Genomic DNA, 55,411 nt, shown 5'->3' on the forward strand with positions numbered 1-55,411 from the left:
GCTCTAAACTTCTACGTATTGTAGAGTTCATCCAGAAACAGGATTTAATCCATTGTGCTTCTGGACTTGGATTAGGCTACTAAAGTTCTCTCCCTAGACTCCTCCTCCTCTGCCAGATTTGCACGGTTGCAAGAAATCCTATAAACTTCCTGCATTAGTACATGATTTAAAAACCTGTGCTGTGTAAGGATTTGGCAGCAAGTGAGAAGGTGGCTTTTTCAATTAATAAAAATGTCTTTAAAGTGCAGGCTGCCTTGAACGCTGAGCAAGGCCACAGGGAAAGGAAAATTAAAAGGGGAAACTCTGCAGAGCCTAGTAGTGGCAATTAGAAAGGATGTGGAGGAGTGTGGTTGGTTGGGCCTGGCATGATGTTTCACCTCACTTAATAATTGTGAAGTCAGGGAAGTTAGCTACGCAGGGTGGACGAGAAACAGGGAGGGAAAGGAGCCTAAGCAGGCTGGGCGTGGGAACTAGGGTTACCAATTTCAGGTGGGGCCTGGAGTTCTTTGGGAATGACAACTTATTTCCAGACTACCAAGATCAGTTCCCTTGGAGGAAATGGCCGCTTTTGAGGGTGGTCTCAATGGTATACAGGGTTGCCAGGTCCCTCTTCGCAACCGGCAGGAAGTTTTTGGGGCAGAGCCTGAGGAGGGCAGGGTTTGGGGAGGGGAGGGACTTCAATGCCAAAGAGTCCAATTGCCAAAGCGGCCATTTTCTCCAGGTGAACTGATCTCTATTGGCCGGAGACCAGTTGTAATAGCAGGAGATCACCAGCTAGTACCTGGAGGTTGATGATGCAAATAAAACAGTAGTAGGCAAAATTGAATGAGACAATAGGCAATGGATAGCAGGCAGCAAAACAGCTGTTTTGCTGCCTGCTATCCAGTACCTGGAGGTTGGCAACCCTAATGGTATAATGGAGAGTATAGGAAAATGGAAGTCTTAGAGTGATATCAAATCCCTGCTGAGATCCCTCCCCTCCCCAAGCTTTGACCTCCTCAGGTACTGCCTGCAAATCCCTGCAAGTTTCTCAAGCTTTAGTTGGAAACCCTAATGGGGTCTTCCCAGGGCTGCTGGTTTCAGTGACAAAATACAGAAGAGAATTGGTTTCCTGTGCCTTCAAAAGGGAATTTTAGCTGTCGCAGCTTTTTTCACCCCAAAGGACACACGGCCAAGGTCCTATGCAGCTATTAAAAGTGCAGGAACCTGACTCGCCCAGCTGCTGAGACAGGATGAGTAAGGAGTTGCTTGCGCCAGGCAGGTGATATGGTAGGGATGTGAAGGGCCTTTGGTACCTTGGGCCCAAAGCTTAGAGACTAGTATAAGCTTAGGCTGTTTGATCCTAAGGCAATTGCTGGGGAAGAAAAGAGTGCTCGTTTATTGTGGAGCAAAATCAAATGATACTTTTGAAAAAGCACGCTGTGACTTCTAGCTTTCAAGGTGGCAAAAAAAGGAGGACGAAAGCATGCAAGCAGTTAGAAGAGCTGTTGAAAACATGCTCCATCTGACATCTCAGACTAGGGTTGCCAGGTCCCTCTTTGCAACCGGGGAAGGTTTTGGGGGGTAGAGCCTGAGGAGGGCAGGATTTAGGGAGGGGAGGGACTTCAATGCCATAGAGTCCAATTGCCAAGGCAGCCGTTTTCTCCAGGTGAACTGATCTCTATCGGCTGGAGATCAGTTGTAATAGCAGGAGATCTCCAGGTAGTACCTGGTGGTTGGCAACTAGGCTTGCCAGGCCCCATAGCTCCACCGGTGGGAGCTTTGCCGGGTGGCAGGGCACGATGCCCTTATCTGGAGACCGTGGCAAACGTTAAAGACTGAGCTATTTTTAGCTACATTAATTTTGTGGGTTCCACTGTGACTGCCAAAGAGATTTAATGCTGGCTGAAGAAGCCAAATGTATATTGGTGAAAAAGCTATACATCCGGAAGGCATTCATTTCAAACGTTTGATACGTGATATTGTCGAAGGCTTTGATACGTGGATTTGCAATTTGTGGTCCAATTGAGACTGTTCATTGTTTGAGGCTCACAAGGCCCTTGCTAGTGGACCTCTCCGTCCTCCCTTGTGGACTGTTGTTGTTTTGTGTGGTCTTTGCTTATGTTGTTGAAAAAACTTTTGTTTGCACATTCACATTACTGTTACAATGTTTGTATTGTCGTATAATTGTTGAAATATACAAATTGTTGCTCATTGAATTCTATTGAGTATATATTGGCTTAGTACTGATTCTTCTTAGCAAGTACCTGGCGGTTGGCAACTAGGCTTGCCAGGCCCCGTAGCTCCACCGGCAGGAACTTTGCTGGGCAGCGGGGTGCGATGTGCGCACGCCTGGCGTGGCACGCGCATGCGCAACGCAGACGTTCTAGCGATCACAGCCAAAACTGTATGATTTCCATAGAATTTTAGCGGAGGTTGCCAGAGCGTCCGCGTCGCTTCAGGGTAAACCCGAAAGTGAAGTGTGCACAGCATGCGCGTGTGCACACATTGCCCACCGGCCCTCAGCTGGTTGGCGGGCAGCCCTGTGGATTGGCGGGATTTTACCCACCACCACCGGGCTCTTGGCAACCCTATTGGCAACCCTATCTCAGACTGCAAGTCTGAAAAGGGCCACCAGGCTCCTGCAGTCCTGCTGTTGCCTTACCCTGCCACTCGTTTGCAGAAGAAATGGGTTGCAACTTGCAACTGGACCCAGGCTCACCAGAAAGGGGATGGATGGAAGTGTGACACCAAGGCCTTGGATGCTGCAATGCGGCCTTTGCAAAAGGGAGCAGACTTCTGGAGGCCACACCCTGCTCGGTCGGGAAAGACCTGCCTTGTGCAATCGGCCAGGCAGACGTGAGGCTTTGTGGTTACCCTGCCAGCAGAAAATGCCCTTGTGCTCTGGCACTGGCGCTATTTGGAACAAGATCAGAGAGAGAATGAATCACAGGTTTCCTCATGGACAAAGGCAAGCTGCTGGGGAAAAGGAGAAGCAGAAATGGCAAAGGCAAGACGGACCCAGAGGGTTGACAACTTTTTAATCAGCTTCTGCTCCTGTGCTTTTAACAGCAGCCCGATTTTCAGCCATAAGCTGGTGACAACCTTTATCTGAAACGTGTTGCCAGCTGAGGACCGCAGATCAAGATATTGTTACCAAAAATGCACTGGATCAGTCAAGACTACTTTTTCCTGGTCAGTTGGCATTCTAAAACAGAGCAGAGGGGAAAGAGCAGCAGGGGGTGTATACACTCACCACATACACACAGCTTTTTGTCATGGACTGACTCAAGGGGGCTTAGTGTTAGGCTTCAAGAAGCAACATGAGATGCATTTAAAACAGCGAATAGAATAACAGTAATAATGTTCAGCTTTGTGTTTTCATATAATTGTAAGAAATACATTCTTTTTTATATTGTTATGAATATACATTTTTTTTTAAAGAATAATACAGCAAGGACAGAATCAGATGTTATACCAACTAAGGATGAGCATTTGGAACAAAAGTAATCAAAATCCAATCTGAACATACCTGGTTCATTAACCTCAGGAGGGTAACTAATCAAAATGAAATTTCCTCTGACTTTCAATAAGGAACCAAAGGCCACGCCGGAATGTTATTTTTGGCAGCAATGCAGTGTCTGCAGCCACACTCTGCTTTCAGTATCGATTTCCCAATGCTGCTTTAACTTTCCATTTCCCTGGAGCAGCAAGGGCAGAGAGTGACTCAGAAGACATGTGTTTGACAATCACGCCATCCAACCAAAACGCTTAGCCCCTGTGCACACCATACAGTGGTGCCCCGAGAGGGGCATATCTGTGCACTGTGTTTCCTCCAATCACACTGCTGGTTCACTACCTTGGTGAAGTCTCTCATTCTATACAAACAGTGGTGCTCCTTGCTTGTGCTATCCCACTTGTTGAGCATTAGTATGATTACAGTAGGAAATACTTTTCTTGCACTCTTTGGAAGAAGGCAGGGTGGAGCAGGGATAGAAACAGAAGTTTTCATAATCTAGTCCAAATCCCAGCCACCCTTGCTGATCCTGTCACTTTTCGACAGAACCAGAGTTTGGCTGCATACCATACAAGTAGGGTTGCCAACCTCCAGGTACTAGCTGGAGACCTCCTGCTATTACAACTGATCTCCAGCCAATAGAGATCAGTTCACCTGGAGAAAATGGCCGCTTTGGCAATTGGACTCTATGGCACTGAAGTCCCTCCCCTCCCCAAACCCCGCCCTCCTCAGGCTCCACCCCAAACACCTCCCGCCAGTAGTGAAGAGGGACCTGGCAACCCTACCTTTAAGGTGAGAGGGCTGCTGTGCCACTTGGGGGGGCACCCAAAGAGCCAGAGTCTATCCCTCTTGTGCTGCACTCTCTCTTCCTCTTGAAAGGCAGCCCACCTGCACTACGGTTCAGAGGCTAAGACTTCACTCTGTAACAATAAAAAAGCGCGCACACACACACTGGGCCAGGGAAGAGAGGGATCAGATCTCTATCCAAGGGGGTATCTTATTTAAAAGCAGCTATGGGGGACTCACTTATGCATGAGTCTGCCCGTTCACATGTAAAGCAGGGAGGGGCTATTTATTTTGCCAATGTATAGTACATATGGGCGGGGTGGGGAACAAACCCTGCTCCTGGCACCAAGCTGCAGCTAACCTCTCTGGAGGTGTGCTGGCAGCTAGGCTGTTTATATGCCTTTTCAGTCTCTTCTGCCTCTAAAATCAGAAGGCGTTGCCCTCCCTGAGATAATAGGGTACATCCCAGTTGGTTGAGAGGGAAAAAACTGACAGGTGAGAAGGTTTCCCTTCTCTTTGTTTTTATGCCATTAAAGGTTTTGAAATTGAAATTGAAGGTTTCCCACTGAAATTAATGTAAATATCACCCAAATACAATTAGGACTCCAAACATGCTGGAATGCTATCAAATAATTTTTAAAGAATAAAATTACTCAAACCCAAATAAAATTCTGTGTGCATCCCTATTACCCACAAAAATGTTTCTCAAAAACATGGTGGTGGAAAGTGCCATCAAGACACAAGTGACTTATGGCGGCCCAGTAGGGTTTTCAAGGCAAGAGACTAACTGAAGTGGTTTGCCATTGCCTTCCTCTGCATATTCTTTGGAGGTCTCCCATCCAAAGAGCAGCCAGGGCTGACCCTGCTCAGCTTCTGAGATCTGACAAAATCAGGCTAGCCTGAGCTATCCAGTTCAAAGACATACCAGACTATTAATATCAATGCAGGGGAATTTTCAGGAGAGGATGAACAAAGGGGTGAGGGATGTGTACCTCCCACCCTAATGTCTGCCAGTAAATTTTTTGCACAGGGCTTCTTCTAGGCTCAGCACCAAAATGGAGGGAGATTATTTTGGGAGGAAATATGTGAGTGGAGGAAGAGTTAAGCCCCTCTCCCCCATTCTCTCCTGGCATGTGTTTGTCTGAAGCATTTGCCAAATGATCAGGCAGCAGGAATGGGCTACTTTCCATGTTAGTCAGTTGGCCAAATTTCAGTAGAGTCAGGATTAACTGGCTCCCAAATCAGGACCTAGAAAAGAATTTTGTTTTCTTTACATGTTCCAGATCTCTTTGGCTCTTGCAGACAACTTCTTCATTGTTCATGCATTGTCTTGTGAAGCACAGAAACGTCTACTGTGCAGTCCTCTCAGCCCAATAGCAACGTCATCCCACAAAACAGTTTTGCAAATGAACCTGGGACTTTCTGCATGCAGAGCTGGTGCTCAGCCACAGCCCCCTCCTGTGAGTACAAGCTATGGCTGACGGAATGGCATTTCCATGCACTCTTTGCAAGCTTCCCAGGAGCATCTGCCTGGCCTCTGTTGGAAACAAGATGTTGGACTTGCTTTAGGCCTGATCCAGCAAACTTCTTATGTTCTAACTCTGGTAAAAGGAGAAACAGTGCTCTGAGGGAAGAGGTAGCTTTCCTCATCACCAGAACCAGAGCAGTTACCTAGCAGATTGAAGACAACACCTCAGGCAATGAATTTGGGGTGCAATCTTTGTCTCTCTTCCTTAGCACATTTGCTAAGGCAGATGTCAAGTCAGTCTGCCTGGATGACATGAGGAGTGGCTCAGTGACTAATGTTGCCCCTCCAATGTAACTGTGGTAAAATCCATTCCTACCTACCCTGCTATTACCTGTCAGGCACTCTGTTTATACAGCAGATTGATGATTCAATCAAGGATTACTGATTCAAATGCAAAATTAAGACTTTGTGAGGCATTTCATATCTAATACATGATATAATGCTTGGGGGGGGGGGGATATGGAAAAGTCCACCATGAAGACATGTAGCAAACTCAATCATAGACCTTTATACAAGTCCAAAATAAATTGTCAATGACATGAATACTTAAAGTGGCTGCTTCTCTTAGACTGAAAAACACAAAAGCAGTCAGTTTGTTTGCCAATTCACATGTTATGGAATACAGGTATTGGGTCAGGGGTCTCCACCCTTTGTAAGTCGGAGATTAATTGCAAGTTCTTCTCAATTCCCATATAGCCTTTAGCTGGTCTCTTACTTCGAATGTGGATGTAGTTTGGCAGGGCTCACCGATTATAAAAAGGTTGCTGACCCTTACTCTAGGTCTAGGAGATGATCTGCAGCCTATTTGAGAAGACAGCCATCAGTTTCTCCTGAGAAAAAAGGAGGTGCAGGATTGTTTTTTGGTCATGCAGCAGCATAGGAAAAACACTCTGCACATGCTCCAAGGATAGTGCTCCAAGGATGAGTATTTAAGGCCAGTATGTAGCTTGTGTTCAGGCTCAAAATAAGCCCTCATGCTTTGACAACTTTTTCTTCTGGCACAACTCTGGCTTTAATAGCTGCAGAACAATTATGATTCCATGGGTGAAGCTGTGTCCATCACTACTTCTTCATACTCAGGAAAAGAACTGTCAAATTTCTGCCCATCATACAAGCTCTTAAAGGCTCAGAAGTCCTACCAGAAAAAAAGCAGTTGGCAATCCATAAGGTTCACCATATGGGCATTTGGATCCTGTTCTGTGTCACATATTTAACACTGCTATTAATCCTGCTGCAATAGCTCTTCTTGTGGGCTGTTTTTTTTTTTTTTTTTTTGCAAACAAATGTTAAAGATTATTTGAAGGAACATTTATTACAAGAAACCAAGAAGTTCTTTATTGTCCCTTGCAGCAAGACTGAGCTTCCACACTATCTTCAACTTAAAAAAAAATCAGGAAATCCCCGATTACAAAACAACCTTTAATAGACATTTGGCTGAATCATCCAAGGTCATTATTACTGTACATCTCCATGCTTGGGATGCTGTTTAAACCCTGTGCTGACATCTAGTGGCGCTGGCTGAGTGACACTTGCGAAGAAAAGTATGAAGACACCAGGATTTAACTAAAAGGAAATGTGACTTCCAGAAGACATAAAGCAAAAAGAAGTCTTATAGCACCTTAAAGATTAAATTCACACGTGTCGTTTAAAAATCTTTTCAGCACCTCTTCTTTTGTTGATATTCAGGTGTGTAAGAAAGGCAGTTATCAGTGCATATTGCTGGGTTTCCAAAAGTGGAATGGTAGACCCTGGGAGTGTAATCCATGCTCTGGGAGCAGCATATGTATTCTGGGACTGGAACACGGACAGCCTCACTCTGGGGGCTGTCAGAAGAACACATTACAACAGCCTCCAGACTGGAATGACAGTTCTGGGGCCAGATAAACTGATTTGGGACTGGAATGACAGCCCCCAGAGTGGAATGGCTGTTCCTGAGTAGCGTAAGCATTCTGAGTCTGGAAAGATAGACCCACCTTTCTCCCCAATGAAGACCCGAAGAGGCTTACATCATTCTCTTGTCCTCCATTTTATCCTCACAACAACACTGTGAGGTAAGTTAGGCAGAGAGAGAGTGACTGGCCCAAGGTCACTCAGTGAGCTTCCATGGCATGAGTGACGATTCAGACCCAGATCTCCCAGATACTAGTCTGACACCCTTAACCACTACACCACACTGACTCTGGTTGCTGTCTTATCAGTCCCAGAACACTTATACCATGCCCAGGAACTGTCATTCCAGTCCCAGAGTGGATTTATCTAAACTTCTTCTGTATTTTCATTCAACTTTTTTGTACTATTGTTAAGCCTGTCTTATTGTATCAATACCCAATAACAATAAAACAGCAGGAGGTTGAAGATTCAAAGCAGTTTGTTTTATTGGCCAATACACAAAACGCCTGGTGAAAATTGCCTAAAGTGCAGGACAATTCACACACATCAAAGGTTTGCAAGCATGAATATAGACTTCGATAATGGGTGGTTACAGAGACGTAATACACGTAAGGACCCAAATGCCCAATACTCGGGACCCCCGAATTAGAATAACCTATTACAGAATTGAAGGCGGTTACAGAGAAAGTGATGATCTCATGCTCACTAATAAGCAAGAAGACCTTTCAGTGTCAGGTGCTGCTCTGTTTGATCCTAAGTTACTGCAGTTCTGATCTTGGACCCTGGCAGCTGCCAAAGCTAACTAAGGGAGTTTTTCCTAGCTGGCCCTTATGATGGGGAGCCAGCTTATGAAAGCATACTGGGGCCTTCTATGGATTCTCTAATTAGTTTCTAACTAGTAAAGCTGGGCCTCTTATACTCAAGGCCTTTAACAGATATGTGCTTGGTGTGACTTTAATCATAGATGCCAACTCTTATACACTGAGTATGGCATATTCATAAGTGCAGATTATACTTTATTGATTACAAAGAGTATATTTCAAACCACAGACTACATTTCCCATAGCATATAATGATTTCAGGCATTTCACTATAATGTATTTCAATGGAGCCCATGCAAATCAACTGGCATTCTTAAATCCCATTATATCCAATGGGCTTTCAAGCATCTCTCCCGTCGCTCCCAATGTTCCCTTTTAGTATATCCTGTTAGAAGTTGTCCCGCTCATTATCATCCTCACCAGAGGACGCTTCACCATAGAGATTGTACAGGGGTAGAGCGCCGGAATCACTTCGTGTACCGGAAGTCCTGTCCTCTCTGGACTGCTCTAATATTTGTGGCGCCTGCGAGTCTCCGTATCCGAGTTCCGCTCAGCCCTCCTCCTAGAGAGGGGGAGGGGGAAGCGAGAGCCCCCCCCCCACAAAACCTCCAGTCTAAAACCGAATTCGTTCCCCACTCTTAACTTTCCATCACCACAGAGCCGCCGAGTGCGAAAACTCCACTTCTCCGCGCCCAGATTCACAACCGGAAACGCGCCCTCGCACGGCCTCGTCCCGCAACCGCCTCTGCGCATGCTCGCCTGAGTGTGCCACAGCGCGGAACGTCCCCCCCTCCCCCCGCACGCGCGCCCTTCTTCCCGGAAGTGGTGTTTCCGTGTAAGTCTTCCGGGTAGGCGGGCGGTTCCCCACCCCTCCGTAGAGCGCTGCGGCCGGCCATGGAGTGAGGCGGCAGCCGGGGCCTGGGGCAGGTAAGCGCGAGGGAGGCGAAGAGGCTGAGCTGACGGGAAGGAAGGAAGGAAGGAAGGGCGGCCCGGCTGGGGGAACGGAGGGGGGCGACGCCGAGGGGGCCCCTCCGCCGCTCCCTCCCTCACCCGCTCTCTCTTCTCTCCTTCCAGGCAGGACTGAGGCGCCACCAGGAGCGGGGCCGCCGCACCCCCTCTCCCAGCATCCTCCGCGCGGGGCCTGGACCTCCTCCCCCCCCCGACGGCACCGCAGCCCCGAGCCGCTTCCCGCAGGCGCGGGCTTGGGCGGCCCCAAAAGCCGCTCTGCGGGGCCTGGCTCTTCTCTCCCTCCCCCCCCGAAGAGGCAACGTCTTGGCACCCCCCTCAACTCGGCTCCCCCGACGCAGACCCTCGTCAACTCGCTCGTTTCCCCTCCTTCGTGTTCTCCTCCAATTCCCGGGCTCTGTTTCTTTCCCTCTTCCCTTCTCCATTCATTCCTGGGCGTCTCGGTTGACACCTGAGTTCTTCCCACAGACAGCCTCCGAGCCTAAGTTTTCCTTCTCTCCCCACCCCTTCTGTTCAGGGAAGAGTTGGTAACCAACCCACCGCAGAGTCATCGCTTTTTCTGTGCGAGAAGTACAAAACAAAGACACAAACCTGTCACCTGCACCAGATCCGCACACGGAGACTCCTCGCTTGCCACGGAGACCCTCGTTTCTCCTTTTCCTCTGTCGCCCCCCTAAACCCACCAGCTGCTCCCCGGTTTGCAGCATTCCTGTTTTATGCTGTGCAGAGGGAAAGACAGCGCCCATGAGGGAGTACAAAGTCGTGGTTTTAGGGAGTGGGGGGGTGGGTAAGTCGGCCTTGACTGTGCAGTTTGTCACTGGGACGTTCATTGAGAAATATGACCCCACCATTGAAGACTTCTATCGTAAGGAGATTGAAGTGGACTGTTCCCCATCCGTACTTGAAATCTTGGATACAGCAGGGACTGAACAGTTTGCTTCCATGCGAGATCTGTATATTAAAAATGGCCAAGGTTTCATCCTAGTTTACAGCCTGGTAAACCAACAGTCTTTCCAGGTAACACATACAGCTATACTTTTTAAAAGGGAAATTTTGTTGGGATGGGTCTTGGCTACCAAAAATGAGTTTGGATAATTAAAAAAGAAAGTCACACAGTTATTAGAAGTTTTTCAGTGCTCTGAGAAGGTGATGAGTGATTTCCACTGCTCTATCTGTAATTGCTAATTATTGCATGTTTTATCAGTAACCCATGTTTGAGCACCTGTTCACATTTTCTATTCCAGAAATGGGTTTCATATGAAATTAATTATGATTCTCATGGACTAAATGTTATTGCTGCCTTTAGATGATCTGCTGCCTATTGTCAGGAATGAATTTTTGATTATGAATTTTTGCAAGGAAATGGTCTTTTGGCCTTTAGACGTGTCCAGCCCACAAACATGTCACTTGATCTCAGAAAGCCCCTTAGGCCTCTTTCCATTATTTAATCTCTGAATAGCTTACTCTGTGTTAGTTTTAATAAATAACACACTATGCTCATATGCCTGGCTCTTCTTGGCCATCCTTCTCAAGTGTTCATTCTGGCTTCTTGGGTTTCCAGGCTTGATTTGCACAGGAGGGGAGGGAGTGTCTGCGTTACCAACTTATTTCCTGTGTGAAGCTCAAGCATGCAGAGCTGCAATAGAGCGTCTAAAGCATGAGTTTGTAAGCAGCAAATAGGAGAGAGACTGAGAAGCTGCCTCTGAGGGCTGTGCGATGCTGCTTCCTGGCACCAGCTGCTTTGCTGAGTTGGGCAGACTTCAGCTTCTTGGCAGAGCTTGTCACACCCACGCAAAGAGGCAGGAGTGGAGCATAGGAAAGGGATGAAAAGCTTGATAAATACTATCTGAATTACAGCCCCTTTTCCTTGGCATTCCTTTCTTATCACATTGGCCTGCATTTCTTTTCTGCTCACAGTATTGTGTGTGTTTCAGTAGAAAAAGCAATGATTCAGGTCTTCAGTCCTGCTTCATTGAACTGTTTTCTCGCCCTAAACTGGGCCAGACATACTTTCTGGCACTTATAGTTGTTTGGAAGCTTTTAAAAAAACATTACTAATTGAAAGCAAGCAAGCATAAGACTTCCAATGGAATTAGATTCAATGCTTGATTGCATCTGTGTCTACCAACTGCAAGATGATATAGATCTTACAGGGATCTTATAGTAATGCAGCAGTGTGGTTAGAAGAGTTTTGTCACATCTCTTCTTGAAGGTTCTCGTGGAGGTGGTCTTAACTTCCCCCACCTAGATGTTGCCATCCACTCATTCATTTTACCCTGTCAGGTGTTTGAGACTGCCCACTTCTCCGTTCTTGTCTCAAGCAGGCATTAAAACTAAGAGAACTGTCAAGTACCTGGCTGGCCACTGTGTCTTTGCTTTCCTTCCTTGCCTCATTTAAGTCTCATGTTTTGTCGTTGCTTAAATTGTGAGCTTTCAGGACTTGACTGGCCTCTCCCAATTCTGTATTAGTTGTTTAAATTATTTTAGGTACTAAACGAATACTTTGCACATCTAAAGATGTTAGGGTTGTTACTTATTCCCTTCCCTAAACTTTCAGTTGGCCTTTACAGCCCACAAAATGATATATCTTTTTCATGCTAACTCTGTACAGCTACATGGGTTATTATTTTAAAAAAATTGGTATCAACTATTGCAGAGTGTCTGGCAAGTTTGATGTCACAAGTTGCTGAGTCTTAACCAGGGCATTAACCAGTTGAATTTCTTTGTCAGGACATTAAGCCAATGAGGGACCAAATTGTCCGTGTGAAGAGATATGAAAAGGTTCCTCTCATCTTAGTGGGGAATAAAGTGGACCTGGAATCGGAGAGGGAGGTCTTGTCGGCAGAAGGCCGAGCGCTGGCTCAAGAGTGGGGGTGCCCCTTCATGGAGACGTCTGCCAAGAGCAAGACCATGGTGGACGAACTGTTTGCGGAGATCGTCAGGCAAATGAACTATGCATCACTGCCTGAAAAGCAAGATCAGTGTTGTACGACTTGCATTGTCCAGTGAGAGAGACAGAGAGCAAAACCTCAATCATGGCCATACAGAGCAGGTTGGTGGAATATTTGTGGCTAATAAAGATGAAAGTGACAATTGGGAGACACAAGGTTGATCATAGTATGACGATTCCTGCACAAGCTGCGTATTGCTCTTCTAGGTGCAGACTTTGTCAATGTAACAAAGGACAAGGTTGTAGCCTAAGGCTGTCTGGCCGCTGTCTCTTCCTGGGCAGCACTGCAGAATTCAAAGGTCGACAGAAAATGCTTATCAGTTCTGTCACCATCTTGAATTTGGATCACAGGTGACTTCAGCAGTGGATCTGGCATGAGTCTCCTATAGGCTGGCCTGGGCTGTTGGTCTGTCTAGCTCATTACCACTCTGGGGTCTTCAGCAGAGGGCTTTTGCAGCCCTGCTACTTAAGATCCAGTGGATAGAACTTGGGACATTCTGCATGCAAACAAATACTTTGCTGTTAATCTTTGGACTTTCCCATCGTTGCTGCCCTGATAGAATGGCTAACTGTGGGGTGCCCAGCAGGGTATTGGTTACCTAGCCTTGAAATGTGCATCTTTGTTTTCCTTATGTTGGTCGCTAAATTAAACAGCAGCAGAACGAGATGGTAATAGCATGGTCCTTTTTCACTGTAAACACACACAAGTGTACACATCTTTTCTACCCTCTCTCTCAGTGAACTCTCAGTTAATAGCACTACCCATCTGAAAGGTGTAACGTGGCCTGCCTCAATGCATACTACAGGCCAGATAAGTCCTTGTTCCGCAGGATCATGGAGCTGCTTGTCATAGGTCCACCAGCTGGCTTAGTAAGGCTCTGAGACCTTTCCTTTATCCCTTAGAAGCTCCTTGATCCATTGATCTTGAGCAGCATAGTTTTAAGTCTAGTGTTTGAGGAATATAAGGACTGAAATGTATTTTGTCACTGCCAATGTAGCCTTGGGATCCCTATCACGTAATAAAAAGGCATTATATCAGACACAGAGGCATTGGATTTATGTATTAAAAGAAGAGAAATATATTGTGATCTAAGATCCTCACAGAAACAACATTCCAAGAGCACATGAGCTAATGAGTCGATGGGACCATTCTCTGAGAAGTTCCTGTGGGAACAGCAGACACATTTACAGGGGTTCAAACTCCTGTTGTCTATTAGATGTGGGGGGGGGGGTAGCCAGTAGCGGTTTTGGTACTCAGAGCACCAGGCTTTTGTGTAAGTAGGAAGACCAGTGTTGGTCTTGCCACTGTGCTTATTTTAGTGGTTGCAAGGAGCTGTGCTATCTGACCAGAGGGGACCGACTCCAGAGGCGAAGCTGGGTCTGCTCAAGCTCGCCTCTGGCTGGTGGGCTTGGTCGACAAAAGTTGTTTTCCTCATACCTCATGAAGTGAAAGCTGACTGTCTGGCATGGAATGTGGATTGAACTACTATGCAGCAGGCACCGTCGCTTATCTTCAAGGTAGGCGTCAATCGGCTGTACCAGCAAAAGCCCTCATGCAGGCCGAATCTAAACATAGTCCCAGCCATGCAAATCACATTAATAATAGAAGCACTTGAAAAGCCACTCGGGTACCAAATATACTTTTCTGTAAGGTGAGGCAGCCTGTTGGCTTGCAACAAACGAGAGAAGACAGAAGGGTTGTGCTGTGTCAACCACTGAGTGGGTGTTTCAGAATGACCACAGTGACGGCCTGCTTCAGTATATGTTTGTGTTGAAGTCCACGTCTGTTGCTTCAAGTGAAAGAAAACTGTAGATCAACATTGGAGCCTTCCACTCTTAAGAGTGGGCCGTCTGGCCTGCCTCTTCTCTTCAGCTCCTGCCTCTTAAGCTTTATATGGAATTTTCTGCTCGAAGGGGCATTTTCAGCAGAGAGTCACAGCTTTTTGCGCTACCTTTCAAACTCCATGAGGTAGAGAACATTGTTCAGAGTTAAAGTCTTGATGTTTGAGTACAGAAAGCCATGGAAGTCCCTTCAGAATCTCTTGAAATATGAAGTAGAGGCCTTGCTCTGCTGAGCAGCACCTGCTTTCCTTTCCCTCGATCGAGAAGGGTTTCTGGGGCTTCAAGATTTCTTAAAAGCCTGCATTCATTGGCTCCTGCAGTCCCCTCGCAGTTATGTAAACCTGACTGGAGTTGCTTAACTTTGCACTGCTGATTTGAGAAGTCACTATGCTCTTGAATGAACTGTGACTGCAAGAAACATTTAATTGTGTTTTGTAGCTGAATGAAGAGAGTCACAGAGATGAAATAAGTGGCATATCTGAAAGTTTGGGGGGGCATGGAATTGGTGAGACTGTACCATTGAGCTTATTGCGGCTTTTCATAAAGGGGGAAACCCTGCCCAAATGGATGTTGGTATTTAAAATATTTATATACCACTCTTCTGTTGCACACTTGCTTTAATCACACAAAAGCATGTACCTGCCTCTGACCTTTTCTTTTTCTTAACTGCAGATAAAACTCAGAGGAAATTTGCACAGATGCTGCTTTGGAGAACTCTTTCAGCCCAGGCTGCAGAACTGAGCCTTGCAAAACCCTCTCTTTCTCTCTCTCTCTCTTTAGAGCACATTTCCAGGCATCGGCGTGCAAATGTTTGGCAGCAGCAGCTGCGGAGAACAGTAGGCCTGCAACAGAATTGCTTAGCATGTTTACCATATGTTTGAAATCTGTTCTTTATCTCTTGGTCCTCCTTTTTTTGTTTTAAAAAATAGCTTTCTAAGTTCCTATTAATGGCTAATATGCAAGAGTTCATTTTTTTTCTAATATTTTGGTTTCTTTAATTGATTTCCAAAACTTGTATTTATTAAACTTAACTCAGTATTACCTACTCAATGCCTTTTTAAGAGAAAGTTTTAATGGAGAAATAAAAAGTGAGCCTTAAACAAATGGTTACTTCTGTATATTACCTCACATCCGTGCTTGATTTTGCAAAAAAAAAAAAAAAAACCCCTCCTCGGAAATGTCATTGGTTGATACTTGGAAATGTTCTGTTTATGTGTCATAGAAAGATACTGAAGATTCATCTTGCATTGTAAGGATGTAAAATCCCTTTTCACAGCAGATGTGGTGGCTTGTGGTAGTAATGACCTGGTACAAAGGTAGCTATTTGACAAGGAGTGGAAGCATCCACTAAACGTGGTTCTCTCCCCCCTCCCCCATTACCACGTGGCATTCACATTTTTGTCTTTCAACCGATGCAAGAAGTGTTGAAGATCACCAGTGTGTTTCCTTTCTGTTCAGCTTCCAACTTTTGGCTTTTGTTCTTGGAAAAGGGGCAATATGCCCCCCCCCCCACAGGGTTTGTGTTCCTTAAGCAAAAGCTAATTCTGCTTTGCCTGGTAGGATTAAGATGACATCTGGCGGACTTCTGCACATGTAAATCAAATGCAAATAAAAATGACTTTACATTTTCTAGTTCTTAAAATATTGTCTCTTCTAATAATATTTTGAAGCAATATCTGTTAGTGGGGGGTGGCGTTTGTTTTAGGGTGGTTTGTTTTTGGGGGTTTTTTGGTGCTTTGTGGCACTGCTGCTTTTTCAGTTTCTAGGAAGCAAGCATTATTTGCTATAACTGGGCAATAGTGTGAACAGTCAGCTCCGTATGAAAATGCTTGACTTGGCCATTGCCTTCTGCACGTTTTTCCAACATCATGTGATTTATCTGGATACTTGAAGTCCTTAAACAGAAACACAGGTATTACACAAAATGAAGAGCAAAGAAACCATTGGGTTTTGTTTTTTTTTAAAGCTGATGAACACAACTTTGTCATAAGTTGGAATTTTTTCCTACCAGTCATTTAAAGATGTATCCACTTTGTTCTGTTCTCTCTTTTCCTCCCCTCAGTCTCTGAGATGAATAGCTATAGTTCATTTGACTGCACCAAAATTGCAGGTTTAAGAGCCCAGCTTAAGCCATTTGAACATGTCTCCTGTGGGTATCGATCCTGATTCTTTTGTCTTGTAATAGTTGAGTGTTATTGGCAATGAGCACTAGTAGTGAAGTACCCATATTGGAAGTCAGATAGTTCGTAATTTAAACTAAAGGCACCAGCATGTTAGCTCCTGAATCCCATTTGTATCTGAGCAAGTATAAAACGCAGGGGTTTTTTCCCATCTTGTGTTTCCAGATTCCTAAATTTGCTACGGGGTTACATTTGCACTTTAACAGAGGGCTTCAAGCTGTTCTCATAGAATATTGCATGATAATGTGTTAATCAATGTGCCAAGGGAATAAAGAATTTTCTAAATAGGTAGGGCAGAAATGTTGGGTGGCCAGTGGCCCTAGTTGCTGTTTCCTCTGTATTTTGGCTGCTTCCACACTTGGTATATTAACAGGAAAGCAAAGCGCACGTCTTTTGGTATATCTTGGAATAAAAGACCAAACAGTTGAAGTTTCTCATAGCAGAATAAGCAGCTGTTGCCTGGTGTGTATTCACAGGACACCCAGCTCTGTTTCTTGCACATTGTGTGCCTCAAAGTTGTGTCGTCCCCACCCTGTTTTGCAACTCCTTGTTTTTGCTGAGGCTTGAGGAGAGAGGTTCTGGTGGGTTGGGCCCTTTGTCCTTTTCCCTAACATCTGCACATTGTTCAAATCGCTATAGTGGGGTTCTTGAAACACACGCCATTTTCAGGTGTCTCCTAAAACCATTCCACATAAGCTATTCCCTGACGGAGTGAAAAAGCCCTGTTTTATGCTGTACCCTCCCCCCCATCCTCCCCCCTCCCATCCAGGAGGATTAGGTTCTACTCTGCGTTCTTCCCAGGGTTGCTGCCCCGGGTACAGAAATGCGGCTGCCAGGTATTAGTCAAGAAGCAAAATACTTCGGCGGGGGTGCAGTTGTATCTTTTGCAAGGGTGAAGCGAACAGGCCAACTTCACACAATGCCTCAGAGTACCTAAAATGAAACTGAATCTATCGGATGTACTGTATCCTTAGGGGTGAGAAGTGAAATCTGGAATAGCAAACACAAAACTAGAACAATTACCTGATACTTTGTAAACTTAAACATCACCTTTTTTCTGATTTCAATCATTCTTATTTTGTAAGATGACCCTATAGTCCACCTGTTTGTAACTTTTTTAATAAAATAGATATCTGTATTACCAAAACTGGATCACTGCTGTCTTTCCTGATATGGTTGTGTCAGTGGAGGGTGGCTTTGGGGCTCAAACTAGCCAGAATATACTGGTATTGAACATGGGCTTCTGCTTGTGGAGAACCTCAGCTGCCTTTTTAAAAACTAAACTTCTTAGTCTTATTTACTTTAAATCATTTCTATACTGTCTCATACCATAAGGCTTTCAAGATGGTATACAAAGTTAAAATACACAAACAGGTGTTAAAAGTCTGTCACATACACCAAACCATTGGCAGTAACAGCACTAGAGTAAGAAAAGCAGGAATTGCAATGTTTTGTTAAAATACAGCAGATAAAACTGGGACAAGGTATTCCGTTGCAGGTACACAAGTTAGCCATGCAGAGCCGTCTATGTCATTTGAAGTTGGCTGCCACAGATATTCCAGAAATTGTGTAGGTGATGCCTGCTGAAATTTCAGACACCAGAGGGCTGGCTGAATAAGATTTCCAGTGGCTGAGAATGATGCAGTGATGCTGTACACGCCTCCTTGTAGCAAAGCCAGACAAAATATTTCAAGTAGGTATATCTCCCCACACTGCTAAGTTTCTGAGATGCCTCGCAAGCTTCCATTAAAACATTGCGGTTGCAATCAAAACGGAGATGTCATAAAAAAACAGCACATGATTCGCTAAAAGCTTGACTTATAAAGCAGAAGCGTCAACGCATAATAAAGCTGTGTTTTAGCATTAAAACGCTTAGCAGCAGAAATAAAAAAGGTGTGAAGATATTGAAATGTTAAATAGTTAAGAGAATTAAACTGATAAAGTGCTGTGAGATACTGAGGTCACTGAAAAGCTTGCGTGATAAACCGGTTGTACTGAACACTCCGCACCAAGTAAAGCCATTTGGGAAAAGAGTTTCAGAGCTGCGGTGCCTCTAGAAAAGGCCTCGTTTCTTGTGACCACCAACATTTCAAAAAGGGGGAGGGTCCCTTTCTGATTTGTACTTAGGCGAGTGATCCCAGTATTCTGGTCACAGTCCATTATGGGCTTTCTATGCAAAAGAAGTGTGTGGATTTGCATTGTGGGTATAGGTTGTAGCATTCTTTTTGTCCTTGGTGCAGAATTTGGATTGCCTCTGATTTTTTCAAGCACACTGTAAATTTTATTCATCTGAAATATTTTTAGACCACTTCCCCTCTGAAATGTAAGCAAAGTGTCTCACAGATTAATTATAACAATAAAACTAGCCATAAGCCAAAACTAAGCAGTGTGCAGAATTTTTAAAAGCAGACAAAATCAATTGTACGGGCCAGCTATAAGCAGTTCAACCAAAAAGCTACATCCCAAAAATCATGGGTGAATAGGACCATCTTTACAGGATGCCAAAGAGCTAGCAAAGTGCATGCCAGGCAAAATTCCTTCAGAAGGGCATTCTGTGAGTGCTGTGCCAATGTACACAAGGCCCGTTTGTTTATTTAGCTAGCCAACCTTTTGGCTAAGACTCAGCACATTGTCTTCTAGTGTGGCTGTTAGCATTATAAAAGTGTGTGTGTGGGAGGGGGGAACCCCATAGTGTGTTTTCCGCTTTAGAATGCTAATAGACTGGGGAGCCCAGGTTTAATTAACAGAACTGAATGGAGATGGATGGTTAAACCCCTTCCAAATTAGAATGTGCACAAGGGGTGTTTCCCTTTTACAGACAGAAATCTTCATCACATCTGATAAGAAGTCCAATTTAATTGGGTTCAATGATGACTTTAAAGTCACCATGTTTTGTTTCTGATTTGTACAAATGAGCCTACAGATTTGGCACACTTGAACCATTTCATTTCCAGTTTTCATAGGAAAACTTACTTTGTGTTAGTAATAGCTGATTAGCAGATGTGTTGATTGGGACTAAGATGTATCTTAATCTCAGTGCTAATTAAGTATACTATTTATTATATGCTTAACCCTGTTTTTCCTCCAAGGAGTCTGGGGTGGTGTACGTACTTTTTATCCTGATAACAACCCTGTGTGGTAGGTTTGGCTGAGAGAATGTCATCCAATGAGTTTAATATCAAGCAGGGTTTTGAATCTGGGTCCATAACACTAAAAACCTGGAATGTGTAGGAGAAGAGAACAGCGCAAAGATATTCTTGGAGGATTACTGGGTAATGAAACATAGAGAACTGCATAATGTCAGTCTGAAAAAAATTGACATTCCAGTTTAGAATAAGATTTCCCATTTAGCAATAGGAAAGAGTAGCTGAAGTGTTTGGCTCTTCAGTTCCGAAAAATGATTACTGAAGAGGGACATGATAGAAGTTTATAAAAGTGTGTTTGGGGTGGAAAAAGTGGACAGAGAACTTTTTCTCCCTCTCCCATAATACTAGAACATGGGGGCACCCAATGAGTTTGATAGGCTATACATTTAGGGATAGACAAAAGGAAGTGCTTCGTCACTCAAGGATTGTAGAATTCACTGCCAGTGAATGTAGTTACGCCCATGAACACAGATGGCTTTAAAAGAGGGTTAGACAGAATAATTGAGAACAGGTCCCTCTGTGCCTACCAGCCATGGTGACCAAAGGGGACCCTCCACATTCAGAGGCAGGAAATATCTGAATACCAGTACTGGGAGGCAGCCTCATGGGAAGAAGGCCTTGCCGCTATACGCCCCTTGTCGGCTACTGTGGTCTGATCCAGGAGGGTTTGTCTAACGTTTACACTGTAAAAGCTCTGGTCTGCTTTTTGATGGATGTCTAATTTGGCTCTCTGACTTCTACACAGCCAGTTTCTAGTCCTCGTTGGTTCTCCTTTCACATCACAAGCCTGTTTTGAGAATGGCCCAGGCTGGGATCTCTCTTTTTTTGCTGATGTATGTGTGTGTGTTAAGTGCTGTCAAGTCAGCTAAAGAGGAGTGTCTGAATGCATCGAGAGTGCTTTCCCTCCACCCCGGTTTGACTCACACTTGCTTGGCATTGGTGGGTGGGGTTCACAGGCCTTATCAAAGGGAGAGGCCCCCTAGAGCCAGGGCACTTCCTCTGCTGCAGATTAAGTTCTAGGCGTGGTCACTGCCTGCAGCAAGGCAAAGCAGAAATCCTCTTCAGAACTGTAGAGGGAAGGGACTGATCGCAGCAAATCAGCTGTGAAAAGGAAACACAGGATTATTTAATTGCTTTACTCATTCTTTTTTTTTAAACCCTCCCTTTTGCCAAGGAGCTGAGGGCACTGTACAAGGGTACGGCTGAAAGTCACCCTAAAGTTGCCCTGAGAGATCTAGGGCAAGATCTGAAGCTGGTTCTGAAGTGCCTGGTTGTCTTATAGAGTTCAATAAAGACAACTAGGAGGAGGCTAAAAGCAACAGTTCTTTATTTAGCTAAACAGAGACCCTGGGGTGAAACAACCCACAAATAGGACGCAGAGTTACTCACCAGAGAAACAAAGGAAGCTTACTATCATTTATGCATTCGCATGGGGCAGGCCCATGGCTGGTGACAAGCAGATTGAGACACAAAAGCACCAATGCACATTAGGTGTCTACTCCACTCTAATTAGCATAGCCTATAGATATTGCCCGAAGGCGTCTCTAGGTCTTGTGATCTTGGAAGTAGAAAACACATTCCTAAGGATGAAGGTAATTCAGAGCTCTCTACTGGTGAAAGGCCGTACCAGGCACAGAGAGCATGATTTGTTGGTTCATGGCTCCCAGATGCCAACTTCCCCTAAGCTTCCATGTGTGTGCATATGAGTACATAGTATTTTATACCAGCCCTTATATCTGGGCATTATAGTTCTATGTCAAGGGCTCTTGCCAACTTGTAATACTCTCTCTCTTGGTACTACTAGGCATAAAGATCAACACCCACCAGGCAGAAAAAAAGTTTCATTTGAACTTACAAAGTACGGGGTGGATCTTAGAGAATCCCCAAGAAGGAAATCTGTATCCGAACAAAGGTCCAAACTAGATGTGGCTTTTTTCTAACTAGCTGGTCCTCCTGACCAGACTTTCATTCCCCTCAGTCAGATGCTCATTACTCTGAAAATTCTGAAGCACCACAGGAGCTGGGGTGGTGGTGGTGGAACTGAGCTGAAACTGCCCTGGAGGGTATTATTTGCACAAGCAGCCCACCAGTGCACACACAGCCCCCTCCCCATGGGGCACATAACACCCCACAAAGCAGTTTCAGCTTGGGAACACATAGGGTTGCCAGCTTCTGGTTGGGAAATACCTGGAGATTTGTGGGGGTGGAGTCTGAGGAGGGCGGGGTTTGGGGAGTGGAGGGACTTCAATGCCATAGAGTCCAATTGCCAAAGCAGCCATTTTCTCCAGGGGAACTGATTTCTATCACCTGGAGATCAGTTGTAATAAAAATAATAAGAAGAAGAGTTGTTTTTTATATGCCGACTTTCTCTACCACTTAAGGGAGACTAGGGTTGCCAACTGCCAGGTAGTAGCAGGAGATCTCCTGCTAATACAACTGATCTCCAGCCGATAGAGATCAGATCACCTGGAGAAAACAACCGCTTTGGCAATTGAACTCTATGGCATTGAAGTCCCTACCCTCCCCAAACCCCGCCCTCCTCAGGCTCTGCCCCAAAAACCTCCCACCGGTGGCAAAGAGGGACCTGGCAACCCTAAGGGAGACTCAAACCGGCTTACAATCACCTTCCCTTCCCCTCCTTGAGAGGTAGGTGGGGCTGAGAGAGTTCTAACAGAGCTGTAACTTGCCCAAGGTCACCCAGCTGGCTTCATGTGTAGGAGTGGGGGAAATAAGTCCAGTTCTCCAGATTAGCCTCCGCCGCTCACGTGGAGGAGTGGGGAATCAAACCCGGTTCTCCAGATCAGACTCCACCGCTCCAACCACCGCTCTTAACCACTACACCACTTTGGCTCTCTAATAGCGGGAGATCTTTGGCCACCAGCTGGACAAGACACCTTGTGAGGTAGGTGGGCCTGAGAGAGTTCTGAGAGAGCTGTGACCCAGCTATCCAGCAGCTTCATGTGGAGGAGGGGGTAATCAAACCTGGTTCTCCAGATCCACTGCTCTTAACCCCTACACAACACCGGCAGCTGACTGAAGGAAATGAGAATCGGGTCGGGGAAACCCTGACCAGACTCATGAAAAGACTTCCTGCCTGGTTTGAGACTTAGTGGAAGCGCAGCCCCTTATCCAGGGTTGGCTCAGTACCTTCATCTGGTCTGGCTTGATCTTCCGGTTGTTAGCCTTCATCCAGCCTGTTGCTGATTCCAGGCATCTTCTCAGTGCTTCTACTGCTATTTTGAACTTCAGAGGTAAAGTAGGAAGTACCTTCAGGTATCATGCACTCCACTGCAATTCTCTGGACTACCGCACCCCGCCATTTCATGTCAATGTTAAGCAACACTGGGGCAAAACAGGAAGCAAATGGCACTTTAAAGAGTAACAAGCTCTTCCTCTGCGGCCAGGAGGACTCCTCTTTCTCATCAAAGTCATTCATAAGAACTATAGAATCCCGAAAACCTTATCAAGACTAAAGAGCATCAGCTACAAAGGCAACACCCAGTCACGTGCAGGTAGGGTTTGCCAGCCTCCAGGTACTAGCTGGAGATCTCCTGCTATTACAACTGATCTCAAAGCCGACAGAGATCAGTTCCCCTGGAGAAAATGGCCACTTTGGCAATTGGACTCTATGGTATTGAAGTCCCTCCCAAAACCCCACCCACCTCAGGCTCCACCCAAAAAACCTCCCGCCGCTGGCAAAGAGGGACCTGGCAACCCTACGTGCAGGGTAGGCTTCAAGAGACTCAAGTGGGAAATTAACATTTTAGCTTCATTTATCAAAATGGCCAGGAGATGGAGCTCTTTTAAAGCAAATAACCTGCCAGGAACAACGATCAGAGTTGCTGTTGTCGGTTTTTATGTCCCAGCAGAGGGCTTGGCTTTTAGGGGAGAGTGTAGAGCAATAAAAAATCAGGGCCATTACCAAGAAAATGCCCTCCATCCCTAGATAGTGCTGACCTCCCCATTTCAGAAAAGAGGAGCATACTTTACACCAGCTCAAAACTCTACAACCCATTAACTTTATACGAAGCTAGTTTGAGTCCAACTCTTGACCAACGTGGTGTTTATTTTCACTTGCAGGGCTCTCCATGGTCTCAGGTAGAGAAATATCCTGAGATCCTTTGACTGGAAATGCTAGAGAGAGAACCTGGAACTTTTTTCATGCAAGGCATGACTCTACTCCTGGGCTAAGGGCTAGATTTCTCCAGTAAACCCTGAGACCATTGAGCACGACCAAGATACTCACACTGGAACCGCATTTGTGTGTATATTGTGGGAGAAAAATATTTGTGTTTTACGTGAAACCCTGATTTTTAAAAAATAACCCATAAGCATATCTTGGCGTACAAAACACCTTGACTTCAGCTTTCAAAATGCTTTCAACTCAGATGAGATAGCTCATTGGTGAAGTATATCCTCCACTGCATGTTCAATCTGTTCCCACCATCTTCACCTAATGGATCTTAGGTTAACAGGGCTAGGAAATACATCTGCCAGAGACTTTGGAGGTAGGGTTGCCAATCTCCAGGCGGTGGGTGGAGATCTCCCACTATTACAACTGATCTCCAGGCAGATCAGTTCAGCTGGAGAAAAATGGCCACTTTGGAAGGTAGGTGCTAAGGCATTATAGCCCACTGAAGTCCCTCCCCTCTCCAAACCCCGCCCTCCTCAGGCTCCACCCCCAAAAAGATATTTCCCAACCCAGAGCTGACAACCCTACCTGGGGGAGAATTGCTGCCAATCATACTGGGTTTGATGGACCAACTGTCTGGCTCCATATGAGGCAACCTTATAGTCTGAGCCCTACTGTGAACAACATAGGCAAGTAGAGTTGTACATGGTGTGGCATCATTCATATCAGGGGAGGGGAGAATATCAGTGGAACAAGCTTCCTCAGGAGGTGGTAAGTGCTCCTTCCCTGGAGGTTTTCAAGTGGAGGCTGGATGGCCATCTGTCAACAATGCTGATTCTATGATCTTAGGCAGATCATGAGACGGAGGGCATCTTAGCCATCTTCTGGGCATGGAGTAGGGGTCACTAGGGGTGTGTGGGGAAGGTAGTTTTGAATTTCCTGCATTGTGCAGGAGGTTGGACTAGATGACCCTGGTGGTCCCTTCCAACTCTATGATTCGATGATTCTATCCCATATGAGCTCATTTCCAAATTAACATTCTTCAGAAGATATTGTAGCCATTCAGTGAGAGCCCCGTGGTGCAGTACTGCAGTCCAAGCTCTGCTCACGACCTGAGTTTGATCCCAACGGAAGTCGGGTTCAGGTAGCCGGCTCAAGGTTGACTCAGCCTTCCATCCTTCCGAGGTCAGTGAAATGTGTACCCAGCTTGCTGGGGGTAAAGGGAAGATGACTGGGGAAGGCCCTGGCAAACCACCCCATAAACAAAGTCTGCCTTAGAAACGTCGGAATGTGATGTCACCCCATGGGTCAGGAATGACCCGGTGCTTGCACAGGGGACCTTTACCTTTTCAGTCTGTTAAATATCATGGGTATCAGTGGGAAGGCACGGAAGGTGGCATGGTGTAGCCTGATCTCGCCACTTCTTGGAAGCTAAGCAGGAAGGGAGACTCTGCAGAGGAAGGCAATGGAGAACCACCCTGGCTTCTCACTTGCCTAGAAAGCACTTTGCTGGAGTTGCCATAAATCGGCTGTGACTTGACAGTACTTTACACACACATCAATGGGAATGGTGTTGAGGAGGAGATTAATTCCCATGCCCTGGGGTTGCAAAGCAATGGTGGAATTATTCAACCAGGTATCCACTCAGTGGGGGAAAGTGGCATGGGAAAAGCAGCCGGCCTCCCGATGCCCCTGCTTGCAAATAATGTCTCCACTTTGATAAATAACCAACCCCCTGCCATGTATACTTATTTCCCACAGCCATTTCACAAACACGCCTGTCTCCCAAACAGCCTCTTCCTGTCGCTTCACATTGCCCCATCTGCCAAGATCTGGTTTTAATGTTTTTTTCTTGCTCAAAAAAGGAAGTCCCTAGTCCTCATGTCTGTGACAACAACAACAAAAAAGTAGCTGTTTGGATAACTACAGTCTGCTCCTGCTGTAAGAATTTGTTAGAGTCAAACAAATTCTAGCCAGTAGTGGAGAGATTTTTTAAACAAAAGATCATTCCCCTTTCCATCTTCCATGATACATGAAGCAATTAATACCAGCTTTGGTCAGAAACGAATTCACAGCCATGTTTGTTTCAATGCGAAATGGCCCAATTTTATGCAGCTTGTAAGGTTTTAGAAGAAGTTACTAACAGAAGCCTTTATTGGTCACTTTTTGCACTGATTTCTCTCGCTAACATCTCTGGCCTGTTTTCACCTGCTCTCCGCTGCAAAGGCTGTGCTTAAGGCTTTCGCTCATATCATCTAGCAGAGAGGCTGAAAATTCTGTATGAATCACAAGGCAGGCTCTCCTCCGCTCCTGTGCTGCTCACATCCCAGAGCATCTAGTTCTTGCCGGTTGCTCAGCTGCGCACTTAAGGATGCTGCATTTGAAAGTCCAGTTTTTGGATGACTCTCAGAAGATCTTTGTCGTTGATGTAAGTGGATTCTCTTGTTGTTGCTATTTGTTTCTAACTGTGGCTCCAAAGGCATCTCTCACCTTCCTGAGCTCTCTGACCACTTCTGCATTTTGGTTTCGGAACAAGGGGAGTGTAGTTAGAGGGACATCTCTCCCTGTATGTTTCCTCCCACCCCCAGGGTTGAGGGTTATGAATTTGCAATTGCAAAGGATTTGTTGAACAACGCAAATAACTGCTTGTCAATATGGTTGTGTTCGTTTTCCAATGGACAAGGTTTGTCTTCATTGTCTGAATGGCAAGAATAATGCATTGTAGGTAATCTTTGTTTTGGACTGCACACACACACACACACACACACATATATATGGATGACCGCATTATATCTCACTGAATTATCTGGAAGTTAATACATTGGATTGATGAGAATTTTTAAAAAATTATTTTTGGAAATTGTTTTTGCTTATAATATTTAAAACTGTAAGAAATAATTGCATGCAAGAATATAATATGGCCTGCTACTATTAAAGTCATAAAAAATAACATTTGCAAATTCAGCCTGAAAATTAACAAAGTATACTTTGTAACAAAGTGTAACTACTGGACCGATAATTTTTAATTTTATATTAAATAGAGTTTAATTACAATACAAATTATATCATAGCTGTGCTATTGTTTATTATAATTACTATTACTATTAATATTCATTACAGGCCATCCTTTTGGGAAAACACGTTATTTATCAGTTCTTGATTTGTCTTGTTTTTCATTCTAAACTCATTTATCTGTTAACAAAGACCCCAGAAACTGCTTGTTAAATGATTGACTACGTGGACATGTGAAAATGTATTCCTTCCAAATTTTAATTACCTGCATAGGATAACTGTCCTGTTTAGTATGATGTGTGCAAATATGAAAGGCTCCATCCAGGGAAGTGCCTCACACCATTCCTTTTTTCTCTAGCTTGCGATAAACTATATTTGATGCCAGTTGGTATATGTTTGTCCTTTGTTTTTAAGGAAAAAACAATAATCCAGATTGGTAGGGAAGGGGTTTATATGGCTTTACTTCAGGAAAGTTAGGAACCTGGAGTCAGCTCTTCAAAATATTTGCCATCTTTAGATATTGTCTGCTTTGAATGTTGGCAGGGTGGTTCTGCAACACAGATTTCTTTAAAATATATCTTTTGTTCTCAAAAGTGTTGTTTCAGAAATGCCAAAGAAATGTGTTGTTGTTTTTAAAGACTGCAAATAAGCAGGTTCTGTCTTATCATTTTACCAAATTTTGGCCCGTTGGAATTTGAGTTCGGCATCTTTGCACCTCCCAGTGTTCAGCTTTTCCACCTCACCTTGCCTGTTACCCACAGCACTTAAACTCTGCATGGTGTGTTATTGTAACAAAAAGCTTCCATTAAAGTCCCAGCTGGTCTTTTCCTTTTCAAACCATGAAAACCCCTTGGAGGAATTTGTTTCTATAATGATTACAATGAATGTGAACCTGAATTAGTGACCCTTCTGGAATTTTTTTTATTTTTTTTAAACACCCTGCCTCTGGGCTACATTTCTGAGGGATCTTTCAAGCAACTTGGACGTAGCTCTGCTTAGAGCCTGGAAGAGGCCAGAAAGCTCTTCTTCAATGCTGGATTGATTTCAGGGCCAATGAACAGGACCAAATTGTCATGTTGAAAGTGTAGGTTGTGCGGCTCCTTAAAAGAATTGTGTGTGGGGTAGAGCCATTTCATCTAGCAATGTCACTTAAATTAGCATCTACTAGCTAAAGGAGACGGATTGGCTATATAGTAAATTTAGATTGAGTGGCAAGCTGGTGTGAGACAAAATTTGCTAGTAACTGTTACTATTTGTTTCAGAGTAAGCAGTACACAAGAGAACCGGACATTTCTCTGCTTCCTCCCATATCTTCCAACTCACCAGTTCAGATCCCTTCTCAAGCCCTACTCTCTGTGACCCCCACATACAGAGACAGGGCTTTTCCAGTGGTGGCCCCTCACATTTAGAATCTCCTCCCCCTTGAGGCTCTCCTGGTCCCTACATTGCTCTCATTTAGGCATCAGGCCAAAATATTTATCTTTACCCAGGCTTTTAACTATGAAATTCCATGGTTTTATGGTCTGTTCATAGTAGGGTTGCCAACCACCAGGTGGAGCCTGGGGATTTCCTGGAATTAAAACTGATATGCCAGTCTACGGGGACCAGTTCCCCTGAAGAAAATGGCAGCTTTGGAGGGATCCCTGCTGAGTTTCCTCCCCTTCCCAAACTCAGCCTTTCCCAGGCTCCACTCCCAAATCACCAGGAATTTCTCAACCTGAAGTTGGCAACCCTAGCTCCTCAACCCAACTCAAGGTTACCTCATAACTTCATGACCAAGTGGGAATTTGAAACTTGGCCATTCTGATTCTAAACTGACACTTTAACCACTACCACACACAGGCAAAAAGACAACTGAAACACAGCCATTTTGGTGTGACATTTGTACCTGTGACTGGTAACTATTGTTCCCTACATGCACCTAAAGACCTCTGTGTTTTAACCTCTTTTTCCAAAAAGAGGAGGACAGAGTAATCCCCTTGATAGTCTGTGCGAAAAATATAGGGCTTATTGCTTATTTGTTCATGCAGATTGTTACAGGATTTAGTGGGTAGAGTAGTGCCTGTCTACAGATGTTTGAAAGAAAAATAAAACTGAGAATAGTTCATTTTTTCCTACATGCTACGGCAGTGGAGAAAGGTTGTTCACCTCTCTTATCACTGATGATGTCACAGGCACTGTGCAACAGGTTCCAATGATGCTCACACGGCCACATTCCACACAGCACTCAAGTGGACTTAGTGGCGAGAGGGAGAGGAGGGCATTTCCCCCAGCAGCAAAATATTCTTTTTGGAGTGATGGGAAAACAAGATCTCCGCAAAGTAGCAAGTCTGGCTAGTGGCTCCCTGACAATAAACAACAGCCATGCATTTATTGGCCACAAAAAGATACCTGGAAAGGGTCCACATTGCAAAAATCCTGTGGGAAAAGCTACAAAACAACAAAGACTGTCATGGATGTACACACACACACACACACACGTCTATATCTGTCTGTCTGTCTGTCTGTCTGTCTGTCTGTCTATCTATCTATCTATCTATCTATCTATCTATCTATCTTTGTAGAGTGCCTCGGTCCCCAACAGGCATAAATATTCCCCTTTTCCTCTGAGAAAGGAGGCAAGGATACGAGGCGTCTCTGGTGATATAACGCTTCCCCATTAGGAGCGCTGCACATTGCTCTCTTATATGGAAATCTCCAGCCCTTCTCCTTGGGGAGTCGGTGCCCAAATATTCTAGTGCAGGAAGAATAAACAGTGATAATTGTTTTAATTACTGCTGCGATCCAGCCGTTTAGAGGAGAACTGGGACAGCCCTCGAGAGAATACTGTTATTACGCTGTCACTTTCCAGCTGCTTTCCTGCACGGGGGTGGTAATTTGAAGCACTCTGAGAGCAATGAGGGGTTATCTGTAAAATGTTCGCATGTAGGCTTCGTGCTGAGCAAAGTGCGGAGCATGTAAGCAACCCTTCAATTTCCTCGGGAGCCCATGTCAGAATGACAAGCGCATCCTGCTGCTTGCCAGTCCCACTGTACTTAGCAACAGGGCTCAGTAGGGCATTGTCCAGGAGCTATCCCTTCTGCCCCAGCAATGGTTCTAGTGCTTAACATGAGCCAGAACCTTCATGCTTGCACACAGACATACTTTTTTGTTGTTGTCTGGAAGCAAGAGAAGCCGTGTTATGCCACATATGACCTCTGGTCCATTGAGCTGCTTATTGTGAAAACATGAAGCTGCCTTCTACTGAATCAGATCCTTGGTCCATCAAAGTCAGTATTGTCTACTCAGACTGGAAGCAGCTCTCCAGGGTCTCAGGCAGAGGTCTTTCACATCACCTACTTGCCTTAGTCCCTTTAACTGGAGATGCCAGGTATTGAACCTGGGAGCTTCTGCATGCCAAGCAGATGCTCTGCCACTGAGCTACGGCCCTTCCCCAACTTCAGATGGCAGTGACTCTCCAGGGCCTTGGGTCTTTTTGTCGCATGAGATCCTTCAGTTGGGGATTAACACTAAGCATGTCCTCTATGACGAAACCATGGCTTCTCTCCTAAAGTTTACGTGTGAGCTGCCCTGGCCATGGACACACACTCAGCTTCTTTGCCGTGATTTCTCTTCAGTCGTCACAAACTCTTGTGGGTCACTGCTGGCACGGGTATGGACGGGCTGGATCATGTGGTATGAATGTGCTCACAGGGATCACAAGGAGAATGTGTAAGAAACTAGGGTTGCCGTCCTCCAGACGTCAGAGATCTGTTCCCCTGGAGAAAATGGTGACTTTGGAGGGTGGACTCTATGGCATGATACCCTGCTGAGGTCCCTCTCGACGGCTCCACTCCCAAATCCCCAGGAATTTCCCAAACCAGAACAGGCACTCCTAGTAAGAACACTGGTCTCAATATTGTCTGTTCTGACAGGCAATGGTGCTTCAGGGTCTCAGGCAAAAAAAATAAATGAGGAGGAGGGGGAATCTCCTAACCGCTGCTACCAGACATTCTCTAATTGGAGATACCAGGGACTGAACCTGGGACCTTCCGTATGCAAAGCAAGTGCTTTGCCACTGAGCCTCAGCCCCTGCCTTGGAGGCACAGCCAATAAAGTGTTCTTGTAATTTTCTGACTACTTATTAAATTACTGTTGCACTTTACCGTCACGATTGCACCTTATTAGCTCTGCTGGCTGTCTTTTTCCTGCTTTTGGTGTGGCTCTCTTCCTTTTGCTGATTTTGTGGCAGCACCCAATGTTGATTTCATTCACAAGACCTGCATTTTTTTACCCATGAAGGGCTGGAACAATAAGTGCCATTAAAATTGCCAGGAAACCTTGAGCAATCAGTTTTTAGCACCGTCCAGCATTGTTCTTCAAGCACCATGATACTTAATTACCCTTCCTCATCAAGGATCTTGACACAATTAAGACGTGCAAATTGCACTGGTGTCCTAGTCAACCACATCAGGGTATAGCAGAAGCCATCCCATAGCTAAGACGTTAGCAGCGTGGCCTTTGTAACTGAGGGAGGGGTGTTTTTGAAATCGTTGACAAATAAGTTGACTTGAAAACGGAGCTTCAGAAACAACATTGCTAAGCATCAAAGGAACTTTCAAGTGGAGAAATGGAGGGAAAAGGCTGAAGGCATCTCGACAAGGATCAAGGAGAATGAAAAAATGCAGAGCCAATTTGGGTTCATTAGAGTGTACTGCAGACACTGATCACATCACCATGGTGTGCTTCAGTGAGGTATAGTAGTTAGAGTCCCAGAATAGGATTGAGTTGACTGGCTTGTGCTCAAGTCCACATTCAGCCACGAAACTCACTGGACCAGGGGTGTGTTTTCAGCCTAACCTACTTCAGAGGGCTGTGAAGATAAAATGAAGGCAGGGAGAACTCTGTATGTCAGACATGACTCATTGGAGGAGGGGTGGTGTAAAGATGAGACAGGCAATTAAAAAAAAAGATAGCCCAATTCCTGCCAGCATGGACTCAGGGGGCCAATATAGAGGACCAAAGTCAAAATAAATATCAGTGTGGGCTGATCAAAATCTAGGCCTCAAATGGTTGTGTGAATCAGCCTCTAGATGCTACCTTATCCTCAGAAGCAATCAATGGCTTGTATTTACAATGTTTTTTTATTAAAAGCTCAGTAGAAATGCGATAGATGGAGAGCCTGCAGTGGCTTTCAAGGGAAGCTCATGATCTTCAAATGACCCTATGCCTTATGGCAGTGGTTCCCACATTTTTGAGTCATGGAGCACTTTTCAGGAGAGAAATTCATCATGGAGCACTAATTTTCACCTAGCGCCTATATACTAAACCAAACGACAGTAGTATTTTTCTTTCCAATCTCTTCATGGAACACTAGGAGACGTTTCGGGGAGCACCAAGTGCTCCATGGAGCACAGTTTGGGAACCTCTGCCTTATGGGGATTAGATATGTTGCCATGGAAGGGGTGGGGTGGGGTTGACAGAGGGCATTTAATTAAAAAGCTTGGTGGAAATGGAGACTTGTAACTTGTTTAACCTGTTTGAGATGCACCCAGGAGCTGGCTTAGGGGCTGGCTGAAACACAAGCCAAAGGCCCTTCATGATTTCACGGCTCCTGAAATCCCAGCCGTGCTCATTTTCTGCCCTGAGGTAGTCACAGCGGCAATAAACATGTCCCTTAACTGCCTCTTTTGAGACCTCTTGGATCTTGTTGTGCATAGAGACATCTTTAAAAGTCACATCCTGGAATTATATTTTTCTGTGTTGATCGATGGGCCCAATCCAGTGAATTCACAGGAGACTCCACGTTCACACAGAGCTTCACATGAGAAAGGTTTCCTCTGCCCTTTGAGAACTGGAATAGCCCCTCCTTAAGTGGAGAGTCAAAGGTGCATGTGGGTCTTGTGGAGCTGGAAATATTTATTTAGCTATTTGTATCCACTTTTCTCTCCAATGGGACACAAAGCAGCTTAAAACATCCTCCTCCCCTCCTCCAGTTTATACTCAGATCAACAACCCTGTGAGATAGGTTAAGCTGGGAGAGAGTGACTGGACCAAGCTTCCATGGCAGAGTGGGGATTAAATCCTGGGTCTCCCAGATCCTTGTCTGACACTATAACCTCTACACCACACTGGCTCTCAGAAGAAGAAGAAGAAGAAGAAGAAGAAGAAGAAGAAGAAGAAGAAGAAGAAGGAGGAGGAGGGAGGAGGGAGGAGGGAGGAGGGAGGGAGGGAGGGAGGAGGAGGAGGAGGAGGAGGAGTTGGCTTTAAATGCTGACTTTCTCTACCACTTACGGGAGACTCAAACCGGTTTACAATCACCTTCCCTTCCCCTCCCCACAACAGACAACTTGTGACGTTGGTGAGGCTGAGAGAGCTGGAAGAGAACTGTGACTTGCCCAAGGTCACCCAGCTGGCTTCATGTGGAGGAGTGGGGAAATCAAACCCGGTTCTCCAGATCAGAGTCCACTACTCCAAACCACCGCTCTTAACCACTACACCATGCTGGCTCTAATGTCTAATGGTTATAAATCTAGAGTTGGAGTTCTATCTCAGCCCTGTGAGCAAAGTATGCTATCCAAAGTTTATGTTAATAGTTATTAAATATTTTCTTTAAAGAAAGTTAAAAAGCGTTTAAAATCTTATGTTTTAATGTACTGAAATCTGTTTTTAATCCTCTTAATTTTAAGTGTTCCCTCATGCTCTCTCCCCCCACCCCCTTTGCCAACAGCAAAAATCTTCTGGCAAAACATTGTTCAATCTGAGCTGCAGCCATTTGAACCTTACTGAAAAGGAATACTTTGGACTGGAGTTCTGGAATCCTGCAGGGCATACAGTAAGTGAAGAGTGGCTGAGTCTGTCATCTTAGAAGCACCATGTAGACATGCTAGCTAAGGAAGGTCCCGTTCAGAGCAGATGATGTATGGAACCTGCGTTTGGGCTGTACGGCTTCACATGATTAACAGTGCAGGCCCAGGCAGAGTCACACACCCTTCTTAAAATCCATTAAAACCAAAGGGCTTAGAAAGCTGTTAACTCTGCTTAAGATGGAACTGTGAACGATGGCGGAAAGTACCATCAAGTCGCAGATGACTTATGGAGACCCCATAGGACATGGGCGTCGAACTCATTTGTTACGAGGGCTGGATGTGACATAAATGTCACATGGTCGGGCCGAGCCCTGTGTACCACAAAATGTAATGCCAGGTAGTGGAAAGCTGCAGTACTGCAGTCCAAGCTTTGCTCACAACCTGAGTTCGATCCTGATAGAAGTCAGGTTGTCAGGTAGCCGGCTCAAGGTTGACTCAGCCTTCCATCCTTATGAGGTCGGTCAAATGAGTACCCAGCTTGCTGGGGGTAAAGGGAAAGATGACTGGGAAAGGCACTGGCAAATCACCCCGCAAACAAAGTCTGCCTAGTAAACGTCAGGATGTGACGTCACACCATGGGTCAGGAATGACCCGGTGCTTGCACAGGGGACCTTTACCTTATACTGGAGATACAAACTGTATAGAAGACCTAGGCAAAGCCAATTAATTTTATTATTTTTTACTTAAAATACAAACCTGCTTAAAACAATAACCCTCTTACAGTATTTTCTTTATTTAACAGTCTTTGATCATTGACACCTCGGGACTGCAGGGGGGGGGGTGAGTTTGCTGCAGGCTTTCCAGCCCAGATCGGAAGCAAAGGGTAGTGGCTGCCGTGCCGTGGCTGGTTAGCTCACAGTGGGCTCACTAGTCCAGATCAGGACTGGGGGGAGAAGGCTGCCTCGCAGGCCAGATAAGAGCTCTCAAGGGGCCAGGTCCACACACACCCGGGCTGTATGTTTAACACCCCTGCCATAGGGTTTTCAAGACAAGAGATGTTCAGAGGTGGTTTGCCATTGTCTGCCTCTTAGGGTTGCCAGGTCCCTCTTTGCTACCAGTGGGAGATTTTTGGGGTGGAGCCTAAGCAGGGCGGGGTTTGGGAAGGGGAGGGACTTCAGTGCTATAGAGTCCAATTGCCAAAGTGGCCATTTTCTACAGGTGGACTGCTCTCTATCGGCTGGAGATCTGTTGTAATCGCCAGAGATCTCCAGCTAGTACCTAGAGGTTGGCAACCCTACTACCTTTGAGTAGCGACTCTGGAATTCCTTGACGGTTTGCCATCCAAATACTAACCAGGGCCGTCCCTACTTAACCTCCAAGATCAGGCTTGCTTGGGCCTTCCAGGTCAGGGCGGAACTGTGACTAGTCCTCCGTATTAAAACAAACCAACATTGCACAGAAAACTGGTATGTTAGACTAGGCCAGATAAAGCCGGAGTGGTGAGTAAAATGCTGAGCAGCAGGTAGAAACGAGGAACTTACAGCATACAATTTAAATAACTTCCTTGTTAAATCAAGAAAGTCGACTATATCATAAGGCAGGAATGCCAAACTAAGCAGTGTTACTTGGCTATTTTGGAGCTGAACATGTTGTGTCTCTCAGCTCGGTGACTGGCCAGGAGCCAACATCCTTGCTTTAATGTCTTGCCACGGGCCTGAGCTTCAAAGCTGTGATAAGTGCCCAGACTCTCATTGTGGCAGTGTCTGGTAATTGTCTCCAGCAATCAGAAATCCATACTCTTAGTATTTTCTCACAGCATCTCCTGGCTGTGACCCTATAGATGCCGGCCCTTTTTGCCTTTTTAGCCACTACAATCGAGCTGGCCTTTTCTTTCACCCAATCTCTATTTTTCTCTCTTCTGTAGCCTTTCTTTCCTCACCACCTAGGGTTGCCAAACTCCAGGTGGGACCAAAACAAAATTACTCCTAGTTGTGCTGAGATAGTTCAATACAAATTACAACAATAGGCTCAATACTAATCAAACAGTACCAAGTGTATTCAAAGCAACAATCCACAGACAATCCAACTTAGCTCTTCTGAACATGTACTTTTGAAAATTGACTGATGTAAACTGGGCGACTTGAGAAACTATTGAGGCTGATGAAGCCTTAGGTGAAACGCAATGAATACCATGGATCTGCGTTCCTCCCCTTGATCCGGTTCTGAACAATATTGTCGAAGGCTTTCACGGTCAGAGTTCATTGGTTCTTGTAGGTTATCCGGGCTGTGTAACCGTGGTCTTGGAATTTTCTTTCCTGACGTTTCGCCAGCAGCTGTGGCCGGCATCTTCAGAGTAGCAACACTGAAGGAAAGTGTCTCTCAGTGTCAAGTGTGTAGGAAGATACACTTGACACTGAGAGACACTGTCCTTCAGTGTTGCTACTCTGAAGATGCCTGCCATAGCTGCTGGCGAAACGTCAGGAAAGAAAATTCCAAGACCACGGTTACACAGCCCGGATAACCTACAAGAACCAATTTGGATTCAGTTGTGGTCCCCACCGGACATTTGGCATTACCCTTTTAAGGGAATTTCAAGAAACAGATGAAGCCGGGCGCTTTGAGTCTACGGACACTATTAGTATCAGTAAGCTGAATAGCTTGATGGATATATCTGGTGGTGACTATTTGTTGTAAATATTGTAGATATAGTACACTTTTGTTGTTCAGCACCATTGTTTATGTATATAGTCCTTGTCTGTGGATTGTTGCTTTAAACTCCAGGTGGGGCCTGGAAAGCTCCTTGAATTAAAACTGATCTCCAGCCAACAGAAAGCAGTTCCCCTGGAGGAAATGCTGCTTTGGAAGTTGGACTCCATAGCATTATATCCTCCTGAGGTTAGGGTTGCCAGGTCCCTCTTCGCTACCGGTGGAAGGTTTTTGGGGCGGAACCGGAGGAGGGTGAGGTTTGTGGAGGGGAGGGACTTCAATGCCATAGAGTCCAATTGCCAAAACAGCCATTTTCTCCAGGTGAACTGATCTCTGTCGGCTGGAGATCACTTGTAATAGCAGATCATCTTCAGCTAGTGCCTGGAGGTTGGCAACCCTGAGGTCCTCCCCCAAACCCCGCCCTCCCAGGCTCCATCCCCTAATAAACTTGAATTCCCCAGCCCAGAACTGGCAAATCCAATGTCACCACAACCGCAGATTTCAACTGCCCCGTTAAATCTCAACCTTCCTTTTTCCTTATGAAATGTTGAGAACTCCCAGGCCTAAACCAATTCGCTACAATTCGCTATATGTTATTTTCTATCTGCAGGGGAATTTTGTTTTGTTTTCTTATAGAGGGACATTAATTCACATGCACCTTCATCTGTTGTCTACAATGGGCCTAGTACAGGTCAACTGCTTCATCCACCATTTGGGAGAGTGACACCTTACTACAGTTGCCAACCTCCAGGTGATAGTCAAATGAAAGCTACAAGTGCTAAACAGGAGTTCTGAATTCAAAACCAGAGCACCAGCAAAAATAAGCCCTAAATAAGGCTACTGGAATACAATATTGCTGTTTAGAAAAATATATATTATGAGGTAAAGCCTCACAAACACAACCGCAGTTGAGAAAATTTTTTTTTACAGACTGGTCTAATGTAGACACAATACAATAGCGCACCAGGCGTTCCAATAATGTAAACCTCGGCGTAAAACGGCTAGATAAGACGTCCATGCATACTAGGAAGGTACACTCCTTTTTCTTATGAATGAACCTTTGGCATACGGAAGGACTAGAAAATTGAGCAAATTCTACATGAAATGGGAATTATACTGGAAGCCCATTGCACAGTGTTTTGATTCCGTTGCTTGATTGTTGCACTTTATATGTATGGGCTTGATATGAATTGAGCGTTTTACGCTGAGGTTTACATTATTGGAACGCCTAGTTCACTATTGTATTGTGTCTACATTAGACCAGTCTGTAAAAAAAAAACAAAAAAAAAACTCAACTGCGGTTGTGTTTGTGAGGCTTTACTTTGTAATATATTTTTTTCTAAACAGCAATATTGTATTCCAGTAGCCTTATTTAGGGCTTATTTTTGCTTGTGCTCTGGTTTTGAATTCAAACCTCCAGGTGATGGCTGGAGGTCTCCCGCTATTACAAATGATCTCCAGGCAATAGACATCAGTTCCCTGGGGAAAATGGCCGCTTTGGCAATTGGACCCTATGACACTGAAGTCCCTTCCCTCTCTAAACCCCGCCCTCCTCAGGCTCCACGCCCAAAATCTCCAGGTATTTCCCAACCTGGACCTGGCAACCCTACACCATACAGAGACCATGACTTAAATTCTGCACCCTTAAAAGCTGGATTCCGCAACCTAATTTAATTATTCAAATCACCCAGATGTCTGTGTATGGACTTATTTTGCTTAATATGCAGTGCAATTCTAGGTAGAGTTTCGCCCTTCTAAACCCATGGACTGTAATGGACTTAGAAGGGTGTAGCTCTGCTTAGAATTGCACTGTGTATGTCCTGGGGAAAGGAAGAAGCTGGAAGTCCCACTAATCTCCCTCTACCACCACCCAGGTTTAACCCCATCCTTAAGGTCCTGGCATTACATTTTATAATACTAAGAGTACTGAAAGAGATTTTACCATCCACTGTCAGCCTTTTCTCAGCCATAAGGCCTAGAAAACTGTTTTTTTTAAAACCAGGTTCTCAAAATGCTGAATCCTGTGCATAATTGTAAATTATACTATAGATGGGGGTTACATTGAAAAGCCCGGATTACAAATATTATTGTGTAGATGTGCCTTGAGAAAGAACAACAAACACCACCACCAATACTAACAAATTTATAAGGTACTTACTAGGGTACCGTAGGGAAAAAAATGCTGGAGTAAAAAATAAGTCCCAACTAAATTCTGAATCCCTGGCCGATTTCTTTGGAACTTTACCTAGTGGTAAACCACAAGAATCGTATTTCCTGTCCACTTCACTTGCATTTCATGTTTGCCTCACCTACGTAGCTCCACCTCATCATCAGAACAATCCTATGGAGTACTTTGGCCTTCTTCTGATGTCTAGTCTGCAGAAACCGCTGGCCTATATGCATTTTTTTTTAATGGCCACCGCAATTGCTTAGAAGGAGGTTCTGTTTCGATTATCTTTTCAAAAATGGATGCCTTTGACAACAGCTGGGCAGTGAACCTTGCAGAATGGGGAAGTTCCCCCTGTAGCTATTCGTTGGCCTCTCTCCAGTGTATGCAGAGATATTTATAGTCCTTTCTAAAACCGCCCCCACCCAACCACCCCCAGGCTTGCGTTGTTGTTTTTTCCTTCCTTTTTCTTTCCACTGGTGGAAAAAAACAAAAATCTGCCTCAGCAGAGCAGACCTTTCTCTAGCAGGCAAATCCAGGTGGAAAATTGAAGTGTTGTCCATCACTGGTCCAGTTCGACATCATCCAGGCAACAATGGAGCCCATTGACTCCCTTCCGCTTCATTAACTTGCTGCAGTGCAGGAGGGTGGGTGAGAACAGGGCTCTGCATTTATAAAGAACTAACTAGTGAATCTTGGCCTGTCTGCTGAAAGGCTGTTTTCTCCCCAGAAACCATTCGAGGCGCATCACTCAGCGATATACATCAGTACCCAGATTAACTTCTCTGCATTGTTTGGCTGCCCGAGGCGGAGTCTGCGTGTGCAGCAGAATGCGATGGTGGGGTTGCGAGGTGGTGGAATGGGCCGCACTGCAAGAAAAGGGTTAGGTTTTGTCAGTGCTCCGCTATGTTAAAATAAGCTTATGTGCAAAGGGGAAACTGGCATGACATGGAGAGGGGTCAGCTCTTTTCCTTTGACGTACTAACTTTGTACTTGAGGGAACATTTTTTACACAGGAGAGAATCCCCCCAAATGGCATCCTTCACCTAACTTCTGAAGCACTACTACCTATTCTACTACCTAATTCTGTTACAAGTGTTGATTGAAAGTCAGAAAAAAAACATCTGTGAGATTCTTTACCATCTTGTACATTTTGCGTTCTTACAGGCATGGCTGGAACTTCTCAAACCCATAACAAAGCAGATTAAAAGTAAGTATTTTTTAAAAAATTTTTTGCTAAAGCAATGCAAAGTGATGCCCTCTTGAGACTGAGAAGGTGGTCTGGTCACCCACTTTCCTCTCTCAGTTACCACGATTGTTATATTAATTCTTCATTTATATAGTGTGCCCAGTCAAATATGGTGCTTTACAAAGTCACCTGGCAGAGATCCCAGGCCCAAAGAGCCTGCAGCAAGTTGACTAGAAAGATGGGTTAAGGACCAATGAAGCAATAAGGTTCAGGGGGTGGGCATTTCTGATACTGCGCTTGTTGGCCCCAGCCCTTCAAAGTGACAGGCAGGGTCTCCAGCTGAGCACCTGCCATCAAAACACAAGAGCTGCCCAGGCTGGTGTGGGCTGTATACCCAGATGCCTCTGTTTTCTGCAAGGGTGTCCTTGGAAAACAGGTATCAGAAGCAGAGAGCAAGTGAGAAGCAGAAGTGGATTGCCAGTGCCTTCCTCTGCACAGCCTTCCTTGGTGGTCTCCCTTCCAAGTAGGGTTGCCAGTAGGGTTAGGAAATACCTGGAGGTTTCAGGGGTGGAGCCTGAGGAGGGCGGGGTTTGGAGAGGGGAGGGACTTCGATGCCATAGAGTCCAATTGCCAAAGTGGCCATTTTCTCCAGGAGAACTGATCTCTGTAGCCTGCAGATCAGTTGTAATTGTGGGAGATCTCCAGCCACCACCTGGAGGCTGGCAACCCTACTTCAAAGTACCGACCCTACTTAGCGTCTGAGATCGGGCTAGATCATTCTACACTGGGGTTGCCAGCTCGGGTTGGGAAATACCTGGAGATTTTTGGGGCAGAGCCTGAGGAGGGCGGGGTTTGGGGAGGGGAGGGACTTACATGCCGTAGAGTCCGATTGCCAAAGCAGCCATTTTCTCCATGTGAACTGATCACCGTCGGCTGGAAATCAGTTGTAATAGCAGGAGGTTTCCAGCTAGTACCTGGAGGTTGGTAACCCTGTTCTTCACATCTCCAAATGCAATACTATAGGATGTTATTGTCCCTAATTGAATTAAATGTGCTTGTGGTTAAAATATTTTATCTTGTTTTATGCTACATAGAATTACAAATCTATTCTATTTAGGAGGAAGGGGGAGGTGTCTTGAAATCAATTAACAATAACACTAGGGGGTTGCAAGTAGGGTTGCCAGGTCCCTCTTCGCTATTGGCAGGAGATTTTTGGGGCGGAGCCTGAGGAGGGCGAGGTTTGGGAGGGACTTAAATGCTATAGAGTCCAATGGCCAAAGTGGCCATTTTCTCCAGGTGAACTGATCTGTCGGCTGGAGATCAGTTGTAATAGCAGGAGTACCTCCAGCTAGTACCTGGAGGTTGGCAACCCTAGTTGCATGTCCAAGGAGGTTGGGAGTTGCTACAGTAGGCTGTCCTGTTGCTGGCAGCCTCAGGCAGGGGGAGGATATCAGTAAATTAATACTGGCTGATGGCTCAAAACAATAGTTTTGAACGGTGACTCTAGAGCAGTGGTTCCCAACCTTTTTTTGACCAGGGACCACTAGGACTTTTTTGATCGGTGCAGGGACCCCAAGGTTCAAAATAAAAATTCTGAGAATTTGAAAATAAACTTTAATCATAACTGTTAGTTAAACATTAAACTTAGAATAACATTTGAATATATATTTTTATAATAGAGAACTTTTAATTGAAAATATTAATTTATTATGGGTTTATAACTTTGTTTCGCGGACCTTAATTTAGTTCTCGCGGACCCTTGGGGGTCCACGGACCCCTGGTTGGGAACCAATGCTCTAGAGGCCCAGAGAATTCAGAGAAGCTGATGCCATTGGCTGTAAGCGTGAAGAGATTTGTAATTGTACCCTGGAGATATCTGAAACCAAACTTATGAAGATGTTGTGTTTTAAGATCCTAAGGAGATTCTTTTCAAATTTATGGTGAAATTTTTCCCAGTGGATCCGGGCCATCTCAGAGAAGAGCTGACAAGGTATGCTCCTGGTTTTTTCCCCATGCCATATTGCTCTTGCAGTTTTCATTCAGAAGTTTGTTTCCCTGGAGGTTCCTGAAGGCAGCCGTCATTAAATGTGTAAATAATTAAATACACCGAGCTGGGGAGGGGGAGTCTAGTATATAGTTCTGATATATACTTATCTTCTGCATTTTGTAAATATTCCTGGTTCTTCCTTTTAAGTCCATAAATGGCTTGGGGCTGGCGTTTTTGGAAGGACTGCCACCTCCTATACTGTCTGATGGTTAAGATCCTATTCTCTTTGGGCCCCCAGCAGATGAGACAGGTGGTAACCAGAGAGAGGGGTTTGAGGTTTTCTTGGTGATGGCACCTCGAGTTTGGAATACCCTCCCCTTTGAGGTTCACCTTATATCTATTTTACTACCCTTTACATGCCAGATCAAAACATTTCACCCAGGCTTTTAATTGAGGGGTTCCCATGTTTTTTAAAGCTGTTTTTATCGTTTGCTTCTAGTGTAATACTAGTTTATGAATATCATTTTAGGCTGCTGGGTGTTTTATGCTGATTTGGAGGGAGGGCTTGTTTTCTTTGATAACTCTTACAATTTTATTGTGTTGTTTTTACTTTATGAACCACCAAAAGCAGGTCTGTGATCATATATAATTTCTAAATAATAAACATGGTAATCCACACCCCTGTGCTGGAGCAGGGCTATATCTGAACTCCATGTATGCCCAAACTGGGCCTCAAATTCAGTGTTCTGAGCAAATCTCAGTTTTTACTTTAAAAAAAAACACAAACGGCCACCCAAGAGTTTTGTTTCAGGTTGTGAAAAATAGGTCGAAAATGTTTTTGCAACAACTGGTGAAATTACTGACATGGCAGGGAGGGGTGGGAAGCAGGGCTTCTGTGCCCCCTCATAACTCCCTCTGCATGACTAGCAAACATAGGTGAATGGATGCATCATAATGAAACACATTAAAATTGGCACAATATATATGGAAACCCATTTTGCCAACCTGTGCGTGAATCAAAAACCAAATTAAACAAATTTGGCCTTCCTGTTATTCTTGAAGGGCTATAACATGGGAATTGTGGTTCTGCTGGTGGGAGTAGATGAAGGAGAACAACAAAGACTACATTCTTCCTCAAAAGAAATAAATAAATTGCGGTCCTCAGAAGTCTGGATTATACCCAGTACTGGCAATGTATGGACTTCCATAGGAACTAAATGATGTAGAGGGGGTTGCAGAACCACATGAAATAAAATATGAGCCCAGATAATGAACAGACGTGTGCCGGAGTGCAGCATGCAACTGCCCTGTGGAACTGGCTGACACAAGGTTTTACTATCGCCCCAGGATTGTCTATGGTCATTTACACATGGTCGCTTTAACCTCCTTTATTCCCCGTTTCAGCCAGGTTGGTAGAAACTGTATGCATTGGCTGGAATGGGATGAAACAGTTTGCTAATGGAGGCATGAATACAGAAAAGCAGTCTCCCAAGTTCAAATCAAGTCCGACCCCTTTAAATGCTGCTCTGTAATTGGCTGACTTTTCAGTACTCACCCTGAGAGAAGATTTCCTTTCCCCCAGACCCAACTGCCGCATAAAAAAGCATTTTAAGAACAAAAAACGGAGCAATCTGAAAGAAGGGGGAGGGGGAGAAATCCAAGCATTGTTTTAAAAAAGCCTTTCTTTTGCTCAGAAAGAGCTCCAAGGTAGCAGGAAGCAGGAAGCACTTGAATCCCTACCTCTTTACACACTGCTTTGTGATTGGCTGTGAGAGAAGCCAATCTTCTGTGCTTCTCCTGTTTGTCTATCTGCATGCTGCATTGAAGAGGGGTTTGGGAAAGGGTGGGGCGAAGCTCAACCCGAGAACAGAGTATGCATGCTCTGTGACTCCGGAATGAGCCAGGATGAACAGTTTAATTCAGGCCAGAAGAGGAATGGGAAAAGCCGGGTTCGTTTTGCGTTGAAACGGCATTGAACTTCCAAGGAATGAGGTAACGTGCATACTGAAAAATTTGATCCTGGCTGAAACAGGGAATAAAGGAGGGTAAAGCGACCATGCATAAATGACCTATGTCTCATGGGTGGCAGGGAGCTTTTGGGAGGGATTCATACTAGTAATATCTCCACTCTGGTTTTTAGATACCTTTTCACTCTCCAAGTCAAGAAGGATCTAGCCTGTGGAAGACTGGCATGCAGCGATAACAGTTCAGCTTTGATGGTGTCACATCTTTTGCAGTGTATGTACAGCGTAAGCTGGGATGTGTATGGGTGCTCTGCAGGAGGAGGAGGAGGAGGAAGAGAGGTGAGGGAGGGACAGCCATGCTTCCAAGCCTTTAAAGGGTGGGTAGCTGCAGGACGGATGACAGGTGCATCTTTTCTCTCCTTTGCAAGAGGAGCCAAAATACATTCCAGTCCCCACAACTATTAAAGGGTACAGGAGGGCTGCCTTCTTCTGTATGCAATCACCACATTCTGCACAGCTAGACTGGTGTCTATTAGCACCCTAAAGACCAACACGATTTTCAGAAGTCAAAGCTCATATCCCAAAAATCTGTTCGTCTCTGAGGTTACTGGACTCCAATCTAGCAGAAGTCAATTAAAAGGCAGCATCGTTGAGCAATCATAAAACTTGCAATTAATGATCAGAAACACAGCAAAAGCAGGCATTCCCAACACACAAACGTATAATCAGCAATAAAGTCAAACAGAGTCAGGAAATCTTCCTGAACTATCCCCAAATCCTCTACTCTTGTGCATCGTTAATAGAAGCAGAGAACAAGTCAGCTGAGTGAGTTTCTTGTGGGAGGTAGTTCCATAGTCTATGGGAAATAGTGAGGAAAGTCCTGTTATGCATGCTCCCCCATTTCACCCCTGCTACAGTGGGCATGCTGAGCAGGGCTCTCAGCAGTTGTTCCGTGGTCATAGACAGGCTCATATGGACAGCAATGGTATAGTAGTATAGATCCTTTGTGGATCTAGCCTGGCTATTGCCACATATTGTCGGCAACAGTTTTGCTGTGCCTGAATTCTATTGATGTGCCTCTTTGAGTCTTCCACAGAAATTCATAGTTTGGGCATTCTCTCATCACAGCTGCACTGGGGGACTTTCACGAAGAAATGGATCGAAAACACCTGGAGGCACACAAATACTTACCAAACCAAGAGCATCTGGAGAACAAAATCATGCTTTATCACAAGAAACACATGTGAGTCCATATTTCCATACTGTGGCAACCTTGGGCTTTATTGGTGCACAGCCAGTTCTCAGGGTTCTCTGTGCTTAGTTCAACTAAGAAGTTGAAAAGTTTGGGTACCAAAGAACTTAATTTTCTGCAGTCTGAATAAGCTCAGTTGATGCTCACTCACGCTCCAAGTTTTATACCTTTAATAGGTTCCAAGGTAGGCTCTGCATGCACATGCTTGAGATCCCATATGTGTGATGAACAGAGACCATGGAGAACTTGCTTATTAAAGCAAACAAAGCCGAGCTCCTGTTTTTCTTAGTTTCTGTAGATTCACAGCCCTGCCTATAATGTTTTTTTGCTTATCAAAGCAGAGGACTTAAATGTGCTTCCAGCAAATCTGGGGTTAACATGCTTGCCTTGAAGCTGTTAAATCACTGGGCACTATCTCTAGGTTAGGCCATTCTAGGAGGTATCAAAAATGGATGCAACACCCCTGTGGAGATCAGAAGGATGGAGAGAACCACCCAGATGAACACTTAATGGGATAAAGTACCCACAGCTGAAATCCAGATTTCCTTTCCTTTCCAGAGGGAAAACTCCAGCAGAATCTGATGTGCACCTTTTGGACATAGCCAGGAAACTAGACATGTTTGGGATCAAGCCCCACCCAGCCAGTGATGGGGAAGGCACCCAGATTAATTTGTCTGTCACACACATGGGAGTGCTGGTTTTACGGGTAAGAAGGAAAGCCTTTTCTTTTTCCAAGAAAGCTCAGGCCACAAAATTCAGCATTTCTGCTCATCTTCCCCTTTTTGGGAACCATTATGCCATCTGCCTTCAGCAGCTAAGAGAGGCAGTACACAGAATGCCCGAGAATAGAGACATCACAACCAAAACTTTCAGACACACTGGCCTGTGCTCCAAGAACTTTACAACCCGCTCCCACTTGGACTTTATTCAGAAGTTAAGCTCATTCGTTCAGTGGGTTTAAGGGCAATGAAGTGTACAATTCATAGGACTGCAGCCTAAGTTAGGGTTACCAACCTCAAGGTGGGCCCTGGAGTTCTCCCAGAAGTACAACTGATCTGCAGTCTAGGGAGGCCAGTTTCCCTGGAGGAAATGCCATCTTTAGAGGGCGGATTCTATGGCATCACATCCCCAGGGAGCTCCCTCCCCTCCATAAATGCTGTCCTCTCCAGGCACCGCCCCAAGTCTCCAGGAACTTCCCAAGGTGGAATTAGCAAGCCTTGTAGCTTTCCAATAATAAACAGACAGCAATCAACCAAACACAATCAAACCCAGACAAGTCCCTCCCTCCTCCCATGGACACTTGAGTTCAATTCAGCAGCATCAGCAGACACATTACAATTTCTCCCCGCCCAAGAGGCAGTAGAATTCTTCTGCGAGCCGGAGACTAGAAACCAGCAGGTCTTGACAACAGCCTCCATCTTGGAAGGTGCTTCACAGTGCTATCCTAAGCAGAGATATGTTACTGTGCTTGGGATGGGCACTGCCAGAATCTCCCCTGCTCAGCCCGCAGCAGGGCCTAGCTGAAAGAGGAGCCAGGCAGCTGCCTTTGATGTGGGCACCTCCACTCAAATCCCTTCTGTCTTCCCCTGGCAAACCAAAACATTGCGATGTCAGAACTCAGTGTTACATGGTAGCTAAGACATATCTTGACCATATAATCTTCTGCCAAAATTAGCTACCTAATTTGGGAGCAATTACATGGTACTGCAACTCCACGGCATATTTGCAGAGCAAACGCATACTTTGGTTGGTGCTTGCCATGTAATGTGGGCGCTACAAGGCCTCGTGTCCAACTAGGGAAGAAAAACAACAACCCAGAACCATTCCCCCAGCTTTAAACATTCACAGTGATGAGAAGGTATACAGAGACCCATCATACCAAACCTCCCCAAATCAAGGAGAAAATGATTGTGTCTGCATAATCCAATTATCTAATTTACGATGTCCATCTTTCTTTCTGAGCCAGCAAGGCAATACTATTTATTTCTTTTTTTAAAAATCACCCAAATCAGCTAATACCCTGGAAGAGGATCAGGAATCAGAACAATACAGGAAAGAAGATCTTGAAGATGAGGGTAGGGTTGCCAAGTGCCAGGTGGTGGCGGGCAAACCCCCGCCAATCCACCTGGCTGCCCGCTGACCAGCTGAGGGTCGGGGGGGCAATGCGTGCATGCGCGCCTGCCCGAGGCGCCACATCACTTCCAGTTTACACCCGGAAGCGCTGCATTGCAAGGGGCCATTTAGCACTCAGACTGGGAGTTTGAGTGGTAAACGGCCCCTTGCGATGCATTTTACACCCGGGAGTGCCGCATCACAATGGGCCTTTTACCACTCTGACTCCCAGCTTGAGTGGTAAAGGCCCTGTTGTGATGCAGCACTTCCGGGTGTAAACTGGAAGTGCCGCGATCGTGTTGGCGCGGCTGTGCATGCGCACGCTATCTCACTCACCTCCACCCCAAAAACCTCCTGCCGGAGGAGAGGAGGGACCTGGTAGTCCTAGATGAGGGAGAGGACATGGAAGCATCTGTTAACCATCTCTGTGCATATGTTTCTAATATGTTGTGTTGTGGGATGGTTTGGAAGCTGCCTTGCTTATAATTAAATAGATAAAATGTTTAATTACATAAATAACCACATTAAAAAATATTAGAATCAAATAATGTTCAATGAAATTACAACGGCAAACTAATTGATGACAGACAGCAATATGTACCATCAAATATCAATATGGCTCAGAAGAAGGGAAGCATCAGTAAAGGCCCTTTAAAACCACGTTGTATGCTCAAAAATAAAATTCCTACCAAGCTATAAAAGGGCAAGCTGATTTCTCCGGGGAGGGCATTCTATAACTGTGGTACTACCCTCCAAAGGCCCCCTCATGTATCCTATATATTGCTTTTAGTGCATTGTTCTCCTGATTTTATTAGTTGTATTATACCGGGGTCCCCAATGTGGTGCCTGCCGACACTTCTTCTGGTGTCTGCCAAATGTTGATCTTGAAGAATCAGGCAGGCACATGAAAACAGTGTTGGGGAGGGGATGACATATTGTGGGATAAAGGCCAACTTACAGGTTAATAGAGCCAAGAATTTCCCGGAATAATTGGAGGGGTTCATTGCCATTCTGGGGTGCTTGGTGCCATACTAGTGAAGTCCTTGATTGCTTCAAGGTAATGCAAGGGTTTTAATTTCTCACTCATGTTGTAGGGTTTTAATTCCTCACCCCAGTTGACAGGAATTGAAAGCTGTGTTGCCTTGTCTGGTCTTCCCTCCTCTTGCAGAACTTGCACAGCCTGTCTGCTTGCCTTTGCAGGGGAATACAAAAATCAACACATTCAACTGGGCCAAAATTCGCAAGCTGAGTTTCAAGCGGAAGCATTTCCTTATCAAGCTGCATGCCAATGTCTCGGTGAGTACCACGTTGATGCGTTCATGTGGTTTGGTACCACACTACATATGCTGCCTTAAAGGACAAAAGACTTGTCCAGATGTCTTTTTGCCGTTCGCCCCATCCTAGACAAGCTCAACAAAGTTGCCAGCCCTACAGCTCTGTATCTCTGAGCTCCAAGCAGACAACCAAAGCTGCAGGGAAAGGTTGTCCTCTTCCTGCAGTGAGAGATTTCCCAAGGAAGCCAGAATGGAGGCAGATCTGTACCACGTTGTGTTCTTGCCTAGAAAGTCTGGTAAAAGGTAACAGTAAAGGTCCCCTGTGCAAGCACCGGGTCATTCCTGACCCATGGGGTGACGTCACATCCTGACGTTTACTAGGCAGACTTTGTTTACGCATTTGTATGGATACTAGCCAAAAGGCTATCAGGTTTGCTGGATGAGGGAGGGGTGGGGTTTCTGGGTCTTTCCCTAGTACCACTCACCTACTCCTGAAGTGGACACACTAATCCAGGGGTGTCAAACATAAGGCCCGCGGGCCAGATCCGGCCCCTTGAGAGCTCTTATCTGGCCCGCGAGCAGCCCCCAGCCCCAAACTCTTGATCTGGGCTGGGGAGGCAAGGGCCAGCCCAACCAAGTGGCATTTATGTCATATCCGGTCCTCGTAACAATTGAGTTTGACACCCCTGCAAATCTGTCTCTGTCTACAACTGTCTGTAAGGCTGTTAATGAAACTAGCCAAATGCCTACTGTGCATTCAGACAGTACAAGAATCTTTACAGTGGAGGCCTACATATTGTGCTCCTCAAGGGACATCTCATGGAAAAGAGGCCCAACCACCCAGGAAGCAGATTTTGCCTCCAATTGCACTTTTATCACCAAATGTACTGTTCTCCATAGGAATGAGTGGCAGTCATTCAACGGCTATATAGAAGAAAATAATTTTTTTTAATTCATATATGGTTAATTTGCTTGCCTTTCTCCCTAATGGAAACCCAGAGCGGCTTGCATTGTTCTCTTCTGTTCCATTTTATCCTCACAACAACCCTGTGAGGTAGGTTAGGCTGAGTGTGTGTGACTGGCCAAAGGTCACCCCAGCAAGCCTCCATGGCAGAGTGGGGATTCAAACCTGGGTCTCCCAGATCCTAGTCCAGTACTAACCACTACACCATGCCTGCTCTCAGGGAAAACAAAAAAAAGCAAACAATGAAACAGTTCCTAATAACCCAACATGCTTCTCCCCCTCCTCAGGCTTTGTGCAAGGATACGCTCGAGTTCACCATGGCCAGCCGTGACGCCTGCAAAGCCTTCTGGAAGATGTGCGTCGAGTACCATGCGTTCTTCCGCCTCTCCGAAGAGCCCAAGTCAAAGCCCAAAGCCTTTCTGTGCAGCAAGGGCTCTAGTTTCCGATTCAGGTTACCAGAACTTATTTTGCTAACAGTTTTTGGCCTTCCATCCTGCATATAGAGTTTTGGGAGGGATATGAGGAAAGTTTTGCGTCGATCTTCGCAGACCTTTGTGTAAGCTCGGCTTCCTCTGAGGGGTAATTCAAATGAGAGACGGTAGGCATGGGTAGATGATTTTGGAGGGTCCCGTTAAAGGGCAGCAAGAGAAGCAGTAGCCATCAGAGGGATATTCTGCCTCATCCAAAATATCTTGGCCTATGTATGCTTCTGCATGAGTCTGGCTTGGAGATCAGAAGTACAAAACTGACCCTGTGGTATCTCTATTAGAGCCAACATAACAGAGTGGTTAAACTGTGGGATCCTGCATGGCAGGGGGTTGGACTGGATGGCCCTTGTGGTATCTTCCAACCTTGTGTGATTTTTTTGTGATTTGGTTTGAGTCCTGGCTCTGCTGTGGAAGCTTGCCGGGTTACCCTGGGCCCATGACAGTCTCTCAGCCTAGCCTATCTCACAGGATTGTTGTTGAGTGTGGTGGAGGAGGCGAAAATAATGTGATTAGCTGGTTTTGGTCCGTACTATGGAGAAAAGTGGGATATACATAAAAAAATACACAATCCCCATGTCCCTATGTTTTGATCTGGGCTTCTTAAGAACGTAAGAAAAGCCAGGCTGGATCAGACCCAGGCCCATCAAGTCCAGCAGTTTGTTCACATAGTGGCCAACCAGGTGCCTCTAGGAAGCCCACAAAGCCTGTGCTGTCCAGCACATTTATTTCCCTGCTGATGAACACAGGTTATGCTGAATGCAGTGTAAGGGTGGTGTGGGGGCTGAGCAGGGAGCACCGTCTTCACAAGTTTCCTGTCTTTAAAATGGCAGTGGAAGAACACAAAGGCAGCTGCTGGAAAATGGGACAAAGAGGAAACTGAAGAGCTTGCCATTTGAGAGGTATGACTTTCCCATAATAAAATGCTCCACCTGTTCATTAGCCAACCCCCTTAGTGTCTCCCCTCTAAATAAAAGCCTTGTGGGCAAGACCATCAAATGATATTACTACAAATAATTAAATTAACCACACTGCCCTCAAACACTTTGTCTTATCCAATGCTAAAGCCACTTAATTACTGTCTTATAGAATTATCTACGTTGCAGTGTGCTGTGCATTGTAACTATGCATTGATTGCAGCGGCTGCATCACCACTGCAAGCAAACCTAGGCTGCCGTGTGTGGAGAGATCAGACACCTTAAGACCATCTCTTTAATGTATTGAGAGCAGAAACTGCAAGGCTCACCCCTAAATATAGAAGAATGACTGCAACAAACAAGCAGAAGAGTTTGGAATTTGTACAATTAATAGGTCATGGAGGTTCATGCATTGGGTACAGTCAGACATGAGGCTAAGCTGTATTTCATGTTGGGCTGCTGCAATCCTCACCGCCAAAGTGACTTAACTCTCTGGCAAATAGCTGCACCCCAGATTTAAAGCCAGCTGTACTAGTGCTTGGGTGGGTACCATGACACCCAGTCATTTTGCAGCTCTCTCATTAACCACAATTTTAAAGTGTGGCTTTGTGGATGCAGTACCGGTGTGCTCAAATCAATTCCTCTGTGTGTTCAGATATGGTGTTTTTTTTTAATTTTGTTGTACACAATTGCTCTCAGCAATAATTGTGCCTGAACAAAAGGCTTGCAGAATTAACAGCACCAGAATAATATATGGGCATCCTGTTGAAATAATGCAGTGCATACAGAAACATATGCAGTATAGCCTAGAAGAATATGTAGTTCCATACATGCAGCTCGAACAACCAGTGGTGTTCTCTAAGCAATACATTTACTGTTATTTAGCCAAAATAAATATTAACAAACAAACTAGTACTGTACTAAAACACTCCATATTTTAACAGGATACTTAACAGCTTTCTAGCTGCTTTTGAGAAATCTCCAAAACGGAGCGTGGTTGAGTCAAAGTTAAATTCTCTTAAGTTCCACTACTGTCAATAGGAAAGATTTAGCAAATGTCGTTCTAACCTGTTGTCATCAATATAACTTAAAAGCACTTAACGTTAGTTCAACTGCACGTTTGATTTACGGTGCTAAATTGCACAGTACCCGGTTAAACCTTCCTTCACAAATACGTATATATCCAAAGATCCAGCTGAAGATAGCAAGCTGCAGTGCAATGGGTGCTTGATAATTACTACTGCGATGGTATTATGCATCAATGCTGTCTAACACAATATAACCACTGCATCTTTTGGATTTCAGAAAACACTATCCCTCTCGATATCATGAAAGGCAGTGTCGCTCATCACCAGATCTTCTTACAGATGTTTCCAAACAAGTATGCAATTTTGTGGGGAGATAGGGTGGGAGTTTTATGAAAATAGTAGTATAATTAAGGAAGACTGGAATGGGCACATCGTGAGTTTAAGGGGTGACCTATAAATTGTGTGTGTGAGTGTGGGGGGAACACTTCCTATCTTCCTTTAACAATGAACAGAGTAGTGCTTTGTCATTCCTCGCTGTATAAAACAATCCCTAGGGAAAATTAAATACAATGAGCAATTCTAGCCTAAGCATTGTAATAAGAGTATTGCTGCAGCACCGCACAATCACACCTCATCTGTTGTTCCCCTTTCAGATGGAGGACTTGCGGCTGGTTTATGGCACCATAGGGGGCTATCACAATGCCAATGGAGTCCACACATCTGAGCCTATGCTAGACAGCAGGCGCCGGAACTCTGCAGTGGAAGTGACTTTCACTGCTGAATTAGAGCGGTCCAAACCCGAAGCAGATCCCACGCTGCTGCACCATTCCCAAAGCAGCTCTGCCTTCCCACTGATTTACACTGAACCAGAGCATGATTGGGAGCCGGCTGACATCTATGAGCAAAGGATTCCACTGACCTCCTTCCAGCCAGACTACAAGTTTGTTGGGAACAACAAGAGCACATCTGTTGGCAACATGAGAGAAGTGACTCCTAGGCAGTTGACTTACACAGATGTGCCCTATGTGGCTCCTTTCAACCAACAACTAGATGCAGGTCCTCCCCAAGTCTTCTTCTATGTGGACAGGCCACCCCAATTTGTGAGGCACACAGCCACGGGCTCTGCTGAGGAAACAGCCAGAGGAGAGAACATCCCTGTTATGGCATCTATGAAGCCTTCAAGGAGAAGCTCAGACATGGCACGAACAAGGGCATGTGAGCCAGAGGTTCCACCCAGAAGTAGCTACTTTACCAGCATTAGCATGGAGCAGGAAGACGATGAGAGCAGTGTTTTTGACTATGGCAGCCAGGAGCAGCTTCCCAAAAGATCCTGGAGTCAATCTGATATGAAAACTATCCGATTCCCCTATGGCTCAGAGTTCCGACCTCTAGGGCCATGTCCCGTCTTGAGTAGCAGGAAGACTGACATTCTACAATATGTGCTGGCCCAGCAAAGGTTTCCAGAAGCTCCCAGGGTCCAGCGCACACCTGAACGCTATGTGGGTAGTGGGACGGAGTCCAGTGACTCTGATTCTGACCTCATGCCAGACTACTATTCTCTCTACGGTAGAGTGGTCAAAGCACCCAGGACAAGGGTCCGTCTTTCTTCTGGAAGCCTCCAGCTTGAGGAGGAAGAGGAGGATGAAGAGATTTGCCTTGCTACTGCCAGCATTGAGGACAGGACTTCACTGGGAGCATCCAGTTACTACACTTAAAAGTAACAGGACTGGGTTAAGCTAAGCTGATCTCAATGATATTGGACAAAAAAGAGGCCCCTTTCTTGGCATCACTGTTTTTGCAGGTATGATTAAAATTCAGAAATTTAATAGAAGAGTCTTCTGCAGCCAGATCTGAAAATTATGTGTCGATACTTTATTTTTAATGGCGGCAAAAGGGAGAAGATTATGTGAAGGCAGTACAGTCAATTTCATAGGAGTGCTTGAGTTTCCAACTTGGGTAACAAATAAATCCACTAGCATCAATCCACTGATCATTGTGATACAACATGAAATGAAAAAAAATAAATTAATTAAAAGGGTGGGTGAGTTCCTTTCATGGAAAGAGATTGGGGTCCAGCTCCATAGCATTCCCTCCTCTCCTCCCAAAATGGGTCCCAAAAAGAAGTGAGATGTGCGTGCAACCTTTTTTTCAAATGATGTCACCTTTGGCCGCAATTATGGGCCAAAAGTATCTGTGAGAATGTTAAACGTACCAGAGACAGCATACTCCCATTCTGTACCTGAAGACGTGAGCTATGACTCACGAAAGTTCATACCCTGCCAGAAATTTTGTTAGTCTTTAAGGTGCTGCTGGACTCTTGCTCTTTTCTACTACCATTCTGGAAGTTAAGGAACAAAAAAGGTACTCATGTCTCCTGCTGGCAAGAGACTTCCGAAAGGGTGTGGTTGGGCATATGACATCACCATTTCTGAAAAGTAACACTGAAAAATAACCTACTACAGTTAGCCATCTAATATTATTTAGTTCTAACGGGTCCCCAGCGCGAAGTCAATGGAAGCTGAAAACAACTTGAAATCAGAGTAGAATTTTGAAAATGTGAAGTTCCCTTACAAAAGTATCTACAAAAGACAGAATGCTCTTCTTCCTTCCACAACTTGAGATTTAAAAAGTATGGTATCAGACAATTAGGACCACAAATGTTTACAGAACTTAAATATTTATTTTTTTAACCATTCAACCTCTGCTGCCCTGCCCCCCCCCCAAAAAAAAACATTGAAAGAAGCTTAATCTATAAACAGATTTACAGGAACTAATAGCTACAAAGAAGAGCACTATAATTTTGCTTCGGTGATGCAGTTATTCTGTAAAGCTTCAGATCAACTGTATTTACAACTTTTACTGCTTTTACATTTATAAAAATATTTTTATTTAATCCATAACATTATCATTTTCAAAAACTATGTCCAGACTTCCCCCCCCTCAGATATAAATTCTAATTGTGTTTCAGTTATATAGCAGATGAAAGATTTCTTTTAACAAACATTTCTTTAAAATTAAAACAAAGGAGTTAAAAGTAATTTTTATTATTTTTTTACAGTGTAGGCACCATTGAAAGTAATTGCCCTTGGCATTTCTAACCACCCATCTCTCGCCAGTGTCTTTATATCTTTTTTTTTTTAAAGGATGCTATGGCAACTTTTAACTTAAAAAAATCATTATTTGCTTGCACACCATTAACTCTTTTCAATATTTGGCAGATATTTTTTTTCAAATCCTTTAAAATGACTTTTGTGCAAAAACAAAAATGTGCAGATCCAAAACCATAAAATAAAACACATCCAGCCTTTTTATAAAAAATAAATTTACACCAACAGTTCCACAGTTTAAGGACTGAAATATAACCCCACTTCAAACTTCAGCATAATATACATACTGGGTTGAAAGGAAAGGAAATAAAGTAAGAAAAAGGATATTACCCATCTAAACAGTACCATAAATATATAACTGAAAGCAAGTTTATAATTTCATCTACCTTCTATGAAAAAAAATCACTCTGTACTGCACAGTACTATCTTTTTTGTGAAAGAATATCTATAACTCAGTTATCTGCATATTAACTGGTAAATACATATTTAAAATACAATTGGGGGAAATTAAACATATCATGGTGGATGCACTGTATGTAATGTACTTTAAGAATTTGTTATAAATATTTTACAGGAAAAAACACCACCACACAAAACGCTGGTGTCACACATTTTATACCTGCTTGTGAGGTACCTATCGCATGCCATGGTATCCTCCCAGTTCCCCCACCCCAAACTTAGAAAAACTGCTTAGAAAAAAAAGTACTCAAAAAGAAATAATT

At 44.8% G+C, this 55,411-nt stretch overlaps 2 protein-coding genes across 2 annotated transcripts; both read left to right on the forward strand.

Annotated features, from left to right (window-relative positions):
• Positions 1-10,141: 10,141 nt before the first annotated feature.
• Positions 10,142-15,194, forward strand: RAP2C (RAP2C, member of RAS oncogene family). The gene is made up of 3 exons (XM_056859443.1): positions 10,142-10,504; positions 12,218-12,539; positions 14,952-15,194. Exons 1-2 carry the CDS (start codon positions 10,232-10,234, stop codon positions 12,494-12,496), a joined length of 552 nt encoding a protein of 183 aa, XP_056715421.1. The 5' UTR covers positions 10,142-10,231; the 3' UTR covers positions 12,497-12,539; positions 14,952-15,194.
• A 15,209-nt stretch (positions 15,195-30,403) lies between these two features.
• Positions 30,404-53,297, forward strand: FRMD7 (FERM domain containing 7). Its single transcript, XM_056859006.1, has 12 exons — positions 30,404-30,424; positions 33,459-33,563; positions 39,578-39,620; positions 41,511-41,589; positions 43,727-43,824; positions 44,679-44,793; positions 45,361-45,508; positions 48,115-48,210; positions 49,440-49,603; positions 50,471-50,539; positions 51,860-51,935; positions 52,236-53,297. Exons 1-12 carry the CDS (start codon positions 30,404-30,406, stop codon positions 53,295-53,297), a joined length of 2,076 nt encoding a protein of 691 aa, XP_056714984.1.
• The last annotated feature ends 2,114 nt before the right edge of the window (positions 53,298-55,411 follow it).

Source organism: Euleptes europaea, chromosome 13, assembly GCF_029931775.1.
Source record: "Euleptes europaea isolate rEulEur1 chromosome 13, rEulEur1.hap1, whole genome shotgun sequence".
Classification (NCBI taxonomy): Eukaryota; Metazoa; Chordata; class Lepidosauria; order Squamata; family Sphaerodactylidae; genus Euleptes; species Euleptes europaea.

Excerpts from the sequence above, each read along its gene's own strand:
- RAP2C (XM_056859443.1), top strand. The coding sequence starts at position 10,232 with ATGAGGGAGTACAAAGTCGTGGTTTTAGGGAGTGGGGGGGTGGGTAAG. Across the intron at positions 10,505-12,217 it reads TAAACCAACAGTCTTTCCAG|GACATTAAGCCAATGAGGGA; the intron begins GTAACACATACA and ends TTTCTTTGTCAG.
- FRMD7 (XM_056859006.1), top strand. The coding sequence starts at position 30,404 with ATGGACGGGCTGGATCATGTG. Across the intron at positions 39,621-41,510 it reads CATAACAAAGCAGATTAAAA|ATCCTAAGGAGATTCTTTTC; the intron begins GTAAGTATTTTT and ends TTGTGTTTTAAG. Across the intron at positions 41,590-43,726 it reads CTCAGAGAAGAGCTGACAAG|ATACCTTTTCACTCTCCAAG; the intron begins GTATGCTCCTGG and ends TCTGGTTTTTAG.